At 45.9% G+C, this 72,089-nt stretch overlaps 1 protein-coding gene across 1 annotated transcript; it reads right to left on the minus strand.

Moving 5' to 3' along the window:
* Positions 1 to 46,168: 46,168 nt before the first annotated feature.
* Positions 46,169 to 49,472, minus strand: LOC131328443 (uncharacterized). Its single transcript, XM_058361388.1, has 4 exons — positions 48,929 to 49,472; positions 48,179 to 48,831; positions 47,948 to 48,097; positions 46,169 to 46,399 (listed from the first exon to the last, which is right to left on the minus strand). The coding sequence occupies exons 2-4, from the start codon at positions 48,347 to 48,349 to the stop codon at positions 46,169 to 46,171; spliced, it is 552 nt and encodes a 183-aa protein (XP_058217371.1). The 5' UTR covers positions 48,350 to 48,831; positions 48,929 to 49,472.
* Between the last annotated feature and the right edge of the window lie 22,617 nt (positions 49,473 to 72,089).

Here is a 72,089-nt window from a genome sequence, read left to right on the forward strand (position 1 = left end):
AGCCTTGAACCAAATGAGACATTGCTCCTTGGAAGAAATGACCAAAATCAATCCCAAGCGCTCTAAATCACTCCCAAGCGCTCAAAACTGTTTTCCAAAAACCACTGGCATGGCTCACTCTCGAGCGCTCGAGAATAAAGTCCCAAGCGCTCGAGACCGCTCCCAAGCGCTCGAGACCTCTCCCAGTGCCCAATGGATGAAGGAGATTCCCACTATCCATGCAAGTCATCATTGCTCCGACTGAGGTGAGTCAACACTCAACCTCAGTCAGAGAGGAAATCATCTGAAAGATTTCTTTCAAAAACCACTTGATTTTTCAAAACCATAGGATATATCCCCTATATATATCCCATGTTTTGCAGCTGAAAAAAGGGGCTCCCTCCCTCTCTTTAGAAACTCTATCTCTGGTCTCTCTTCTGCTAAAAGAGAAAATATCTTTCAAAAATTTTCTTCCCAACCTCAAAGGTGTTCTCCAAAATCATCAAAGAAAAGGGCAAGAAACCCAGTGTGTTTGCAGTTTTTGTTCTTTCACCACCATCCAAGGAGCAGGGTGTCCAGTAAAGGTAGAACCACTTCTATCTTTGGTCCACGTCAAGAGGCTGTCCTTCATTCTGAGGGAGGGTCTCTCAGCCAGTCCCAGTCCTTAATACTGGTGTATGGTTGGGAGACCCTAGTGAAGAAAGCAAAAATAAAGGGTCCACAAAGAACGTTTTCCCAAAACCCCTTACTGGAAACACTCCAGAGCGCTCCAGAGTACTCTAAAGCGCTCGGGACTGTTTCCAGTCCCATGCATGGCATTTTGTTAAGCAGGCTGGGATGAGATACATTCTTAAACAAAATGGTTTTGTTGTGGCATGCAGACACAGAATATCATTTTTTTTTTCTAAAGCATAAATGTTCCTTAAAAATTTAAAGTCATAATAAAAGTTTTCCTAGGTTAAAAATAAGACCTTCTCTTGTCAAAAAGTTAGATAAGAGTGTTTGCATGGTGAAACAGTGCCATTTCTGTCTAAGAGTAAGCTGGTATGTAGTTCACTCCCAAGCGCTCGAATCCATTCTGAAGCGCTTGGGAGTGCATGCAGGCCATTGCATTTCATTTTCCCATTCTTCTTTGCTTTATGAACTTCTGCATGCATAGGCGTGTACTCTTTCTCTTTTAAAAATCGTGGATCTATTTGTTCAATGGCTAGGATACACGACTTGAAAATTTGAGGTCCTATCTCGGTCTTTCAAGTCCTCTGCTGAGCCAGTGATCTGTGTAAATAGCATTTCGCTTTGTAGTCTTCACATTACATTCTGTCAGTACTAACAAAAGGTGCAGGTGTGGGTCCAGACACTCCCAAGCGCTTAAGAGTGTTCTTGAGCGCTTGAGAGTGAAGCCAGCGAGCATTGTTTCATTCCTTGCTATCTTACTGTCTTTCATCGTGTGACCAACTTCACCCTTCCATGCACATGCATCAGTATACACCGTTATTTGGCATCCTATTTGTGACTAATGAACTCTGCAGGATTCGGTCAGTAATATTCCCAAGCGCTCGAGACCATTCTCAAGCGCTCGAGAGTTGATTCAGTGGCAGTTTATACTACTTTGCCATCATGCATGTGTCCATCATCATTTTATCATTCTTTGTACACAAACACCAGCATACACCTTCTACGTGCTATACCTGCGGATACCTGCTACGTGTTTAATGAAACAAAATCCATTTGAAAAATCCCACAAACGTTTAGTAGAGACCGACATCGCGTCGGGCAAGGGGGAGTGCCGTAAAACCCTTCCCCCCTCATAACGTGGCTTCCGAACCCTCGGATGATCTCTGGTTTTCAATCAATCAATTTTCAAATCAAAACGGTTTCTCGGGTGGCGAACCACAAATCCAGGTGGCGACTCTTCAAAATTTTTCAAACCGATTCGACGGAGCGGTGTTTGTTTTTCGGGCCGCCCCGATCTCACCTGGGGCTGTGGTAGCCCACAGTGGCGACTCTGCTGGGGACCCAAAGTCTTAATTAAACTGTGAGCCAAGCTTGAAAAACGTTTGTGGGATTCTCGAATTGATTTTGCTTCATTGTCTATTTCTTATGCATATATATCTTGTGCAGCCTCGCTGTTGTGTTTCGGCAATCCTACCCGGCTTGCAGGTGATGGGGAATCCCGGAACGCTCAGCAACCCTCGACCGTGATAAGTCATCTCTGCCGTTTGTACCATTATTGGGTGTACGCTCAATAGTGGGAGATATACTTTGACTCTAGTCCGGGGAACCCGTTTCAAGCCAAAACCAGCCTTTGTACATGCTTAGCAAGCCTTAGAACATTCCAAATTAGGATAGGGGCCTGCAGGGTAGGATTACATGCTATATACTGTCTACGTGCTGCATTTCATCTCACGTCATCATGCTGTCAGCCACGGTTCTCGAGACTCGCTCGCGCGGTCTTTGGGAAGTTGCCGAGACCCAATGAAGAGTCACGCATCCTTGTGCGTGTTGCTAAGCGAAAACCTAAGGGAAACTGGGATTTTGTTGAGTCCTTGACTAGCGTTCGGTCAGGGAATTAACCGAAGGGAGGAATAACATGGAAACAGAACATCATGATACCAACACCGCCCAGGCTAAAAGTAAATGTGCTGCTTACGCCGCTTCGGTTATCGTATCACGTTGTTCACCCCAGGTCATTCCAAATCGATGATCAATTCCTTGATGAGATAACTAGCCGAATACTTAACTTATCTTAGCATCCTTCGGGAAACGACGCCCCCTAAATGAGGACACACCCTAAAAATCCGAGGATCAAGGCAACCTCTCAAATGTTCAAATCATTTTTCAAAAAAACCAAAGTCGATGATGGCGAGGGTGACGCGCGCATTTTCCGAAGAATTATGCATAAATTTCATAAAATGTAAGCAGGGACCACATCTGAGCATAGTTTTTGCTTTGCTATCAGTTCCGAGCAATTGGGCCAAGGAAGAAGAACATCATACCCTCCTGGACCAGACCCTTGGGACAGAGATTGGAACGGCTCCAACTTCAGGCAGACCCCGCCAGTGTATCGGACTCAGGGGTGGAAATGGACCTGCTGATCAGGAACCTCAATCCGAATGGAGACAATCCAATCCCAAACCTCAACCTTAACAGAGGCAATCCAAATCCTAATGGAGACAATCCAAACCCAAATCCAAATCCGGAACCGAACCAAGAAATCCCGAATGGAGAAATGAGGCAGATCACGCAAGCCACTCACCGTCTAGGCGAACGTACCGACAATCAGATCGCCCAACTCATGATGATGATAACCGGGGTTGCCCGACGACTTCCAAACCCAAATCCAAGCCCTAACCCTAATCCAAATCCGAACCTTAATCCAAACTCAAGCCCTAATCCAAATCCGAATCTAATCCCCATGCCAAACCCAAACCCTAACTTAAACCTGAATCCAAATCCGAACGCCAATCTGAATCCCAACCCGGAACAGCCGATCCTCAAAGCAGAAGCCCCGCAGAATGCCGAGATGGCAGCAGTCTTGGCAAAGATCACCCAGTTGGAACAATCTGTTGCGAGAAGCGAAAAGATTGCCTCGACAGGTTTTGACATCAACAAGCTTTGCCTTTTTCCCAATGCAAAGCTCTCAGAGAAATTCAGACCGATCGACTTTGCTAAATTCGACGGGACCAGGGATCCGAAAGCACATTTAACGGGGTACATCAGAGCACTGTCTATGTGGGGAGTAGAGAGAGATGCCATGGCCCAGATGTTCTCCCAGACTTTGGTGGGACATGCTCTTTACTGGTTCACTTCGTTGGATGAAAGGAAGAAACGCTCGTGGGAAGACATATGCGCGGCTTTCATGGCGCAATATGATTACAACATCCAACTGGAGGTTACCACTCGGGAACTCGAATCTACAAAGATGGAAGCCAAGGAAACCTTCGCAGACTTTGTGAAAAGGTGGAGATCTAAAGCAGCACAGATGAAGGATAGGCCTACCGATAGAGATCAAATCCGGATGATTGTTCGGAATCTTCAGCCCAACCTTGCAAGGCACATGGTAATGGCTCAGGCCTGTTTTGATTTCAAGACATTCTTCGACACAGGCTTGGCCGTCGAAGAAGCAGTTCAACTCGGAATTCTTGACAAACCTGAACCCCCTCCCAAAGCCAAAAAGGTCTACTCCGGTAACAGCAGCACCCTGTTCGGGAACTCTAATTACACCCAACTCCCAAACACCTCTTCAAACATGACCCAAGCTGAACCAGTCAACCAGATTGTAGCCCAAACCAGTCAACCTTGGTCTCAACCCCGTGTGTTCGCTCAATTTTCAGCACCTCTCTCTGCGGTGTTCGAAAAGTTGGTTGAAAGTGATCTCCTTAAACCGCTTGCTCCTACCCCACTGCCACAGAAACTCCCTGCCTCTCACAATCCCAACGCCTTCTGCGCCTATCACCAAAATCCTGGCCACCTAACTGATAACTGCTTTCGCCTTCGCCATGCCATTCAAGACCTCAAAGACAACAAGACCATTCTTATGCCTCACCAGAAGCCCAATACCGTCTCCAACCCACTCCCGAAACATGCAAACGCTCGCACAAACCACATTTCCCTGAGCCACCCCTTCGACCCAAGCCTTCACATCATCCCTGTCACTGAACCCAAGCCAATTGTCGAGATTCCGGCCGAGGATACCATTTGTGCACTTGAAACGGTAGAGTGGGATTTCCAAAAAAGGTGGGAGGACCTAGCGAATGATTTCCTGGCTGTGGAACAACGAGCCGTTCTCAGCGGAGTGTGGCCTGTGTCAGTTAATGCTCAGCAAACCAAAGAATTGGAACATGGCGAGTGGAGACGAGCTTAGGATGAGATGATGGCAGATCCATTCGATGGATATTCCCTGTTTGCTCTATTCTTGGAGCCTGAATCAGTTGAGGAGTTTGACGAATGGGACCCAAAACCCGGTGGGTGGCTCTGGCAAGACGATTCGGACCCTCTTGATGAAACATCTTTGGTGTGCTTGTTCTGGGAGCAGGAAGAGGAACAAGGCCCTGATCTGATGAACCCCCGCTTATTCTCCGGGCTTTCCGCTTCAACTATAATCAATATCGATAGGGATTCTGACGCCCTCGCCCGTACCTTGGATCGTGTCTTCTGCCCGCAAGAGTACATCATTGATGAATTTGTCCCACAACCAGTCGTTGAGATCCCTGACGAACCCCATGTCTGTGTACTGGATCCTGAAAACCTTTGGGGTAAGGCTGAAATGGTGAACGTATGGGTCGATGGTGAAGAACTAACCGTCAACAAGGCTATGTTGGACGAAGGCTCTCTACAGGTCAACAACAACGACAACGTCGACTTCTGGAACTCTTTTGAAGAAGAGAACATATGGAATACCCTGGAGATGGAACTCTTAAATGACACCCTGGAGAAGACAAAGCTCGATAAAGGAAAACGCAAAGCCAATACCGATCTCTCCGATTTCTGGGAGGGCCTTCGATGGGAATCTACTCCCATGGCAGTCAGTAACCTCACCAGGAGCGGTAGGGTATACCAGCCCGCCAATCTCCAGCAAGGAAGCTCGTCCCGAGCAACCCCCCCCCCCCCCCCCCCAACAGAGTAACCCTCGCATCCCCGAAAATCCCGCCAACCTCACCCCTGTCTCACCAGCTCCACAAAATAACCCCTCAAACTCCAATGACCTTCCACATCAACCTGACCGGCCCACCCACCTTAATCCATTTGTCAGCTCAAACCAGAACGCCTCTCACCACCAAAACCCAAATACCGATGATGACCCCATCATCCAGCAACTTCATGAAACCCCTGCCCGCATGTCCATGTGGGGAGTATTGGCAGCATCCCGCGTGCATCGCCGAAGGCTTGTCAACTCTCTTTCCAAGTTTGAGGTCCCTTCCAACATAGCCCCAGAAGCCCTCATCGCCCTTATAACCCTAAACCTCACCCAACACACCTTGTCCTTCACCGAAAAAGACCTTCCGCCTGAAGGAACCGATCATAATAAGCCTCTCCATGTGACCATGAAATGCATGGGAAAGTGGGTCCCCGCGATACTCATAGATAATGGTTCGGCCATCAATGTGTGCCCTCTCCGCACTGCTTACTGCCTGGGCCTCAAAAACAAGGACTTTGCGCCATCGACTCTGGGTGTCCGTGCTTATGATAACACCCGACGTGATGTCCTGGGAACAATCAACCTGGAACTAGCAACTGGGAAGTTTAAGACGGCCGTGGAATTCTGTGTACTAGATATACCTACTTCGTTCAACCTCTTACTGGGGAGGCCATGGCTGCACCGTTCTGACGTTATGGGAGTACCTTCTACGCTACATCAGAAGCTCGTCCTAGGATTGAATTCTGGGACCCTTATCATCCACAGGGATTCTGGTATTCGTCCACACTCCGAAGATAATTCCCCGCTACTTGAAATCATGCACGGAGAAGAAGACGTGGCCATGGGAGGATTTGCTGTCGTAACCTCGAAGGTTTGCACCATTCGGGCTGAAGATGGTTTCTTGGTGAGTTCCGCGGCATTGGAAATCATGAAGCGAATGAATTACCTGCCAGGTATGGGCTTGGGGCTCCATGAGCAAGGAGTCTCCGAGTTTCCTCATTTCCCCGGGAGCAATGAACGCTTTGGCCTGGGCTACGAATTCAAGAAGAGTGATCCAGAGAAAAGATCCAGAGAAAAGATGGCCCAACCGTGCCCGAGCTCATACAGTCGGAAAGGATCAGAAGGAAGAATAAGCACCGTATCGAGGAGAACCCGAGCCCTTCATCGATCTCGAGACAAAAGTGAAATGCCCAGGGTTTGAAATCTTCGCCAACGACACTTGGGAGGATGAAGAAGAGGTAACTAAGATGGAAGAATTGTCCGAAGCACTGGATTGGCTTGAAGCCTTCGGTTTGGGTAGTCTCCAGTCTCTGTTCGAAGGTGAGGAGCCAGAGGGTATGATGGAAGACGCGGCTGTGCTCATGCTAGGAGGAGAAGATGAATCAGAAGACCCTTCTAAGCTCATTGTGGACGCCATGGGCGCCTATGAAAACTGCACTTTCGTTCCATTTGTAACGCGCACTCACGACACTAGCACCGATTTCGAGTTTGAGCCTGACGCCAGCTCTTCGTCTAGCAATGAGTCGGAGTTTGTGCCTATCGGCCCTCCTCGTCGTAGCTTTTATTTCGAGTTTGAGTCAACTGCTGTATTCCCTCCATCCGAGGAGCCTATCAATGAAATAAACAACACCTTTGCTTACTCGCCGGATTTTGAAATAAATTGTTTGGATCCTAACGATGAAGGAATAGATTTCGATGGGGAAATTCCCAAGGAAATCCGTTCCCTCATCGAGCGTGAAAATGAAAGGCATGCTCAGCCTCTAAAAGAAGAAATAATCTCGATAAACTTGGGTGATGAGGAGAACCCTCGATTGGTTCAGGTCGGTTCCAGGCTGTCCCCAGATGAGCTTCAAGAACTCACCGATTCACTAAAAGAATTTAAAGAACTCTTTGCTTGGTACCATGCAGACATGCCCGGAATCGACCCAGAAATCGTCGAGCACAGGATCCCCCTCTATCCCGATGCAAAACCCGTTCAACAAAAGCTGAGAAGAATGCGGCCCGATTGGGTGTTAAAAATAAAAGAGGAACTAACGAAACAGATCGACGCTGGTTTTCTAATCGTAACTGAATACCCCACTTGGGTTGCAAACATTGTGCCTGTTCCCAAAACGGATGGAAGAATCAGAGTGTGCGTCGATTTTAGAGATCTGAACAAAGCAAGCCCTAAAGATGACTTCCCATTGCCGCACATAGACATACTCGTTGATAACACTGCGGGGCACGCTTTATTGTCCTTCATGGACGGTTTCTTGGGGTACAATCAGACTCTCTTGGCTCCAGAAGACAGGGAAAAGACTACGTTCATCACCGAGTGGGGAACCTATTGCTATCGGGTTATGCCGTTTGGGTTGAAAAATGCCGGTCCTACGTATCAGAGGGGTGCTACGACACTGCTGCATGACATGATCCATAAAGAAGTCGAGGTGTATGTCGATGATATGATAGTGAAAGGGAAGGAGCAGAAAGATCATCTCCCAGCGCTGAAAAAGTTCCTTGAGAGAGTCCAGAAATACAAGATGCGCCTTAATCCACAGAAGTGCACATTCGGAGTCACTGCTGGGAAAATGCTCGGGTTCATGATCACAACCCGAGGGATTGAGGTAGACCCTTCTAAAATCAAAGCCGTTCTTGAGATGGAACCACCCCGATCAGAGAAGGAGGTCCGATGTTTCTTGGGAAAAATTCAATTCATCAGTCGATTCATCGCCAAGCTGACCTCGACTTGTGAACCATTATTTCGACTACTCAAGAAAGATGTAAAGTTCGAGTGGAATGAGAAGTGTCAAAAAGCTTTCGAAGCGGTGTGAACTTATCTCCAGAATCCTCCGATCCTGATGCCGCCTACGCCAGGAAAACCTTTGATCCTATACTTGTCCGTCACGCCCTCATCAATGGGGTGCATGCTCGCACAAGAAGGAGAAGATGGGGTTGAAAGGGCAATTTACTACTTGAGCAAGAAGATGGTAGGGTCCGAGGAGCGATATACTTCACTCGAAAAGACGTGTTGGGCGCTTGTATGGGCCACAAAGAAGTTGAGACACTACATGCTCGCTTACTCAGTGATGCTGATCTCTCGGATGGACCCTCTCAAATATCTATTCGAGAAGCCAGCACTCACTGGTAAGCTAGCACGTTGGTTGCTCTTGTTGGCGGAATTCGAAATCAAGTATGTCACTCGCAAGTCAGTGAAAGGGAGAGCAGTGGCGGAGTTCTTGGCAGATCGCCCGATCGAAGGGCCAGAGCACACAGAATTTCAATTTTCGGATGAAGATGTAATGTCGATGGTTAATGAGACGTGGATGTTGTACTTCGATGGGGCCGCAAATCAGAAAGGGTATGGGATTGGCATACTGTTGGTCTCGCCGGAGGGGTCGCATATTCCTCTCGCATTCAAGTTGAACTTCAAAGTTACGAACAACGAAGCTGAGTACGAAGCATGTATTGTGGGAATAGAAGCCGCATTGGAGATTGGTGTCAAGGTGCTAGAAGTCGTTGGAGATTCCAACCTGGTCGTATTGCAAGCAAATGGAGAATGGAAGGTCAGAGACGAGAAAATGAAGCCGTATCATCAGTAGCTCGATGAACTTCTCCCGAATTTTCAAAAGGTAACCTTCACGCATGTACCGAGGATGAAGAACCGCTTTGCAGATGCCCTGGCCACTTTAGCATCCATGCTGGAACTTCCAATTGGGGTGAAGCTAAGGCCTGTCATGATTGAACAGAGGGGAAAACGTGTGTACGACTATATCATGAACATTGACGAACCGGACGATGGGCTCCCTTGGTTCTACGACATTCGGAATCTCATTGAAAAGGGGGAGTTCCCTACGGAATCAACTAGGAAAGATCGGATCGCACTGCAGCGACTCGCGTCTCAATACATCGCCTGTGGAGGACAATTGTACCGGCGATCTCCTTGCGGAGTTCACAAGTTGTGTATTCAGGGAGACGACATCAGAGCGGTAATGGAAGAAGTTCATGAAGGGGTTTGTGGACCTCATATGAATGGGATGATGCTAGCTAAGAAGGTGTTAAGGCTAGGCTACTATTGGTCAACCATGGAGACAGATTGCATCGAGTACGTACGACGGTGCCACAAGTGCCAGAATCATGCCAACCTCATCCATGTCCCGCCCTCGGAGTTACACTCGATGGCAACACCATGGCCGTTCTCTGCCTGGGGCATCGATGTCATCGGGAAGATCACGCCCGCAGCTTCTAATGGTCACAGGTTCATTTTGGTGGCGGTCGATTACTTCCCTAAATGGGTCGAAGCAACTTCGTACAAAACTTTGACGACGGTTCAAGTGGCTCACTTCATCAGGCAAAATATCGTTTATCGGTATGGGGTCCCTCAAGCATTCGTATCTGATAACGGTGTTCATTTTAAAGGAAAAGTTCTGGAACTCTTTGAGGAATTCAAAATCCAAATACATCATTCGACCACCTATCGGCCACAAACAAACGGAGCAGTTGAAGCGGCAAACAAGACTATTAAGGCGATTCTGGAAAAGACTACGCAGTCAGCAAGAAATTGGCACGAGCAGCTACCACTAGCTTTGTGGGGATACCGGACGTCTATCCGTACACCGACAGGGGCAACACCCTACTCTTTGGTGTACGGTATGGAAGCCGTTCTCCCTATCGAGCTAGAAGTGCCATCTTTGAGGGTCATGGCGGAATGTGGAGTGGACGAAGCTGAATGGATCAGCGGAAGATTCGAAGAACTCATGCTGTTTGATGAAAGAAGGCTGCGCGCGCTGTACCACATTCAGGGCTATCAGCGAAGAATCGCCCGGGCATTCAACAAAAGGGTGAAGTTGAGGGACCTACGGGAAGGGGACATGGTAGTCAAGGAAATCCGCGCGCCGATTTTCGACTTACGAGGGAAGTTCCGACCTAAATGGGCAGGGCCCTACATCATCAAGACTATTGTCTCTGGAGGAGCAGCTTCAATCGTCGACCTCGATGGCAACGAATTTGTGAATCTTGTCAATTTGGATCAACTCAAACGTTATTATCCCTGAGAGAGCTCGCTGGGCCGAAAACCGCAAGGGCGGGCGGTTCCAGGCAAAAATTAGAGCAAGCCTGCTAGGTTGAAAACCCGAGAGGGCGGCCTAGGCAAAAATTAAGGCAAATAATCAAAGAAGAGCTCGCTAGACCGAAAACCCGAAAGGGCGGTACGAGGCAAAATTTAGAGCGCAAAAGGAAAGTGTCAATACCCGAGTGAACCCATAGCCTGAACTACGTACGGGCCTGATTCTCTTTTACGAGGGATACGTAGGCAATCTCGTCCCGAGATTCGGTCCTAATTCCTAAATATCAAAATCCGATCCCAAATCAAGTCCAAATTGACAAATCCAAAGCGCTTTTTAAAGCCACATGCAATCAATTGAACCGAAAGGGGGAAACCTTAATCAGTCGATTTTATTCAGATTACTTCTTTATTACAAGCCGAGCATGAAAATGAAAAAGCACGAAGTCAAACACACACTTCTTATTTCAAAATCTGGCAAAGTAAGCGGTCAACCCATCCTTGCTTTCACATCTCTCCTTAGCCATTTCCGGTACCTTCCGGTCGAAGCAATAGAAAACAGCGGGTCACTTGGCTCGGTCCTACGAGTCCCCCATGACCGGGTGTAACTCCGAAGGCCCGGAATGCTGAAAGGAGGGAGACGAAGCACTTCAGAGCCCGGCTGCGGCACCTCTTGGCTAAGTCCAAGCTAACGGAAAACACGGAAGGGTGAATAGAAAGAGAAGCCTGTCAAGCCAGCCACAAACACATGCGTCGAGCCCATATTGCCAACAGTCATAGCAGGAAGCCTCAGCCAATGGCACTGCCAAGCAATGTCATCTTCCTCCGCAGAAGTAAGGAAATCAGCCCATTCGTCTTCGCTACCATACATCACTTGAAAGGGACGATTCCATCCACTTGCATGATACCACCAATCGTTGGCCGGGGGTGTCAACAGGCTTAATTTGTCACAAAGCCACATCTGTCAAAAAGAGAGAAAACAAGTAAGGAGCCAGATAAAGCCTGAACCGAGCGTCGAGGTAAAATGAATGAGGGAAATAGAAAAAGGAGAGCTGAGTGAGGTCCCTCACCTGCAGCAACAGCGGGCTACCACCAAAAACCCTTGTGCGACCTGCATGAACAGCGTCTAACCCCATTAAGGTTTCAGCAAGAACCAATGGCGCAACGTTCTTACGAGCCTCAATCTGAGCAGTAACCCCCACTAGTAAGGAATTGGGTTGACCTACGGACAAAACCAACAAGAAAGCTGCCAGGAGGCAAATGCAACAAGCCATCATCCTACGACCTTGGTGCTCGAAATCTGTCAAGTCCCCAGGTGGGCTGAACCTCTCATACAACTGCACGACGTTAATGGCATTGCCCCGAGTAAGAAACTCAGCGGCATTACCACTAACACCCAGCTTTGCCTTCAGGATGTTCTTCATGCTCTCCCTGATCATAGGAACAACCGGCTCAGCAGAATCATGGCTTCCGAGGTAAGCATGAAACTCCTCGACGGTGGGGCACAGTTCTTGAGAGCCAAAGCGAAAGACATGCACCTCTGGATCCCAGAAGCGCGCCGCCGCATGCAGCAAGACAGGATGAATTGCAACCTCTCGGAGATATCTTAGGGCATGAAGCCGATGCCCTCGGAAGTTCAACCAATCGATACCCTCAAGGCTGTCCAACCAAGGGCGAAGTAAGGCTTGGTTTAGCATGGTGATGGAAAGAATGGATTGTTGGAGGGAAATGGTGAAATGAAGTGTGAATGGCTTACCAAGGGAGAGCCTGGTATTTATAGAAGCTTAAAGTGAACAACACCACTTCCTCACCAACTTTGAAACTCATCAAATTCATCATTTTCATAACCTTTTCAAAATTCAAACTTTGGAAACTTGGAAAATGTTGGAAAAACCACAAGTCAGGCCTTGGGAATCCATTCTGTTCTGGGGAAGCAGCTAATACAAAGCCATTTAAGTACATTGAAAACGTGCAAACAGAGGAAAGCAACAAAGGACAACCAACAAGTGGCATTGGGAAACAGCAAGGGACAGGCCATGACAGCAGTCCCGAGCGCTCGGGAGTAAAGTCCCAAGCGCTCGAGACCACTCTCGAACGCTCGAGAGTTCTGCTGTTTTGCAGCAGACTCTAACTTCCCCATTTTGGTTTCCACGCAAACGTTGAAAGTTTGATGATTCCCAGCAGTTATATAAGGAGTACAGCAGTTCTACCCATGTGTTTCGTCGTGTATTCAAGCGTGTTATGTGAAAAATCACAAGTTCGCCAAAATCTCCGCTCCTTAGACACGTCGGGATCTGTATTTAGGGCATTCGGTCGAATCAAGCGACGCACTCAAGCCATGACGGGTCCCAATGATTGTTTGATGCACCCCAAAAACGGGCCGACACTATTAATTCAAAGCTTTCGTCATTCGGTCGTACCAAAAATCATCATTTTGAATGCAAGCGTCGAATGTCAAAAAAATTTTGGGTCCCCTCGAGTCGCGACACCCATTGTCGACCGCGCAGCATGCTTGGTTGTGATCAAATGTCCTTAAGCCTAAGTTTCATGATCAATCGTTCGAGAGTTGGTCATTTGGTGTCAATGTCAAGTTTTATCCCTCACTTTGAGAGTATCGGTCGAAATTCGCATACTCTTTACGTTCTTTCAAAGCTAGACGAACATATTTCATAAAATACAATTCTGTGACGGCAGTGCGAAAGAATAAAAGAATAAAGTGCGAATTTTCATAAATGAACATGGTGTTTACAGTGAGTGAAGAAGGAAGTACAAAAACTCAGGGCAAACACACGCCCAAATTCTGACTACCGGGGCACGCAGGCCCGAACAAAAACTGGGGCACGCAGGCCCGAAATCTACAACTACGATGGCACGCAGGCCTATGTACAAGGTAAACTAGCAAAGCAAAAACACGAGGCTCAGACCCGTCGAATCCTCTTCTGTCGTGGTCCTGCGGACTCAGAACTCTCGGGCTCGTCATCACCGTCGTCGTCAGGAGAACCAGAAGCAGTACTCGAGTCCGATGTCCCTAAGACACGTGACTCAGAGGACTCCTCTGTCCCCTCCTCCGACTCCTCCGGCTCCACGCGAGCTGGCCTCCGCTGGGACGCCTCCCGAGGCAAAACCTTGAACCGTCATGCACCTGCAGCAGCCCGTGGCGCACGTCCTGCACCCTGACCTCGCGTGCTGGCAGGAACAGGAGGGCTCGTGGTACCGCGCGGATGCGTCCTAGCCGAACGCCGTGGCTGCACCTGCATATCACAAACATTTTCTCATCTTATGCATGTTCGAAAGTAACGTTGCTCAAACCAAAATATGGAATATGTATGCATGTTATACCTGGGTAGCAGCAGGAGGTGAAGCCGCAGGGGCGGGTCTCGTCTGGAGGACCCTCCCCTTAGCGCAATCCTTCAGCAGGTGGTGCATCCCCACCATCAGCATCACGGCCTGCTCAGCCCACTCTCGCGGTACCTGTGGAATAATCCAAGACTCATGACATGCAAACAAGGATTGATCAATGTGCAAAGCAAGCAGAAATATTGTTTGTACCTGAGCAGGAAACTGCATCGGCGGCTGTGGGAGACGGGGCACGTCAATCACCTCCCGTGCGCCCGACGGACTCGTCACGCCTATGGTCCACTTCAGCATCGGCAACCCCGGTGGTGCTGAAGTGTCCGCGGTCTCGGGGACCCTCGTGCTCCCCTCTCCCCTACCTCCAGCACCTGTACCTCTCCCACCAGCAGGGACCCTAGCACCTCGTCCTCGGCCCCGTGCAGAGCGGCCACCGCGGCTCGGCGCTCCACTCTCGTCTCTCTAAGCCCCCACACCGGCCACCCGTCTCTCAAACTCCTCCTCCACCCCCAGGCTCCTCGCCAAGTACCGGTCCGCATAAGCAGCGTAGTCCAGGGAGCGTCGCAGGTGCCTCTTCAGATCCGTGTCCGGCACGGTGAACAGCTCGAGCTCGGCGCGAGTGTAGGACTCGGTCCTCTGCACGCGTGGGGGGAGCAGCCCGGGAACCGCGAACGCTGGGAGGCCAAGTGACTGTCGAGTCACTCGATCCCCCAGGTACCACTGCCAGCCCAGAGGGCACTCCAGCAGGACCCTGCTCCGTGTCACCTCCCGACTCCTCGGGAGGAAGTCAGCCTCCATCCCCGCCCACCGGTCCCAATGAACCTGCAATTCAAATTTGGGATCCATTCAGAAGTCGACTCTATAAAAAATTTTGACGAAAGAAAAGCAAGAGATGTCGATCGTACCACAACCCCTGTCAGGTTATCCAGCCAGCGCCGAAAAGTCATCACCTCCCCTCGTCGCTCCTTCGCCCGCCGGTACGCCTTACCCCAGGCTAAGCCGCGTGGAAGCAGGTTCGGGTCCGTACAAGTATTCTCAGGCGGGAACATCCCGAGAACCTCGTAAGCCCAAAGCTGCAAAATTTCATAATTCAGGGTGAGTCGATCTCAAATGCATAATTCAAGTCGAAAAGCAGTCGAAAGCAATTCATAAGCAAATAATTCGAAATCGTACCTCAAACACCCGCCAGTATCCTCCAACTGTATCTCCGACCCCGCGAGAAGCAGCCCCAAGGAGACAGTAGAGCGTGCACAGAGCAGCACCTCCCCAGTCGAAGCGCCCCGCCTTTCCGAGGTTCACTAAACCCGCTAGATAGCACAGGTGCACCCGACTACGCCTGTTCGGGAACAGAGAAGCCCCGAACATGTATAGCAGGTACGCCCGGGCCATCTAGGCTATCTCCTCGTCAGTCGCGGGCTCGTGGTCCCAGTACTCCACGAACTGCCCGTAGGCTGCCATCCCTCCGTTGTGGCGTGGCACTCGCCCCAGGAACCACCTCAGAGCCGCGTCATCCAGCACCAGGCTCGAGTCGTAAGGAATCGGGTCTCCGCCAACCCTGAGCCCCGTGATCGCCGCGAAGTCGAGGGGCGTCACCGTCATCTCCCCGAACTGGAAGTGGAAGGTGCTGGTGGTGTCTCACCACCTCTCCGCCAGCACCGTAAGCACGGCCCGATCTACCCTCACCACCTTCAGCAGCTGGACGAAGGGTCCGAACCCTGCCGCCTCCACCAACACTCGCACCCTCTCAGGCAAGGCCTTGAAGTGCGCCAGTGAGCTGGCCGAGCCCCCGTGGCCGTACACGTCTGTCGTACGCTGTTTCAACAAACCAAGAAATGGCGTTAGATCTCAAACATGAAATAAAATTTGGAAATGAATTGCATAATTCGAGAAAAGATAATGATCGGAAGCTCACCGTAGTCCACCCAGACGAAATATGTGAAGCTCGATCCCGTAGGAGCATCTCCTCGGGATAGTCAGTTGGCCGGGGACATAAGCTGTCATCCCCACAGGCTCGAAGAAGTGCAGTCGAGGAGCATAGGTAGCCGGAATGAATTCGGGCCGCTCCCTCGCCAGGCAGGCCCGCCGCTCCTCCAGATAGGCTTTCGCCTCGTCTAACGCGGTGACACGCGCCTCAGCAGCCGCCTCGACATCCCCTCCCAACTCCTCCGCCTCTGGTACAACCGCCTCCCGGGCGTCCGAGCCCGCTCCGCTCAGCAGAACCCCCAAAAGCGACGCCGAAGCCCGGTCCTCAGGCGTGCTAGCGTCCCTCAGCACCGCAGCGACCACGGAGTCGAGGCCGAGTGCGTCCAGGACGCCCCGAGGCTCCGCGCCCTCCAAGAAGTCCCCGTCCACGAAGGGAACAGGGCGTGAAGACCCAATCCCGCTATCCCCACTCCTCGGCTCCAACGCCGTCGCCGTCCTCAGCACCGGCGTCGCGCTGAACTGCCCGACAACTACCTCCTCACCGCCGAGATCGGCTGGTCCCTCGTCGCTCACCCGCTCGGCAGCCACTAGCAACTCCTCCACGGTAGGGGTGGGAGGCCTACCCGAACCTCCGTCCCCACTACCGGATCCCCCTGCTATTGTCACCTCTGTACTACTGCCGACAGCAACCGCCACTCTCTGGTCATCGGCAGCTGTCACCACTGTGGCGTCGACCAAGGCACCCCCACTGCCCGGCTCCGCCCTTGTACCGCCATCTCCTCCTTTGGCTGCCACCGCCGTGGCGCCAACCTCGACCTCCTGACCAGCGGGATCCGTCCCAGCTCCGGTCCCAACCACCATGTCTTCGTTCTCCCGCGCCATTGCAAGATCGAGAGAGAGAGAGGGTCGTGGGTGAGAACTGTCAGAGAGAAGGCCGAGAGTGAGAGAGCTGAGAGAGTGAGAGAGCTAAGAGAGCCAAGACAATGAGACAATGAGAGAATGAGGGCAGTCGAGAAAATAGGAGCAGACGGCGGTCTGGTTCTCGAGCGCTCGAGAACCAAAAGTTTTAACCCCCGATTTAAAGAAGAAGATGAAGGGTCGGTGGTCCCTAGCGGCGGTCCCCAGCGCTCGAGACCACTCCCAAGCGCTCGGGAAAGGGTCCCCCAGTGCCTGCCTCTTTTTGTTACCCTTCGTAAGCTCATGCATAGCACCTTGATTAAGGATCATTGTCCTTCAAGAATTTTTTTTAAAATCAATCTCAGTCCTGTTTAAATCTAAGTCGAGACAGAGTAATCGAGAGCGGATTTCGTTTCGTAATCTATTCTGGATCATCCTCATTTCCCCAGAAGTTCTGCTTAGATGTCGAAAAAAAAAAAAAGTTTTCCAAATTCCACGTTTGTCGATGTATTCACAAAAAGTTTTACCCAGGGCGTGGTACTTCTTTTATCATTTTGTCCACCGAACAGAGCAACGGGTGGGCCTCAGTTCTTGTCTCTATCATCATCGAAGCATTCGTCGATCTCCTTCCAATGCATGCATTACACGTGTTTGCATTTGCCCCAAAAGAACTACGTTGGTCTGATCCCTACAAACGGGGTACGTAGGCAGTCTGAAAAGACACGACCTCATGCATTGAGTGCTTATATGTTTTTCACTTGCATTTGATTCGTAAATTGAGGATTCGGTTCGGCTCGAATTGGGTTGTCTCAATCTTTGGGCGACACTCGCATCCAAACATGATGCCGAGCGCCGTCCAAAGAGGGGCAACTGTAGACACCCCAATTTGGACTTGTCGAATTTCCTCAATTTGTGGCCCTGAGGCCCCCCGGTGATGAATATAGGTCAGAACAAGCCTTGAACCAATTGAGACGTTGCTCCTTGGAAGAAATGACCAAAATCAATCCCAAGCGCTCTAAATCACTCCCAAGCGCTCAAAACTGTTTTCCAAAAACCACTGGCATGGCTCACTCTCGAGCGCTCGAGAATAAAGTCCCAAGCGCTCGAGACTGCTCCCAAGCGCTCGAGACCTCTCCCAGTGCCCAATGGATGAAGGAGATTCCCACTATCCATGCAAGTCATCATTGCTCCGACTGAGGTGAGTCAACACTCAACCTCAGTCAGAGAGGAAATCATCTGAAAGATTTCTTTCAAAAACCACTTGATTTTTCAAAACCATAGGATATATCCCCTATATATATCCCATGTTTTGCAGCTGAAAAAAGGGGCTCCCTCACTCTCTCTAGAAACTCTATCTCTGGTCTCTCTTCTGCTAAAAGAGAAAATATCTTTCAAAAATTTTCTTCCCAACCTCAAAGGTGTTCTCCAAAATCATCAAAGAAAAGAGCAAGAAACCCAGTGTGTTTGCAGTTTTTGTTCTTTCACCACCATCCAAGGAGCAGGGTGTCCAGTAAAGGTAGAACCACTTCTATCTTTGGTCCACGTCAAGAGACTGTCCTTCATTCTGAGGGAGGGTCTCTCAGCCGGTCCCAGTCCTTAATACTGGTGTATGGTTGGGAGACCCTAGTGAAGAAAGCAAAAATAAAGGGTCCACAAAGAACGTTTTCCCAAAACCCCTTACTGGAAACACTCCAGAGCGCTCCAGAGTACTCTAAAGCGCTCGGGACTGTTTCCAGTCCCATGCATGGCATTTGGTTAAGCAGGCTGGGATGAGATACATTCTTAAACAAAATGGTTTTGTTGTGGCATGCAGACACAGAATATCATTTTTTTTTTTCTAAAGCATAAATGTTCCTTAAAAATTTAAAGTCATAATAAAAGTTTTCCTAGGTTAAAAGTAAGACCTTCTCTTGTCAAAAAGTTAGATAAGAGTGTTTGCATGGTGAAACAGTGCCATTTCTGTCTAAGAGTAAGCTGGTATGTAGTTCACTCCCAAGCGCTCGAATCCATTCCGAAGCGCTTGGGAGTGCATGCAGGCCATTGCATTTCATTTTCCCATTCTTCTTTGCTTTATGAACTTCTGCATGCATAGGCGTGTACTCTTTCTCTTTTAAAAATCGTGGATCTATTTGTTCAATGGCTAGGATACACGACTTGAAAATTTGAGGTCCTATCTCGGTCTTTCAAGTCCTCTGCTGAGCCAGTGATCTGTGTAAATAGCATTTCGCTTTGTAGTCTTCACATTACATTCTGTCAGTACTAACAAAAGGTGCAGGTGTGGGTCCAGACACTCCCAAGCGCTTAAGAGTGCTCTTGAGAGTGAAGCAAGCGAGCATTGTTTCATTCCTTGCTATCTTACTGTCTTTCATCGTGTGACCAACTTCACCCTTCCATGCACATGCATCAGTATACACCGTTATTTGCATCCTATTTGTGACTAATGAACTCTGCAGGATTCGGTCAGTAATATTCCCAAGCACTCGAGAGCATTCTCAAGCGCTCGAGAGTTGATTCAGTGGCAGTTTATACTACTTTGCCATTATGCATGTGTCCATCATCATTTTATCATTCCTTGTACACAAACACCAGCATACACCTTCTACGTGCTATACCTGCGGATACCTGCTACGTGTTTAATGAAACAAAATCCATTTGAAAAATCCCACAAACGTTTAGTAGAGACCGACATCGCGTCGGGCAAGGGGGGGTGCCGTAAAACCCTTCCCCCCTCGTAACGTGGCTTTTGAACCCTCGGATGATCTCTGGTTTTCAATCAATAAATTTTCAAATCAAAACGGTTTCTCGGGTGGCGAACCACAAATCCAGGTGGCGACTCTTCAAAAATTTTCGAACCGATTCGACGGAGCGGTGTTTGTTTTTCGGGCCGCCCCGATCTCACCTGGGGCTGTGGTAGCCCACAATCGCATTACAACCTGATCACATCACTTCATAGTACTAGTACTTTGATCAATCACTTGGTTGGATACATGGTACATGGGTCATCATATTAGGTGCAATAGGCGTTGGTACACATTGCACAATCACTTGATTTGGGATGTCTCAACATGAATGTAACTAGGCTTTTGCTTCTCTTAGATTTGCGTTTGGACTTAGCTGTGACAGTTGTGGCCGCCGATATCTCAGAAGTCCTTTCCCTCAGAAGTTGATAGTGCCGTGATCATAATGGAAAACCATGAGCTTGCTCAGCAAGTCAAGGACATCAAAGCTGCCTTGGCTCGCTCAAAAGGAGATCAAATCCTTGATTTTGATGGACTCTGCCTTTTCCCAAATGCCAAATTGCCAAATAAGTTCAAGATGCCCAATATTGAGAAGTTTAATGGCACCGGCAATCCCACCGGCCATGTCCACCATATCATCAACACCCTGAAACCTATGGGCCTGAATGATGAACTCATTGCCCAACTTTTTCAAAGGACTCTCACAGGCAGTGCTCTCGACTAGTTTCTCACTTTGGACTTCACGAAGTACAAGGGGTGGCAAGAAATTGCCAATGTTTTCATCAATCAATATGCCTACAATGGCCAGATTGGGGTAACCACTCGAGATTGGGAGATGCTCAAACAAAAGCCAAATGAGAGCTTTGCCAATTTTCTTACTAGGTGGAGAAAGAAAGCCGCACAGATGAAAACTCTTCCCTCAGAAGAAGACCAAGTCAGAATGGTAGTAAGAAATTTACAGCCACAGTTCCTGTGGCACATGTATTCTCAAGCAATTTCTACTTTTAAGTGCCTTTATGCTACTGGTTTGCAAGTTGAAGACGGCCTTAATCAAGGATTACTCGACAATGGAGAAGTCAGCCACAAGATAGAGACACGCACAAATACCAACAATGATAGTGGTATTAATATGGTGAGATCTCATCACAAGCGTAAGAGGGGATTTGTTCCTCTTGGAATGAAGTTAGAAGATGTGTTCCATATCTTAAAAGCAACAGGTGATCTGAAATCATTGAAACCAAAATTTCCTAATAATCTTGCACAGAAGGATGGGGAGTATTGCAAGTATCACCAAGTGACTGGTCATTCCATTGAACAATGTGGGGCTCTCAAGAATGCAGTCCAGGATCTCATCGATCAAGGGATAGTTGATCCAGCCAAGCTGAATGATTGAGAAGCAGCAGCCAAATTCTGTCATGTGTTTTGAGTCAGTTTTTTTAGGCCTTTCTTTTGGCCCTTATTTGCTTCTTTTTAGGGTTTGTTCTCTTTAGGAATTTGAGTCTTGAGTTTATTTTCTCTCGAAATTAAAGTCATTTTGTTCAACTCTTTGCACTCAACATGAAACATGAATCTCTCCCGGAATATGAATCTCCTTAGACATGAATTACGAATGGCCTGATTCTATTTAGAGATACTTAGGCACCTTAGGGTCGGCCACATTTTTGAAAATATTTTCTCTTGTGCTAATTTGCTGTCATGGAATGCTCATGATAACATTAAGTGTTGAAAACAATCCTCAAGGGTTTTAAAGTGATCTCATGATATTGCTTGAAACACATCATAAATCACTCAAGTTGTCAAATGCAAAGAATGAGTTATGACCCATATCATTCATGTTGAGTTGAGGGGGCCAAAGGAGGGGGTTTAAAACATTTGTCATGCTCTCATGGAGCCGCTCATAGGAGAAACATGTTGTTGAAGATAGAAAGGGAAAAAAAATGAACTCGCTAGATTGAAAACCCTCAAGAGTGGTCTAGGCAAAAGTTAGAGCATATAAAAAAAAAAAAATTAGCCATGTCTCCATACACCCACTTTGAGTCTCAAGACTTGTCCTCGATTTTGAAGAACCACTTGATAAAACATCAAAGCCTCTTAATCTCTTGGTTAGGATTCTAGTTGCTCTGTCACGTGATTCAAAATGAAGAAAGGCCATCATTTCTCTATCCGAACACTTATCCTTTGCTAGGCACATTGAGCTTCTAAATAGTTTCTTTCAAATAAAGCCTGCTAGATAGCCATCCCCAATATTGTTGTAGATAAAAATGCAATGAGAGATAACTACAAAACAGAAAGTAAGCATCCCTTCAAAAAAGGGGGTTTTGAAAGAAGAAAAGAAAAACATCATCCCTTCCAATCCAAAAACTGGGGGCATTTTGAAGAAACATCTCCCTCTCATACAAAATAGAGCAATTAGATGGCTGCTAGCTTTTGGAACCCAAGCATGAGTAGAAAGTAGGTTTGAGCCGTTATATCCCTTCCTTTCTTAATCCAACACCCTAACCTACAATATGGTCCATAATAAAGTCCTCTCGGATTGAAGAACGTGAATTAGCAACAAGGTCCTAGATACTAAGGGCATAACCAATGTGGAGGGTATGGACAAGGAAAAGTGGTATGAAGCAATGGGGCATAACTGCATCCCCCTTTTTTAGAAGCACACAATCTCCCACGAGGTCAATTCACCTTGAAGCAGTAAACTCGCTAGGGTCATGGGTTCGTGGAATAGTTTTGCGTCTCTTGAAGACTAAGTGGTTTGAATGTGAATCATGATGTGGTTTTGAAATCCTTAAGGAGAAACTTTCAAAATTGATTTTATCCTATGCATTTTTGACACAACAATACAAGCACAATTACTTATTTGCAAATTTTCACGGAGATAACATGGGTTTCCCATTTCATGAGGAGTGTAGCTAGAAGGCCCCATGGCCATACAATGTGTTAGCAGGGTCGCTAGAGTGTTGCAATCTTTCAAGTCTCTTGGGTCTCATTGTCTACTTTGTCATAGCCATTTGGCTAGTATAGAGTTTGTTGCCATCTTATGGTGTAGGAGAAGCACTAGATTGAGTACGCGAAAGTTGACATGTCCCAAAACCCTTGTTTGCATTATCACCACAATCACATAGTTGCTTCATGTGTAATTTAGGAAGTTGCATTGGCCTCTTGGCCCGCACCGTCGATTTGTTTACATAAGCACCTTGTAGACACACCAATTTGGCCTAACGATTATTTCAAGTCCCACCTTGGGGACCATCCCGATGATGAATGGATACAGTGATTGTTGATTGACTTCTCGTAAACCTTAGGACTTATGGTGAGAACTTCTAGCCACTTAGAGGACCCAATCCAGAGCCAAATAGCCTTTCAGACAGAAATACAGAATCCTATGAGAATCTTTCTATCAGCCATAACATTGATCTCACGGCCTCAACATCATTTCTTCACCCGTGAAGCCTGTTGCTTGAAAATCTCCCTGAGAGATTGATTAGCCGGCCGCCAGATCCATTCCTCGGCCGCATCATCATTTCCTCGGCCACCAGATCGTGTATTTTCCAGATTCTAGAACGTTCTGTCAATTGTTTGATCCGATCACAAAACCCTAGCAGCCTTTTTTCGATGCATTCGGGCCACGCAACAGATTACGTTTAGAGGTCTTTGAACCCTAGAATTCCTTTTTGATTCACGCCATTTGATTGGCTGAAGTGAGTCATCAATTGCCTATATAAAGTGGCCTTTGGATTCCAAAATTATACATAGAATACACCCTCTCTAGCTATGAAATTCAGCCATTATACTCTCTCAACTCTCCACTACAAAAGCCCTAACTTTCCGAAGGCAGCCACTAATCCGACGATCAAACCCCGAAGTTCAAACCCTAAACCTAGGGTTTCGAGGAGCAAAATCAGTCAATCACACTCAATCCGAAGCAATCAAGCAACTGAGGGATCAAGGTGGTGAGGCCCAAGGGCCTATGGTTTGATCTCTTTTACATTTTTGTACTATAATCATAGCATTTTGATCTTCTGTTAGTCGTAAAGTCTGGTGTGAGGAAGAACATCAGCTGGATCTTCGATCCATCGGCCGGTATATCAAACTAGGAGGATCTCTCGACCGTGACATCAATTCACCAACCGCGATATCCATCTCTCTGGGACAGTTTGTTTTATCTACTTTCTGATGCATGATTTGCTTATCGTTCTGGCTCACCATTAACTGTTTAAAGGCTAATTAATCAATTTGTGTGTTTAGAATTAAATAAAACATGAATTAATCATATGTTGAACAACTATGGGCCAGTCTCACGACTGGGTAGAGCGGGGTGCCTAACCCTTCCCCTTACTGTACTTTTGGCTCCCGTACCTGGAATCTCTATCTGTTTTTCCTAATTTTTATAAACTAGGTGGCGACTCTGTTTTAATGATAACCACTATCGTGTGGCGATGTTCCTAGCCATGGGAATATCCACGATCTTGGTTTATGAAGCAAGCAACCAAGCAAACAGTGATGATCAATCTGTATGGCGATGCCTTGCTTTCGAAAGGTGTCTATAGTTTTTAGCGGCTCTTCTGGGGACTTGAGAGCCATAACCAGAAAGTTTGACATAAGACTAACACATGCTTTATTTAATTCATTTATCATATGCATCAAGCGGGTATCCTCGTTGACTTTACCTAATATCCTGGCATGTCACGGGCTATGTTAGGGGTTCCAGCAAACTCAACAATCACTTGTACCTAGTGGTATATCAAAAAGGAAACGGTCCAATTGTCGCCTATAATGGGCTAATGAGAGGACTGGTGCCCTTTGACAACGGAGCACCCTTGAGACTACCTAAACCTTACATGTGTTAGAAGGCCATAGAACTTATCAAAATAAGGCAGGAACCTGCAGGTTAAGGATTTTTTCCTGCATTTTGCTTTGAAGTTCTTCCTCACATCTTGTGTAAACTGTTGTAACATCTCTTTCTATGCAGAAGGATTGGGATTTTCAACTCAAACCATAACCCTTTACAGCCAAGTACTGACTTTCCAAGTATTCTACTTTTTAAAAAAAGCAGGCGCAATAGGTAAAACAAAGAATCAACCACAGCTAGTATTATACTCTTACAACACCCGAAGCCAAGCCAAACAGAGGTCTTTACAGCCGTCTCTTCTGTCACCTTCGCCTGTCAAAACACCTTCACCGCAACGGTCCCAATCACTTCTGGGGACTTCGCGGTCATCTTCTCAACAAACCCAATCGTCTATCAAATCCCAAGCTTCACCAAGCAATCCTCCCACTCCCATGGCAGACAATGACACCATTATTGCCAATCTCCAAGCACAAATCGCTACTTTGCTAGTAGAGAAAGCAGCAAGAGATGCTGAGGATGAAGAAAAATCGATAGAAGATGAGAATCTTCTTAAAGGAATAACAACAGAAAACCCTGAATTGGCCAAACAAGTCAAGGAGATCAAACACACTCTAGCCCGTTCACAGGGGGGCCAAGTTCTAGACTTTGAGGGACTTTGCCTCTTCCCAGATTCTTAATTGCCTGAAAGATTCAAAATGCCAAACATTGAGAAGTTCAATGGAACAGGAAACCCTACCAGCCATGTCCGCCATGTTATCAACACCTTGAAGCCAATGGGCTTGAATGACGAGCTCATTGTTCAATTGTTTTAAAGGACTCTCATTGGAAGTGCTCTTGATTGGTTCCTCACTTTGGAATTTGTACATTATCAAACTTGGCCTGAAATTGCCAATGCTTTTGTTAAGCAATACGCATACAATGTCCAAATTGAGTTAAGCACCCGAAATTTGGAGATGACCAAGCAGGAGTTGAACGAAGACTTTGTTACCTTTGTGACTAGATGGAGAGAAAAGGCTACCAAGATGAAGAACCGTCCCTCCGAGAAAGATCAAGTGAGAATAGTTGTCAAGAATCTGCAGCCTAAGTATCTAAAACATATCTACACTCAAGCTATAACCAACTTCAAGCGCCTACATGCTACTGGGCTGCAGATTGAAGAAGGGATCAAATTGGGACTCATTGGGAAGGAAGAAGCTTCTCCATCCAAGAAAACCTTCCCAACTCGTGCATCTCATACCTCCGTAAACATCCTTGATCCGGCCTTGCCACAAGACCCTTTTCAAGCCAGCCTTTCCCGAAATTCAAATCGGCCTCGCCGTAACTTTAATCCTCTCTACATGACTCTCTCCCAAGCCTTCACCATTCTAAGCCGTCAAGGGCATCTCAAAGCTTTGAACAAACCACCTTATGGCCCAAACCATGACCCCAACAAATAGTGTGCCTACCATCAACACTCTGCGCATGAGATAGACAACTGCATGCGTCTTTGCCAGGACATTCAAGATCTCATTAACAGTCGAACCATAAAACCCCCACAGTCTGATGCACACACCAAACCACCAGAGCCAAGCCAACCCTGACCTTCCCAGAGGAGGATGGATGTTTTATGATGGAGGAAGAAGAAAACAATGAGTCTGATCAATTGGAATTGATCGATCCCGACATGTCTGCCAAGAGTGACGGAGAAGAACAAGCAAAGGAAGCAAAGCTAAGGAAATGGAAAGAGCATTCCTAGGCAAAACACAATTTGGAGGATCCCGACATTCCGTTTGAGGAGGATGATGATTGGTTGCGCATCTGGTTTGAAAATAGGAAGAAGGAAAAGGAGAGGGTCATCATGATGAGAAGACATGCCCGCTTCGAACTTGCCCAAATAGTGGTACCCATCAATTGCCCAAGAATCCTAACTCCTCCAGTTGTCTGGGAAACAATCAACCCTATAGAAGAAGTGAAGGAGTTCCAAATGCAGCCATGGGTCAATCCATACTAAGAGTGCGACTATAGTTAATGGGCAGAAGAAGAAGATCTAGACTTCATATGCACAGATCCGTACAAAACAAAAGAAGATAGCTTTGACGAAATGGAAGGAGAATATGACGATCTGCTTGATGGGATCTCTTTGGCATCGCTATTTGATCAAATGGAAGTAGCTAATGACTGCGCAGTGACCCAGGCAGACATTTCCATCTAGGGACTGTTCATGTCTCAAAAAGGTAGCCACCATGCGAACTTCAAAGATGGATCCAGTTTAAAGGCTCTGTTTGGCAAAGAAGAGGGTGGAAAAGAGTATAAAGTTGCAAAAGGCAAAAGAAATGGCCACGAAATGCTATAGTAGCTGAGAAGTCATAACATGGCAAAGAACATTAAACATTGCTTTTTGTTTTCTAAGTCAAACTAGGACATGTTTTGGGCCCCTGTTTGGGTATTTTATTTCTGCCAAGTGAATTCCTACTTCATCTTCTAAACTATGCTTATTCAATAATCTAATTGCAATTGCCATGCGCTACAGTCTCATTGCCAAATAAGGGAAACTTCAAGGAATCAAGTTCTTTGTGTCACCGACAAAAGGAAAGAAATGATGAACTTTAGTTGCTTAAGAAATTAGGTTTTTGTCAAAACTTAGAAAGAAGACGCTATCTCCGTGAACAGTTAGAGTTAGCTTGCCCATCTTGAAAGTACAAACACAAGGAGATTCAAAAAACATCTCCACCAAGTTCCTTTCATACAGAAGTCCTCTTGTGACAAATGCTCATTGGGTAACCCAACCAAAAGTAGGAGCAGAGCCTGCTAGGACTGCAAAAGCACAGCCTAGGCAAAAATTAAGAAAAGCTCGCTAGGGACTCAACCTCCATCAGGTAACCTAGGCAAAATTTAGAGCATGTAAGAAGAAAAAACAAGAGTGAAACCCAACCTCAAAGGTGGTGATTTTGGAACTACATAAAAGGCCTGATTCCCTGATTGGGATACGTAGGCAATCTCACATTGAGATGCGGCCCCAACATTTGGAGACAAGGAAAAACATCAACAGATTTGTACTCGATGATAGGCATAGCTAACCCTGTGTATTGAGCTCGCAAAAGATAAGTATGTTTTTCTCAAGGAATTGGCAACAGCAAAAGACACAAGAATTATTGTTCACCCCCTCTAACCTGAAGGTCATTAACACAACGAGTAGGATACCTCGAAAGCTCTCGAGTTTGGCAATCAGACTATGGAACATGGCAAACGCAAAAGGCAGAAAATCAAAACCAAGCATAAGAAGGAAGGGAAAAGAGGATGCCACTTGGCCAAAACAAAATCTGCCTTCCTTTGGAAAATAGAAGTAACGGCCGAAGAATCGATACATCGGCCGCAACATCAATTCCTCAGCCGAGTAATCAATCCTTCGGCCAGTATTTCATTTCACACAGATTATTGTCTATCAGCAAATACTTGTTTAAAAGTCATGTTCTGACTTTCACATGCATATCTCAAAACATTTAGGGCGCACAAAAAGAATTTCTCATTTCATGAACAAAAGCTTGATTACAAAATCATCGCTGTGGTTGTTTTCACTATACAATTTCTGCTTGTCTCTTCTACTAACTATGAATAGGAAAAGAGAAAATCCTAAAGCTGGTCGTGACGACGCCTCCGAGATGGCCTCTAGGATGAAGAGGGAGATTGCTCACCGGCCCCCATATCCTCTCCGCTAGCAGCTGGTATCGGCTCAGCCTCAAGCTGCGAGGAAAAGGATGCAATCGCTCAGATTCAAGAGAGGATACAAGGCAAAAGGGAATGTATGAGAACCAACCATACTTCAAGGATTCGACGGTGCTACATTCGAACCAAAGCCTCCGCACTCTAATAAGCATGCAGCCATTCCTAAACTATTTCAGCAGGTACCTATGGGATAACCAAACATTGCAAGCGTCTAAACATGGATATAAAGCAAGCAAAGGCTAGAGTGGAAAGCTAAAGATACCTATGAGACCCCGGCTGGCAGTGTGTGAAGTTGAGTTGAACAAGGAATAAGTGTCAAGCGCTCTTCCTCTCCATCATCAGAATGAAGGAGATATAAGAAAGGGCCCATGGCCAAACAGGAGCAACAGGAGGAGCAGCAGCTGGAGTCAAGAAAAGAAGGCAATACTCCATGTAGTCACCTGCCTGAAGAAGCAAACCAGCCTAGTCTCTAATTCGAGCGTTCCTCAAGTCTTCCTTGGACATTGAGGAAGTGGATCTCATTGACGCCGGAGGCGGAGGAGGAACGAGCTGAAGAGCCTCAGCATGTGGGCCACTAACTAGCCACCCGATCACCTTGGTACCAAGCTCGACAAAAGAGGCCCTCGAGCAAGCTACGATTACGATCCAGAAACCTGGAACGCGTAAGAGGAGCGTTTTTTGGTACCCCATTCCAAGGGTCAAAATGCACCTGCAAATGAGGTCAAATCAGCTATAACATAAGAATATGGAAGCCTGAAGATAAAGAATATAAGAGAAGAGAGGTACCTGATCGATCGTCAATCGGTCCAAAACCCGTCGCCATTCAGGAAAGCTCAAAACTGGTGACCGTGGCTTCTGTTGTCCCGCCAACCATCTCTCGTAATGAGGAATACAATTCTCATCTTCATGTCTAGTGTCAGTGGGAAACTGAAGAAGATGTTCGAAAGCCCAGAGCTGAAAAATGAAAATAACATGACTCAGTATCAATCAGAGTGAAAAAGGAAAGAAGTAAAAGAGAAGGATGTACCTCAAGCACTTGGTAGTGACCACCAAGGATGAAGCTCTTGTCTCGTGAACAAGCTTCAAGGTTGCCATACAAAGTGGCCAAAGCAGATGACCCCCAATCAAATCCCCAAATAGTTTCCAAATACTGTACGGGAGTCAGAAACTGTGTATGCACCGAACTATCCTTGTTGGCAAACAAAGTTTGCCCAAGGAGGTAGAGAAGAAAGGCTCGTGTCAACTACTCGATGCTCACCTGAGTAAGGATGTCAGCCTTCATGAAGGTCCTACTCAGCCAGGAACCACTCCAAAGCTCCCTCTCGCTGCCAAAGCTGAGGGTCAATCCGAAGAGGGGTCCCACCTACCCGCAAACCAGTCAGAAGGGAGAAGTCACCCGGCATGATTGTCATCTCACCAACAGAAGGGAAGTGGAACGTATTGGTGGTATCCCACCACCTTTAAACCAGCGAGGTCATCAGTGACCAGTTTATCTTCAGAAGATTGAGACCCAAAATGAATGTCTCAAAGCCAGCAGCACGTACTAACTTTCGAGCCTGCTCTGGCAGCGTCACAAACCACTTGTGCACCTCCTTGCCTCCACCACGAGCCTCCAGTCTCCTATTCCTCTGCCAAAGACAAAAAGGGAGTAAATCTCATGATTGCGTAAACAGATAAAAGCTAAGGGCATCAAACTAAACATTTAAAAGCATGCATTGCCTAAACAGGGGGCACAATTATCTTAATCTCTCCAAAAACAATTTTGACCCAATCACAGGTCTTTCTCGCTCATGCCTCTAGCTAAATGGGATTTCATCCCGTGAATAAAAATTCATTTTTGGTCATGCAAATTGAACTCCAAACTAAAGTAAACCTTTTACTTTCAGGAAGCTTACCGAAACATTAAGAGCACTCAAATGATGCTCGGGTTCTCTACGAACAACCTCGGCCTCTGGGCTACCAACAGAAGGGCGGTACTGCAAAAAACTGCCAAAACCTAACCTACGCGAAGGGAGAACGTAGGTAATGGCGTCAAATGAACCAAGCTCCTTGACCGCCTCCTTGTCAGAAGAAGGATACTCGCACCTAGATGGAGGATGCGAGGAAGAACCCATAACGGACCGTGGAACATAGGTAGAAGAAGACGACGCTTCCGAGGAAACCATTTACAGTCAAGGAGAAGAGGAAGAATGCAACAAAAGAGAGAGAAGAGGAGGACGGTAGTGGATGACGGCGATGAACGATGTCGGTGACTGGAAGAGATGAACGGAGAAGTTTCAAACGAAAGAATAGAAGTGGAGGAGAGAAGATTAAATGAACCGAGAGATCGATTAAATCGAACTTAAATTGATTTCCTGACTGTTAGCGTTCCCACGGCTGAGACATTAATTTTTCAGCCGCTGAATCTATTTCCTGGCCCCTAATCAAATCTCTCACAACAGCATCAGATTTTGCTCAGTGCACAAACTCAAGTAGCTTTGAAGTTTTGGGACCTCAACCAACAAAACCATCGATAAACATTGATTGAATCAGCCTTGGGGGCATGCCCGAGTAAATACAACGCAACAGAACTAGCCTTGGGGGCATGCCCGAGCAACGAAGGATGTCATTGGAATTCCCCATAAGCTTACTATCGCTTATGTTCAGCGGCTCTACGCCCACTACTTCAGCTGCTCTACGCCCGTGCTAACTAAGCTCTATACTCATGCCATCTCAACTACTCCACCTCATGAGCTTTCCATCACCTAGTAGCTCTAAGCTTGCTAGCAACAGCTCACAATCAACAGCTCGCTATCTCGTGCCCTATCAAACCGCCCTACGACTCTACGCCTACGCCTACATCTGTCATCCCAGCAGCTCTATGCTTACTACCTTAACAATTTCAAGCTCAGCAGCTCTAAGCTCAATCAACAGCTCCAAGCTAACCATCTCAGCAGCTCTACGCTTGCTATCTCAGCAGTTTCACATGCCTGGCAACTATGTGCTTACTCACTCTGCGGCTCTAAGCCCATCATCTCAGGGGCTCTACACCCACTACTCAGTGGCTCCAAGCCCATCATCTCAGTGGTTCTACGCCCACTACTCATCAGCTCCAAGCCCATCATCTCAGCGGTCTACGCCCACTACTCAACGGCTTCAACCCCATTCTCTCGGCGGCCCTACGCCCGCTATGTTGTAACAATCCTCAACTGGCTCTATGCCTCCCCAACCAACAAGATATCATCTATTCTTAAGCTCTACGTTTGAATGCTCAAAATCTAACATTTTGAATGCTCGAAGCTCTTCAAATGCCAAACCACTATGTACTGAATGCTCAAGTTCTACACTTGAATGCTCAAGCTCTACGCTTGAATGCCCAACCACTGCGTACTGGATGCTCAAAGCCTTTACTTTGAATGCTCAGATTCTACCCTCCGAATGCTCAAGCTCTTTGCTCTGAATGCTCAAGTCTAGAACTTGAAAGAAGCTCTACGCTTAAGTCAAACACACACGCACGGGCCCGTGCACATATTGCATCACCATCAATCACATCGAGTCTATATAACCATCGTCATCATATCTATTCACATCTAACCATCATCACATACCATGTTTTACATCTCTGTCTCTCATGAAACAGGTCAATCCTGCAATCAACCAGCTCTACGCCTCGGTTTAATTGATCGGTCCAGTGCCTCGATCCTTTGGCTTTATGCCAAAGTTTATGATAGGAAGCTCCGTCCTCAGACCTTCAAAATGCAACCGGTTCTACGTCTTGGTTCGATCACGTCCATCTCCACAGGCTCTCGCCTTCAGACTACAACCGGCTATGCCTCGGTTCTATCTCTACAAGCTCTGTGCTCCGACTCCTTAGGCTCTCACCTTATGACTACAACCGGCTCCGCGCCTCGGTTCTCTCACCTCGCACTCCATGCTCCAGTTACTGGCCTCGTGCCCCCATATCTCAAAATCGGTATCTAACTTGTCTTCAGAAGGCGGCTTGGGTTCCACCCCATATCTCAAAATCGGCATCCGATTCATCCCCAGCAGATGGTTTGGATTCCACCCCAATTACATCTATTCCATCAAGCTCATTCGCAAGGATAAGCTAATTTACCGAGTTCCCCTTAGTCAAAGTATGGTTGATCAAGAAAAGCAAATGACTCACCCACTGTGTATTGATCTACCCTAAAATACTAAGGACCCTCTCCACAAAATTTCCCTCAGCAGCCCTACGCTCCTTCAGCTATTCTCCGCCAGAATCCTGGCATTGCCCAGGTACGTTGCACTACGGCTTTTTAAACCCGAAGGTACGTCTACTTTTTCTAACCCACCAAACTTTTTATTTTCTCTTTATTGCCTCCGAACTACGGTTGGTCTGAATTTCCCCTATGGAATACGTAGGCAGCCTACCGGCCCAACCATAACTAAAACCTTTTTCAAAAAAACCCTTGCAATAGTGGTTGGACCAAATTGAGTTGCTTTTACAGCTTTGACTATTACTTAAACATGTCTCGCGATCCGTCTAAGTTCAGTCAAAGAGGGGCATCTGTAGACACCCCAATTTGGTCTAACGGTTATTTCAAGTCCCACCTTGGGGACCATCCCGACGATAAATGGATACAGCAATTGCTGATTCACTTCTTGTAAACCTTAGGACTTATGGTGAGAACTTCTAGCCACTTAGAGGACCCAATCCAGAGCCAAATAGCCTTTTAGACAGAAATACAGAATCCTATAAGAATCTTTCTATCGGCTGTAACATTGATCTCACGGCCTCAACATCATTTCTTCACCCGTGAAGCCTGGTGCTTGAAAATCTCCCTGAGAGATTGATTAGCCGATCGCCAGATCCATTCCTCGGTCGCAACATCATTTCCTCGGCCGCTAGATCTATTGCTCGGCCTCCAGATCGTCTATTTTCTAGATTCTAAAATGTTCTGTCAATCGTTTGATCCGATCACAAAACCCTAGCAGCCTTTTTTGATGCGTTTGGGCCACGCAACAAATTACGTTTAGAGGTCTTTGAACCCTAGAATTCCTTTTTGATTCATGCCATTTGATTGGCCGAAGTGAGTCATCAATTGCCTATATAAAGGGGCCTTTGGGTTCCAAAATTATACACAAAATACACCCTCTTTAGCTATGAAATTCTGCCATTATACTCTCTCAGCTCTCCACTACAAAAGCCCTAACTTTTCGAAGGTAGCCGCTAATCCAACGATCAAACCCCGAAGTTCAAACCCTAAACCTAGGGTTTCGAGGAGCAAAATCAGTCAATCACACTCAATCCGAAGCAATCAAGCAACTGAGGGATCAAGGTGGTGAGGCCTAGGGGCCTATGATTTGATCTCTTTTACGTTGTTGTACTATAATCATAGCATTTTAATCTTCTGTTAGTCGTAAAGTCTGGTGTGAGGAAGAACATCGACTGGATCTCCGATCCATCGGCCTGTATATCAAACCAGGAGGATCTCTCGACCATGACATAATTCACCGACCACGAGATCCATCTCCCTAGGACAGTTTGTTTTATCTGCTTTTTGATGCATGATTTGTTTATCGTTCTGGCTCACCCTTAACTGTTTAAAGGCTAATTAATCAATTTGCGTGTTTAGAATTAAATAAAACATAAATTAATCATATGTTGAACAACTATGGGCCAGTCTCATGACTGGGAAGAGAGGGGTGCCTAACACCTTCCCCTTACTGTACTTTTTGCTCCCATACCTAGAATCTCTATCTGTTTTTTCTAGTTTTTATAAACTAGGTGGCGACTCTGTTTTGATGATAACCGCTATCATGTGGCGCTATTCCTAGCCATGGGAATATCCACGATCTTGGTTTATGAAGCAAGCAACCAAACAAACTGCGATGATCAATCTGTATGGCGATGCCCCGCTTTCGGGAGGTGTCTACACACCTCACTTTTAGTCTTATCTAGACATTTCCCTGGGCCTCTTTGGCCCGTGCATTTTATTTGCTTTCATGTCTTTGTGGTTGTTGTGGTTATTTAGTCTTGCATTGGTCTCTTGATCTAATACTTGATCTTTGTCTTCACCACTACATGTTGCTTGCATTATGAATATGTTTGTTTATCTGTTGGTGTGATGCCTCTTGGCTCTAAAGAAAAAAAAAATAGGCCCTATCTCTTGATATATTAGGTCTCTCGACCATAATGCCTCTTTGCATTGCATCTCTCAATATATTAGGTCTCTTGACCTATACACCTCTTAGTGTTGCATCCCTTGATGCATTATGTCCCTCGGCAAAGACGATCCTTGGTGTCGTGTCTCTTGATGCGTGAGTCTCTCGATCTACACGCCTTATGGCTTTGCATCTGTTGATGTATTATCGCACATCTTGGCCCCTAAATGAAGTGGTATTGTGGTGTGCTGTCTCTTGACGTATTTTGCCCCTTGGCATTCTTTATTGTGGTATGACCTATTCTACTCTAAGAATTCTATTAACAAAATAATGTGCACATACCTCTTACAACGTTGTGTCTTGAATAATATAGCTTGCAGTAGTTGATGTCTTCGTTGCATGTCACTTGACATAAGCTAATCGCATGTCCAACGATTTAAAGCATGAGGTGTAATAGAATAAGTGTTACATTCTAAATTCCAAATAGAGTGCACAGAAGTCAAAATTACGTCTCTCATCTTGTATGCCTCATGGGGTTATATCTCTTGATGATTTATGTTTGTGAGTCACTAGCTTATTTGGCCTGAGTATTCCCTTAAATGAAACCTGGTGCTACACTCATAGGATTCACTAGTTGAATGCATTTTGCTATCAAATATACCTTGTGTTTGCATTTGTGACAGGTTACAACCGGCTCTATGCCTCGGTTCTATCACTTCAACTCCAAGCTCCGACTCCTCAGGCTCTTGCCTTATGATTGACACTGGCTCTACGCCTCGATTCCATCACGTCAAGCTTCAACTCCTCAGGCTCTTGCCTCATGACTTTAACCGACTTTGCACCTCGATTTTCTCACCTCCAGCTACTGGCCTTGTGCCCCCTATATCTCAAAACCGGCGTCTGATTGTCTTTAGCAAAGGGTTAGGATTCCACCCAATTACATCAATTCCTTCCAGCTCATTTGCAAGGATAGGCTATTCTACCGAGCTCCACTCAGTCAAAGTAAGGATGATTAGGAAAAGCAAACGACTCACCCACTGTTTATTGATCTTCCCTAAAATTCAGAAGATGCTCTCCGCAAAATTTCCCCCGCAGCCCAGCACTCCTTCAACTACTCTCTGCCAAAATCCTGGCCTAGCCTAGGTACGTCGCACTGCGGCTCTTTAAGCCTGAAGGTACGTCTTCTGTCTCTAAACTTCTAAACTTTTTCTTTTTATTGCCCCTCCGAACTATGGTTGGTCTGAATTTCCCTTGTGGAATACCTAGGCAGCCTCCCGGCCTAACCATAACTAAAACCTTTTCCAAAAACCCTTGGAATAGTGGTTGGACTAAATTGAGTTGCTTTTACGGCTTTGACTCTTACTTAAACATATCTTGTGATCTGTCTAAGTTCAGTCAAAGAGGGGGCATCTACAGACACCCCAATTTGGCCTAACAATTATTTCAAATCCCACCTTGGGGACCATCCTGATGATGAATGGATACAGTGATTGCTGATTGACTTTTTGTGAACCCGAGGACTTATGGTGAGTACTTTTAGCCACTAGAGGACCCAATCTAGAGCCATATAGCCTTTTAGACAAAAATACAGCATTCTAGGAAAATCTATCTCTCGACCATAACATCGATCTCACGGCCTCAACATCATTTCTTCACCCTTGAAACTTGTTGCTTGAAAATCTCCCTGAGAGATTGATTTTTCGGCCTCCAGGTCTATCCTTCGGCCGTTTAATCGTTCACTCGGCCACCAGATCCATTACTCAGCTGCCAGATCGTCTATTTTCCAGATTCTAGAATGTTCTGTCATATGTTTGATCCGATCATCAAAACCCTAGTAGCCTTTATCCGATTCTTTAGGGCTATGAAAGCAGATTCAAGCAGAGATCTTGTTACCCTAAACTACCTTATTGATTCACACCATTTGATTGGCCAGAGTGAGTCACCAATTGCCTATATAAAGGGGCCTTAGGGTTTAGAAATTAACATTCAATTCCTCCATCTCATACCTCCATGCTCTGCACAAATCATCTCTCATATTCTCTCTATAAAAGCCCTAAACCTTTGTGTGCAACTGCATCTTGAGCAATCAAACCCCGAAGTACAAACCCTAATCCTAGGGTTTCGAGAAGAAGATTAGTCAATCACCCTCAATCTGAAGCAATCAAGCACCGAGGGATCAAGGTGGTGAGGCCCAAAGGCCTATGGTTTGATTCATCTTCTGTTTTTATACTTTAATCATAGTATTTTAATTCCTGATTAACTCTTTGTTCTGGTGTGAGGAAGAACATCGGCTGGGGAATCAATCCCGATACATTGATCCAGTGGGATTCCTCGACCGTGACATCAATTCACCGGCCGAGGGATCTATTTGCTGGGACATATTTGTTTTCTATTTATTCTGATGCATGCTTTCAATTATCGTACTGGCTCATCTTATCAACTGTTAAAGGCTAAAAACCAGATTATGTGTTAGAATTAAATAAAGCAAATAAACATTGTATGTCGAACGATTATGGGCCAGTCTCACGACTGGGCAAAGAGAGGTGCCTAACACCTTCCCCTTATTGTACTCTTGGCTCCCGTACCCAGAATCTCTATCTATTTTTCCTAGTTTTAATAAACTAGGTGGCGACTCTATTTTGATGATAATCGTTATCGTGTGGCGATGTTCCTAGCTAAGGGAATATCGACGATCTTGGTTTATGAAGTGGAACCAAATAAGCATGATCAATCTTTATGGAGATGCCCAATTTGGGAAGTGTCTACAATGCCGAAAAAGGGAAAGGTACGAGAAAACCTCGAACCCTTTATGGTGATCCAGATAGCTACTTCGTGTGTGAAAGGGCAAATGCTACTTATACAGGACAGCCTGAACCTTTTGTGGATTCCAAGACTGGAGAGCTGCTACCTGGTTTTGAGATTTTTGCTGTAGACACCTGGTCAGACAGTGATGAGGAGTCGGCAAAGGTAGAATTGAAGAGGAAGCTAGGCCAGGTTAAGGTGAAGACTGACTGGCTTGGATTGTTTGATGAAGGAAACTTGGAGCTGCTATTCCAGGAGTTCTCCCCAAGTGAGTTTTGTAGAGGCAGCTGAAGAGGCTGAAGTGCTCATGCTCGGGCTCGACGCCCTCGAGGATCCTACCCCTCTCATTGCGGAAGCCAAGGGTAGCATTAAAAATTGCATTTTCAAACCGCGCCTTACTTGCATTGACAACACGTCTAAGTCTGACACAGAGTCTGTTGAGTCGTCTGAGTCTAAGTCTAGCTCTGAGTAGGAGTTTGTGCCTTTGGGCCCTCCACGTCGTAGCTTTTATTTTGAGTTTGATTCTTATATACTTGGCAACTCTGAGGAGTCTTATGAAATGAAAGAATCTACTTCTGACTACTTTTATGGTTTATACGTAAATTGTTTCAATGCCGACGATGAAGGGATAGATTTCGATGGGGATATTCCCAAGGAAATCCGTGCCCACATCGAAAGGGAAGATGAAAGGCATGCTCCGCCATTAAAAGAAGTAGTTTCTATAAACTTAAAAGATGAGGGCGATCTCCGAATGGTTCAAGTGGGCTCCATGTTATCCCCAGAGGAACATCGTGATTTCAAGGAGCTGCTCACTGAATTTGGCGATATCTTTGCATGGTCTCATCAAGACATGCCCAGTATTGACCCTGAGATAGTGGAGCATCGCATCCCCCTATTGCGAATGCTAAACCTGTGAAACAGAAACTAAGGCGGATGAGGCTGGATTGGGTGCAAAAAATTAAGGACGAAGTTACCAAGCAGATTGACGCTGGTTTCCTCATGGTTTCTCAATACCCTACTTGGGTTGCCAACAGTGTCCTTGTTCCTAAAAAGAATGGACAAATTCGATTTTGTGTCGATTTTAGGGACTTGAACAATGCTAGCCCTAAAGATGATTTTCCCTTGCCTCACATTGATGTGCTTGTGGATAATACAACGGGACATGCTATGCTCTCGTTCATGGATGGATTCTCGGGTTACAACCAAATTCTCATGGCACCGGAGGACCGTGAGAAAACAACTTTCATCACAGAGTAGGGAACCTACTGTTATTTGGTCATGCCGTTTGGATTGAAGAATGCCGGTTCTACTTATCAGCGGGCAGCCACAACCATCTTACACGATATGATCCACAAAGAAGTTGAAGTCTATGTGGATGACATGACTGCCAAGTCAAAGACTCGTGAAGGACACATTCCTGTGCTTAGGAAGTTCTTTGAGCAACTTCGTAAGTATCGGATGCGCCTCAATCCACAAAAGTGCACTTTCGGAGTCACAGCAGGTAAAATGCTCAGCTTTTTGATCACTTCTAGAGGAATAGAGGCTGACCCGTTGAAAATCAAGGTAATTCTTGAGATGAAGCCACCAGAGGCTGAAAAGGGAGTGCAGAGCTTTTTCGGGAAGGTGCAGCTCATCAACAGATTCACCGCCAAGTTGATTTTAACTTGCGAGCCGATGTTTCATCTACTCAAGAAGGATGTTCCCTTCACATAAACAGAGAAGTGTCAAGCTGCTTTCCTTTCCATTCAGAAGTATTTGCAAAACCCACCGATTTTGATGCCACCTGCGACTAGGAAACCCTTGATTCTCTACCTATCTGTAATCCCATCTTCTATGGGATGCTTTCTGGCTCAAAAAGGAGACAAAGGAGTTGAAAAGGCCATCATTATTTGAGCAAGAAAATGGTCGGATGTGAAGAACGCTACACCGCTCTGAAAAAGACGTGTTGGGCTCTAGTATGGGCTTCCAAAAAGCTGAGGCACTACATGTTGGCATACCCTGTTAAGCTAATTTCTCGAATGGATCCTCTTAAGTATCTGTTTGAAAAACCTGTGCTCACTGGTAAGTTAGCGCGCTAGTTGCTTTTGTTGGCTGAATTCGATCTTGAGTACGTCACAAGAAAGTCAGTCAAAGGACGTGCAGTTGCAGAATTTCTCGCTGATCACCCCGTTGATAGACCGGAGGATTCAGACTTTATGTTTCCAGATGAGGAGGTGCTGACAGTTGTTGAAGATGTTTGGACGCTCTACTTTGATGGGGCAGCCAACTAGAAAGGATTTGGGATCGGGGTATTGCTGACCACACCTGATGGTTCTCATATCCCACTTGCATTCAAACTCAATTTCGATGTCACAAACAACTAAGCTGAGTATGAGGCCCGTATTGTTGGTATGGAGGCTGAGCTTATACTTGGTGTTGAAAAGCTCGAAGTTATTGGAGATTCTAATCTTGTAGTCTCTCAGGCCAATGGGGACTGGAAAGTCCGTGAGGATAAACTGAAACCTTATCATCAGGATTTGGAGGAGCTGATTCCTCATTTCAACAAGGTGACTTTCACTCATATCCCTTGGTTGAAGAACCAATTTGCCAATGCTCTGGCAACTTTGGCCTCCATGGTCGAAGTTCCTTTAGGTGTCAAGCTGCACCCTATCGTGATTGAACAAAGGGACTTTCCTGCTTATCAGTATATCAATGCCATCGATGATGGCCTACCCTGGTACCATGATATATGGAACTTTGTCGAGAGTGGGAAGTATCCTACTGAGGCCACTAAAAAGGATCAAACTGCGTTGCAAAGGTTGGCGGCCCAATACATCATTTGTGGAGGAAAGTTGTATAGAAGGTCTTACTGTGGAATGCACAAGCTATGTGTTAACGGCACAGAAGCGACAAGGATTATGGAAGAGATTCATGAGGGAGTCTGTGGTCCTCACATGAATGGTGTCATGCTCGCCAGGAAGATCTTATGGCAGGGTTACTTCTGGTCTACTATGGAAGCACAGTGTGTGGATTATGTACGGCGCTGTCACAAGTGCCAAATCCACGCCAATCTTATGCATGTTCCTCCATCTAATCTATTTGGCATGACTTCACCTTGGCCTTTCTCTGTGTGGGGCATCGATGTCATTAGCATTATCAGACCATCTGCTTCGAATGGTCATAGGTTCATTCTAGTAGTGATAGATTACTTCACCAAGTGCGTGGAAGCTGAATCTTACAAAACCCTAACTGCAGTTCAAGTTGCTCACTTCATCAAAAAGAACATCGTCTATTGATACGGTGTCCCTCAGGCATTTGTGTCAGACAATGGGACTCATTTCAAAGGCAGGGTTTTGGAGCTCTTCGATGAATTCAAGATTCAAATCCATCATTCAATGGTCTATCACCCTCAAACGAATGGAGCTATCGAAGCGGCAAACAAGAACATCTAGACAATCATCAAGAAGTCTGCAGAATCCGCCCAGGACTGGCATGAGCAACTACCTCTAGCGCTTTGGGGGTATCGAACATCAATTCGTACTTCAACAGGGGCAACACCCTACTCTCTAGTTTACGGGATGGAAGCAGTACTCCCTATCGAGCTCAAGGTACCATCATTAAGGGTCATGGCAGAATGTGGACTCACGAAATCCGAATGGCTCAACGGGAGGTTTGTTGAACTCATGCTCTTTGATGAAAGAAGGCTCCATGCCTTATACCTTGTTCAAGGGTATCAGTGACGAATTGCTTGTGCATTCAACAAGAAGGTGAAGTCTCGAGACTTAGTCGAAGGAGACATGGTTACGAAGGAAATTCGGGCCCCTGTGTTCAATCCTCGTGGTAAGTTCCGTCCGAAGCGTTCTGGACCTTACATTATCAAGACTATGCTCTCTGGGGGAGCAGCTCAGCTTATAGACCTTGACGGCATTGAATTCGCTACTTTGGTTAACCTGTATCAACTTAAACATTACTATTCTTGAGAGAAGCTCGTAGGATCAAAAACCACAAGGGTGGGTGGTTTCAAGCAAAAGTTAGAGCAAGCCTGCTAAACCGAAAGCCTAAGGAGGCAGTCTAGGCAAAAATAAAAAAGGCATCAATCAAAGCTCGCTAGACCGAAAACCTGAAGAGGCGATTCTAGGCAAAATTTAGAGTATAAAAGGAGAGGTAAAACACTCGAGTGAACCTTGGCCTGAACTACGTGCGACCTGATTCCTTGAAAAGGGATATGTAGGCAATCTCTCTGAGAGATTTGGTCATAATCATTCAACTTGATCCATGGTTTGCCGTTTTGGGGTGTATTTCGGCGGTCGAAGGGTTGTTGTGTTCAACATTTGAATCAAAAGGGTGAAACCCTTTATCTTTCAATTTTATTACAAACTACTACTTCTATTACATAGCTGGGCAAAGTCTTAAAACATTTAAGCATAAAAATAGAATAAAGTGCTAAAGGCTTCAACAGGCTCACGATTTATTCTAAATCATCAAAGTCTGTCAGGAGTCAGTCGATGTTTTGTCTTCTTGCAACTTCCCTTTGCAGCCATGTTTTGTAGCAACGTTGGAGCTCTGTGCTGAATTCTAGATTTGCTCCCCCAAGTTGCCTCAGACCCCAACTGTGTTGATATCCAAGGAGATTTCGAACATTGAGTGCAGGAATGTGGAATGTTTCAACCCCGGCTTTGTACAGCCCTTGACTCATGCCTAGTTGGCAGAGAATACGACCTGGAATGTAGAATGTGAAAGTGGTCAGTCTAGCGATCACCATTCTCTCGAAATCGGCAGAATTGATGGCCATGTCTGGGATATTCAATGGTTTGTGCCTCCACATGATTTCATTTGGTGACATCTCATTCATAAACGTGTACCACTCGTTTATGGACATCTCTGTGTATATCATCCCTCACTGATGCATTCGGCCTGGCAGGTGGGGCCAGCGTGCCTCTGGTGTCATAAGCAATCCCAATTTGTCTGATAGCCATAGCTAGAGGAGTGAAAAGACAAGTAAGGAGCTATATAAAACTTAAGTGGAAAAATAAGTGAGAAGCTCCATAAAGAGCCTTAGCCGAGTGTTGAAGTAAAAAAGATAATGTGAGAAAGCCGAAAAAAGGTGAGTTGAGTGAGTGTTACCTGAAGCAGGAGAGGGCTTTCGCTAAATGTGTCGATTTGACTGGTATAAACCAAGTCCAAACCCATAAGCATCTCTGCAAGAACCATCGGCACCACATTTCTTCGGGTTCCCATCTGAGCTCAACATTCACCAATGAAGGATTTACTCGTCAATCCGGCGATACCAATAAATAAGCAGCTAACACACAGATTGCTAATGCAAACTGGCGTCGGGCCTGCATAGCAATATTTCTAGTATCACCCTCCGGGCCATACCATTCCATTAAGCACATGATGTTGATTTGGCCACCGCTTAGCAAATTCTCTGCTGCCCCTTTGGAAATATCGAGGCTTGGACATACTCTAATGATACGATGGTATGACGATCACGCTGGAGGTGAAACCTTGGAGGTACACTTGAAATTCCTCAGCTGTCGGACATAGCTCATTGTCCCCAAACCTAAAGACATGGATGTCAGGATCCCAGAAACACAGGGCTGCCCTTATGATTTCGGGGCGAAGCCTTACGTTTCGGAGAAAGCAGAAAGCGGCCAACCCATGTGATCAAAAGGTTAACCAATCTCCGGCAACAAACGCTTCTAGCCATGGGCCGATTAGGGTTAGTAGGTGGTTTGCCATTAGAAGTGCTATGAAAGCTTTGATTTTTGGAGGAATACCTTTCATATGTAGGGGCTATCCCTTTTATAGCCAAACGTTATGAAAAGATCCATTCAAGGGTAAAATATCAAGGCCATGGTGGCACCTTCCCTTTAATGCAAAGGGCACACCTTTGAACTGTCCTAAGGACATTATGGACGGCCAAAGGCCGACAAGGCATACAACACTTCACTTTCAAGTTGGGTCAAAGTTGGCAACTGAAACAGAGTTTAAACGGCGCGCGCCAATATGGAATTGACGCGCACCAATGTCTAGGCGAGCGCCTGTTTCACATCAACGCGTGTTTGTCCAGATTTTGCTGCCAGAAAAGTAGGTTACTGTCTCTTTGGGGTCATTTTTCATTTTTCGTCTTGGGCTTGCCTTTGAGCTTTTAACACTTCCAGCAGGTCATTAAGGGTATATATGACTGTGTCGAAGTATTGGTTTCGTCGTTATGCCTTTAATGAAGAATTTGGGGCCTTTGAGGGAATTTTCAAGATACATACAAGATCCAGAGCCTTTTGAACTATACAGATCATTCTTTATTGAACAAGCCAGGCTTAAAGGCCATACAGCGATTCAAAGCAAACAGCAAAAAGCAAATTGAAAATGCTCGAGTAGCCCAACCACTATCAGCATATTCTAACTACAATGGGATAGTTGTGTTAAGTAGTAACCCCCATGTCTTGCTTGCACGTCTTCATGGAGCCACTTTACATATCCGCTCTCTAGCCATGTGATGAAGTTCGGAAGGGGCCTTTCAAGCACTCTGTCATTCCCACTACACCCGTAGTTGTGCAAATTTCGAGCATTGAAAGTTGGAGGCTGAAAGTCTTCAATCCCAGCACAATGGAAACCCTAGCTCATCCCAAATTGACGGAGTATACGGCTAGAGATGTAATAGGTAAAGCTTGCCAAGCCGGCAATTACCATGCGTTCGAAACCAGCAAAAGTGACCGCCATATCGGGTAAGTTTAGCCAAGGGGACCTCCATACAATGTCCTCGAAATCCATGTCATGAAGGCATACCATTCTTCTACTATGAGTTCGGGATACACCATCGATCTCTCAACTAAACACCTAGGAAAGTATTCCCAACCCGCCTGAGGCGCCTCGAGCAGGCCAACTTTGTCCGAAAGCCATATCTGTATGAGTGATAAAACAAGTAGCCAGATAAAGCCTGAGCGAAAAGACAAGCAAGGATCTAGTGCGAACCTTACCCGAGTGTCGAGGTAAAAATAGAAAGTGCGAAAGCCAGAAAAAGGTGAGTTAAGTGAGAACCAACTTGAAGCAAGAGTGGACTTCTGCTGAAGATATTTGTTTGGCCGCTTTTGAGCAAGTCTAAGCCCATCATGGTTTCCACCAAGACTATGGGAAATATATTTTTGCGAGCCCCTATCTGTAAAACGAGGCTCACTAGACTAGGGCTGACTTGTCCATTAGCAGGAACCAACATATAGGCCACCAGTGTGCAGAGCGAAAAGGTGAACCGTGTGTGAGCTTCCTCGACATGATTTTCCAAGATTCCCTCTGGGCCATACAGCTCGATAAGTAATGCAATGTCGAGTTTGCAGTCATGGATTATGGTTGTTGTCAACTCTTCGGAAATGTTGAGCGTCATCTGCGGTAGATGATGCATGTCCTCTTGGAGTGGGGGACCAGCAAGTACATGGGAGTTTGGGAAACCATGGAGGTACGCTTCGAATTCTTCGACAATTGGACATAGCTCGTCGTAGTAAAATCAAAAAACGTGCATGGTGGGATCCCAAAATGTAAGTGCAGCTCTGACGAGTTCGGGGTGTGGCCTCACATATCGAAGGTCTCGGATGGAGGCCAGGCATCGTGATCGAGGATTCGACCGGTCAATGATTTCAAATCTCGATACCCAAGGATCAATCAAGGCTGGCAATGGGCTTTCCATTTTGAGTGATGAGAGTTTCTTGTGATGGGAATGGTGTGTTCTCAATGTTGCTAGCACCTTTCTTTTATAGGCAAACTTTCAAAAATATCGGCCTCAAATTGCATGCCGAAGGATATGCATAGGTGTCCTACCACCTTGCATGCAAGGACACCCCCTCCCACGGCTTCAAAACTGTCTGCAGGCCACTTAGAGGTATGACAAGGCTTGCTATGCCTTAAGAGGATTGGTCTGGTCAAACAAAGGCACCTAAGCAGGGCCTGACCTGTGCGCGGCGGTCGTGGTTCGGCGCACGTAGGAACCTTTCAGAGCACGCTATTCTTAATTTCGCGCGCGCGTCTGCAATACACCAGCAGACAGATTTCAGCAGCTACTGCCTCAATTTGGTCATTTTTGGTTCCAAAGGTCTTTTTGCACTTTTGGTGGTTCCAACAAGTCTTAATAAGCATATGTGACTGTATCCAAGCATCAGATTCAAAAAGTTGTGCTTAACGAAGATTTTGGACCCCCGATGGCCCATTTCAAGTTCAAAGCAAGGTTTTGGGAAGTCAAAATTTGTTCTAAGGGATTTCACCAAGTTCTCTCATGCCGCACAGGTCATATGGACCAAATGTGACTGTGCGGGGGTGTGCGTTTCAGTCCGGGGCATATTCAAGTCGTCTTTTGCGTCTTATGTCCATTTTTATGACATTTTTAGCTTTTTCTGTCGTTTCCATGTATCAGGATGCTTTTCTCGATTTTGTCAAATCATACAGGTCATTACGTTCATGTTCGGCCTTACGGAAGTGTCAATTTCACCTAAATTGGATTATTTTGAGTTTTGGCTCATTAATGCCCAAAATTTCATTATTTTTCACGTATCCAAGTGTTTTTGTTGTATCCTAGGACACGTTTTTCATTCTTTTTTGAGTTAGACACGCCTGTACATACGCATGTGTCCATAAGTCATCTCAGCGCATTGTCAATGCAAGTTTTGGTATTAGTGGTTGGTTTGTGTATTCTCTTACCAATTTTTCATTGTGAGAATTAACAAGCCAAAAAATACAAATTTTATAAGCTACTAATTGATACCCATATCTACAACTGTGGAATATCAAGTCAAAAGTGGCACTTCGGCCAATCAAAAGCAACATGTCAAGCAGGGCACACCCACCCACAAGTCAAAAGGGGGCTCACAGGCCCAATGCTACCAAAAAGTCAACTAGGGCATATTGGCCCGCTATTTGGCGATCTATGTGGGCACACAGGCCTAAAAGCAAAAAAAATAAATTCAGTAAACTAAGTGAGGCTCATTGATAGCCCTCACTTAAACCAGTCGATGTCACCGCCATCGTCATCCTCCTCTCTTGGATCTCGCTTGTATCCAGGATCATCTGCGGTGTTGTCAGAGCCGCTGCTGTTGGACAAGCGCTTCACGTCCTCCTCATCCCCTCCTTCCTCTTCTTCTTCATCCTTTTCCTCAAAGGGTTCAGATTCTATCCTTTTCCTCTGATTGGGATGGCCTCTCGCGCATCTTTAGTTTGTACCGCTCCTCTACGCGTGCCACGGCCTCCTTGGCTGCCTGTAGGTTCCCGGCTGCCTGCTGTGCACTGCGTATTTTTTGCCAAGTTGTGATTGGAGGTGTAAGGGTCCTTGCTGTCATCTTCTTCTGTGGAGGATCTTTGGCGCTTTTCCTTCTAGGAGACGCCTTACCCTGTGCCTGCATTGTAAATTTTTTAAGAATTAGTATATATTGTGCATATTGAATATCAAATGTTTGAAAGCAGGTACAATTTATCAAGGGTTAATCTACAATCAGCCCACAGGGCGGACGGTAAAAGGACCCTTTCTCGTTTCCCGATGGAAGTCCTTTCACTCAAAAGCAAAACTTTAGAGTTTACACCTACCGTACATTTTTTCGTCCTTTAATTTATATCCAAATGACAATAATACCCTTCACTGCTTTACCACATAGCAAAACCAACAAATACTCCTACAAGATGGCAAATAGGGGTCCACTCCTCTTCACTCCTGGGCTTTATTGTTTGTACACAAATATGGCAGACTTGGCAGTGCTTTTCACACAAAAAAAAAAAAGAAGGAATTTACACGAGAGACACCGTTATTTTTTTTATCCAAAAAATAATAGTACAAAAAGTATATCAAAAATGTACGTAGAAGTATCTACATAAATAATTCAAGCCGTTCAATTTATTTAAAATATTTTTTAAGGAGCTGTATTAAAACTAACTCAATTGGATATTGGTAAGGGGTTGATGTCTTCATTCAATTTAGTTTAATCAGGCTCTCTACTTGTAAATGATGGGATTAAACCCTCGAAAGTTAGTCGACGTGCGCATAAAAATTGGTTCTATTTCAATATAATAACCGGTCATTATACGAGATAATTTAAAGGGCAAAAACTTGATTATGAGATATCTAGAGTTTAAATTTAATTATGACCATTTAAAATAAAATGATCAAAATAATAAGAACTTCGCACCGGTTTAAACGGATTAAAAATTGGAATACTTAATTTTTTACTATATTTTCTAATATATAAATAGTCTCAAAAAAATTAAGTACTCAAATGATAATGCCAAAACTATTTTCGTTGGTGCCAAAACTCTAGTACACAAAAGACTTGTACGATGTGCAGTGTACAAGACTTTTATGCACACAAATTTTGACATTATCACTACCCTTTTTTGAGGGCATTTACATATAAAAAAATATGATTAAAAATTTAAGTTCTCTAATTTTCAATCCGTTTGACCTGGTTTGAAGTTCTTATTATTTTTATCATTTTATTCTAAAGTTTCATAATTTAATTTTGTCTCTAAAACTTATAATTAAGTATTTATTTGTTATTTAAGACCCTACAGAGCAGAAACTTGAATGTAAAATGACTGCAATATTTCTGTACAAAGAATAAACGCAAGAGTGAAAAAGGAGTGGTCCCCTATTTGCCATCTTGTACTGTTAGTAGGAGTACTAGTTTTGTTATGTTATAAAGAAGTGAAGGGTGTTATTGTCATTTACATATCTGATAATTAATTAAAAAAGGAAGAAATGTACGGTAGGTGTAAGTTTTGCTTTTGAGTGAAAGGACTTCCATTGGGGAACGGGTAAGGCGCTTTTACCGTCCACCTAGTGGGTTGATTGTAGATTAACCGATTTATCAAAACAAAGTCCATCAAAGCATATATGCATCGGAAACAGGTGTGTATCATAAGTATCAAAAGCAGGAATGTATCATTTTGTATACCTGAGACCTTTGAACAACGGCTGGCTGAACTGGTGATGGAGTCGGTGTTGGGTAGTGCAACTCAAGTGGCATGCCACTCACTGCTCTTCTGATCACGTTCTCCATCGCAAGCATGCGACGGATGACCTCATTCACCCACTCAATTGGCACCTACATATAGTTTGGGATTATCAGGCAATTCAACAACAGTTCAAGGTTATTGAAAGACGAAAGATGGAAGCTAACTTTTACCGGGTTAGTCACTGGTGCAAGCTCTACTCTGGCAGGTACCAGGCGTATCTCTGCTGGGTTGCCCTGCGTGTCCACCACCACTATCTTCCATGACATTTTTGGTGGCCCGCCTACCACTGGACCACTCAGACCCCGTCGGACACGGCCTTCACCTCCTCTATGCCTCTCCATGGAAGCTCTCCTCTCCTCAGCAACTCCCCGTGCCTGACTCCGAACATCCCTGAAATCTCGAACTCTGAGTGGACCCGCCAAGTGCTCTCTTTGGTAAGTGGCGTAGTCACGCTTAGGTCGCAGGTAGCATGCCAAGTCAGTGTCAGGCTGTGTGAACTCCTCCAACTCCGTCAGTGTATACTCTCCAGTGTGTGTGAAGCACGGGGTGAAAGTAGCCCTGGCACCTGGAACTCAATCAAATCAAGTGACTGTCGCTCGATCACCTAAGTACCACTGCCAATCGAAAGCCGACTCCTGTAGCACCCAGCTTGCTGTGACAGCCCTGAGGCAGACTTAAAAAGCCACCTACAGACGATTTATGCCCAATCATTCCGGATAACGCTTGCATCCTCTGTCTTACCGCGGCTGCTAGCACATAATTAGCCTCTCCTGGCCAAGTACGTTGGCTCTGGCTCTATTCCTTCCCAGGGATTCCATGTGACCTGCAATCAGGACAAGCAAACAGTGCAAATATTGATCAACGACAACATTAAAGCAATAAAGGGAGGCATGATTAACTACTAGTGTTTTGTATTATACCTGCGATGCATGAAGCTCGTCTAGATATATACGGAAGTCGTCTAGGTCTCCTCTCCCTTTCTTCTCCCCCATGTTCTTTTTGCTCCAGACATGTGCGCGTGGGAGGATTCTCAAGTCTTGACATTTGGTCGCTGGACGGCACATGTTCAAAACCTCGTATGCCCAGAGTTGCACAATTTCAAACAATCAAGGTATCAGTCAATTACATAGTCAAGCAAGCTATACAGTCAAGGGATATGCTATAATTATAAATTGAAAATTTGTAAAAGTGAAATCATACCTCCCATATCCTCTAGTACCCAGCTACCACTTGCTCTATTCTTGACGCATCTCCCATGAAAGCATAGACTGTGCCAAGCACTGCTCCACCCCAGTCGAAGCGTGAAGCTGTCCTCAGGTCTCTCAAAGCTGGCAAGTACGATAGTTGTACCCTGCAATGCCTGCTTGAATATAGAAAGGCGCCAAACAAGTACAACAGATATGCTCTGGCCATTTGCTCCGCCTCTTGCTCAGTGGTCACCTTCTTCTTCAAATACCTCTTGAATTGCTCCTTCAGGCACTTCTCCCAAGAACCACCTCAAGGCCTCCCTATCCCTATGTATGCCCATGTCGAATGGGATAGGCTCTCCTCCAACTCTCAAACCAGTAATCGCCGCAAAGTCCGTCGGCGTCACTGTCATCTCCCCAGATGGCTAGTGGAAGGTATTGGTGGTATCCCTCCAGCTTTCAGCAAGTGTAACTAGGATGACATGGTCATTCCTAACTAGTTTCAGGATCTGTATAAACTGCTCAAAGCCAGCCTAGCCTACCAACTGCCTCACCCTCTCTGGCAACCTCTCGTACAGTGCTAAGGAGCCGCTCGCGCCTCCATTGCTGCGAATATCCCTTTGCCTCTCTCTCGTTTCAAGTACAAAGATAGGCAACAGAGCAATGTTTCAGCATATAGTGGTTCAATTTCAAGCTTGGGGTAATTGATTTAGCTTTCTGAAAGATGGTTGGCTCAAGTTATGCATGCATGCCGTATATTTCAAGAATTATTATCTTTTACTCAATTCAACAAACATTCAAGCGAAAGTAAGCTATAGAAGGGGATTTCAAGATATACCTGTGTCCAAGTCCTCGAGATATGAGACTTGGGGTCTCTCAAAACAAGCTTAGTGTCATAGTCTATTCGTAGTGGTCAGTAGGCTGCAAAACCCGACGGCACAAACAAGTGTGGCATGGGAGGCACGTACGCTGTCGCAGAAAAAGTTGCACACTGCAAACCCTCTGCCACTGCCACTGCTGTGCGCCTAGGCAACTCTACCTTGGCTCGGGCTCTCTCAGCGGCCTCCATCTCTCTTAAGGCATCCTCACCCTCAACTCGGGCCCTCTCGGCTTCACCCCTCAAGCGCTCCTGCTCCTAAGCCAGTGCAATGTCCCTCTGCCTTTCCTCTCGGGCAGCTACGACCGTCGCTACAACAGCTGGATTTTCTCGTATCAACAGTGCGAGTGTAGCATCATCCACGAACTACACAAATTCTCTTCTTAAGGAGGGCTCATGGCTCGACGTCCCTTCGGCCCGTTGGAACTCGACTCGCCCTGTCAGAACCTCCGTGGTCTCCTCCTCCTCAACTACAACACCTCTACCCCTCGCCAAGTCCCTTGGCGGGGACCGACGCGGCCCAACACCGCCGCTACTAACACCACTGCCGTCGGCGCCATCAGAACCTCTACCTGTTACCACCGGGGGCCCCATGGTTGTGCTTGGGTCCAATGATTGATTATCAGGTCCCAAACCGGTTCATCAACTATCTCCTGCTCTCGGCGTTGATCACCATCGCCGCTGCCTGTCACCGCTGCACCAGCACCCACGGCTTCCTTTGTCACCGTTTGCACTCCCATCTCAACCTCCATAGGTCCTCCCTCGTCATCCGAATGATCTACGACATCTCTGCCACCGCTGTCACCATTGTGATCGGCCATTGGTAATTATATGAGTAGGTTTTGTTTGATTTTGGGAAGAGAATCAAGGGTATGTGTGTTTTTGAGAGAGAGGGAGAGTTTGAGAGGAGTGTTTGAGTTTGAAAACTGCTGAAAGCGGTTTCTGAAGCGTCCCGGGGAAGAAAAGGGGAGAAAACAAGCATGGGCCGGGTCTGGGCTTGATCTGAGTCCAAGCCCTAGAAAGCGACCCGCGCGCGTATATAGGTTAGGCGCGCGTTGCTCTATTTGGGCCCCAGACCCAATTAACCCCCTAGCCAGGCCCAATTGATTTATTTTCTTGCTTTTTTTTTTTGGGTAAATTAGCTTGAAATTAAAAAAAAAAAAGATTAACTAAATATACAGCCTACAAGGGGCATACCCCCAAGAGGAAAGAAAAGGAAAAAAAAAAAAAGAAGAGAAGAAAATGCGATATACCATGCACAACCCGCATGGAAAGCACAGTAGAATAAAGTAAATAACAAAGTACAAGGTGATTTGTTATCATTCCCCGTTGCACTATCCATATATGATGAAGAAAGCACAATGGGGAAAGATACAAAGAATACAATAAGTAATGATGACAAAAGCAAACTACGGCCTGGCACAACCCGCCAGGCTAGGCTATAAGATAAATAAGTCATGGTCGAATAATGACCAACTGATGAACCATCACTGAGGAATTGTAGCAACATAGCGAATTGGCATCGAGGGGAGGCTGAACAGCTACTACAAGGAAACTAGGTATAGAGAAGAGGCTCAACCCGAGGATGTCGGCATCCGACAGAGGGCCCAACTCTGCACACCATGCCCATTCCACACAATCTACTACTCCTTCGACCAAGCTCCAAGGCTCGCCAGAAAACAACCCACCCTCAGCCAAAAACCAATCACCACAGCCGCCAGAGAAGGGATAAGCAAACAAAGATTCTAAAACTCCAATTTAACCTAGTGAGCCAAACGTAATACTCACCTCTAAGAGAACAGCTACTACAAAGGAACAAGGTAAGAGGCTCGAATAGGAGATGTCGGCATCCGACAAGGTTACCCCCCTAAGTACCCTGTACACCACGCCCATTCCATCTAGACTACACACCCTCAACTTAAAACCTAAGGCTCGCTATAATCTATAAGTGACACAGATCCATAGCCTCAAATCTTACTGCCATTAACAGTGCAAACCACCGAATCATCTGGCACAAAAGGAGAACTCTAGATACCGCAGGAGAACCAACGCTGCCTCTTTCAATCAGAGATCACCACCAATATAATCAAAGATATCCACGAAAGCTGCCCCTTTCAGTAAGCGCACAACCACCAATCTAATCACTGACAGCCCCGGAGGCTACCCCTTTCAATCAGAGCCTAACCATCGATCTAGTCAAAGACAGTTGCGAAAACTACCTCTTTCAATCAAAGCAAGACTCCAATCTAATCAAGGATAGCCACGGTCACAACCATACTACGTAAAATAACCGGGCTATAGGAGCAAAGAAACAAGGAATTTAAAGAAGCTCAACAACGTGCATGAGCTATGAAACCAACACAGCCGTAGAACTATCACAATGTAACCCAACTAGTCTACTGTATAATACCAGGCCGACATATAATTCATCCTGGTGAGGTCCAGAGTTTCACACAAGTAAAAATGGTAATAGCTACCTCACTGCTATGGAACACGACAAGAGTCTCAATACACCATAATTAATCGCATAGAGAGAATACCTATACTACCTCCAAACCCATATCAAAGTCTGAAAGTGTATGAACTGAATGTAACAGAACAGATTTGAGAACCGTGATTTAACTCTGACTAGCACACCACCATTTCCGACAATCAACTGACCTCCGTCGTGTAATGGCTGCTAAACTGATACGTTTGAACTGGGATATGATCTGCGAAGGCTCCTTTTGTCGTGAAAGAACCCACGAACTGGGATACCTCCGTCTGGTAAATGAGGAAGAATAAGGGTCGATCCAAGAAGGATGCGCCTTAGATGAGATTTGTAAAACCGATTACAGCATTGATTGGTCCGATGACAGCCTCGCCGCCGGTAAATGAGACCGTCAGCTTTGGTTGAAGTAGACCGTGCAAGGTCTTTGAGATCTGTGAGTTCAAGAACGCACTTTGAGAACCCACTTCTGCCGGTTACTGAGTTCAAGAAACCTTTGAGAACCCACTTCTAGCTGGATTTGAATCTGAGATCTGTGAAAACAATTGGTCATCATAGCTCGATGGTCACCGTCACTGGGAAGACGACTGACCCTGTGGGTATCGAGTTGTGAGAAACGATGACAGTCCCATAAGACAATACAAAACCCAAACCCCAAAGATAGGAAACCCACTTCCAGATTTCGGCAGCTGGAGAAGGAAATAGGAATATCTGTTTGTAGGTGAACAAATTAGCTGAAAGAAAATGAACCAAATAGAGCTTAATTACCTCTAATTCAGTGATTTATGGGATGGATATGGAGGGGAGTGCATTCTCTCTCTAAGCTTAGAGAGAGAAGCTCTCAACCCAGGCTAATACAAATGTTATTATTTTTCTTGCTTGGCCTTTGGGATCTTGATTATTGCATTTGGGTCATTTTGGAATGTTTTCTTTATATTCAAGACCTTAGTAATTCCCCTATAGCAGTCCGCCCGCTCACAATTATAATCAACGACGATCCATCCGTCCGATTTCAATCGACGATTACAATCAACGACGATCTATCCGTCTGATTTCAATCAATAATTACAATCAACGATGATCTATCCGCCCAATTACAATCAACGTCGATCTATCTGTCCGATTACAATCAACGACGATCTATTACAATCAACGACGATCCATCCGTTTGATTTCAATTGACGATTACAATCAACGACGATCTATTAGTCCGATTTCAATCAACGATCACAATCGACAACGATCTATCCGTCTAATACAATTTACTCCCCAGGAGAGTTCGCCTTTAACAAATCGATGTTGATCCACTCTTCTTTGATTTCATTTCTCCCAAAGCAGAGTCCGCACTCTCTTACCAACAATTTTGTGATGGTCTGTCCGTCTTTGATCCCTTGGTGCATGGTATTTTTATATACATGTCCACTTTCTATTTAATTTCTCTTGGACAGACTGGACGAGTGTCTAGAAATCTTTGACGTTACCAGTCCCAATTCAATGATGCTTTATGTGCCATCAAAGAGGGACTACTGTAGACATCCCAATCTGGATCTCCCAATTGATTTACTTTATTTTTCGGTTTCTTGTTTCCCCAATAATGAATTGGATCAAAACAGTCTTGAGAATGGAAAAGTTTGAACTTGGAGTGATATTTGGAACCCCATTTGAACCCCAAAACCCCAAGTCAAAACCCCCTGGGTTTGACTAGCGTGATTTGAACTGGCTCCCACGTGCGTTAGTCCACTTGCCAGGTGTTGGTCAAAGGTCAAAGCTTTGACTGTTGACCAGCGCATGGGTAGGTGGCACACACCCGCGCTGGACTAGCACACACGTGCGCCAGTAAACACCTATCCCTATCACTTTTTCTAGCTAGATTTTATAATCATCAGGAGGTCTACAGGGCTGTCGAACCCCGTTTTCGTTGCCAGAACAATGTATTGCAGGGCTTATGGTGCACCACCCTTACAACCTCTCTCATCACCTTTTTCAACCTTCCTCACCACCAAGCAACTACAACCAGCCTTGCTTGCTAGTTGTATGACCTTGTTTGCCACCAACCTCACTTCTTTCCAACCTCCTATATATACCTCTTTACTCTTCCATTTTAGGGGTTACCAAAAATCAAGTTTAGAAAGGTTACAAAAATCCTAAGGTTAACCATTTTTCAAAGCATAAGCCCCTAATTCTCTTGATACCTTATCACTCAATCAATTTCCATACACTCATTTTTGCCATCACTTCCTTCTTATTCAAACCATTTTCAAATCACAAGCAAAGGTATAATTTTTACTACTTGCTTACTGTTTTGATCCTTGATGGGGGCTGGCAGGGCAAATGCTGGTAATCAATACTAGTCTTGGTCCTAAAGCTAGTAGGGTTATAGGACCCAAGTGATTAGCTTTCCTACGCGCGTAGAACCCACTCACACGCTCGCCTATCATAGGTTGCACGCACTGGTTCTCGTGGATTTAGGGATGCTAGTTATTTCCTATTTTTATTGTGTTATAAATCACTATGATGCATGATAAAAATTGATTAGCTGTTTTGCATGTAAAAATTATTAGTTTAGCTCAGCATGCTTTACTGTTGCTTTGGAATACCCCTGGGTGGTTTCTGATCATGTCTCAGAGCCCAGAAATGCAAGACCAATTACTGGAAGTCCAGTCAGAACAGGCGCGCGCCTGTCCCTTATATGTGCGCGCCGATTCGCTTACTTCCAGTGACTAATTTTAAATGGGTAGCTAGGCCTTTGGCCCTTGTTTTAATACCCCCACTGTTTAGGGGTTTGTATTTCAATTTTATTTGTTTTGTTTGCAAATATGACTTTCTGTCGGCACATATAAACTATTTGGTTTGCCCCCTGGGTGAGCACTGGTCATTCCAGAGCCCAAAAGGGGATAAAATTCAACCTATGGTGGAATATCAACATGCGCACGTTTGTATGGTTTTGGCATGCGCTGGTGGTTTGCATGCACATAGATCCATACATGCAAGTTGGCCACTATTCACGTCAAATTCATATAATGCACTGTTTTGATATTTAATCACAGTATTGGGTTTTATTCCATTTATTATTCGTCTTTTCATCCATTCATGCTATTTTCAATCACATCTTCCAAACTGTTACAGTTTTTAATCCCCGTTACACTGTTCCCCGCCCTGATTGGCTAAAAATTGTTTAATAAAAAGAAGAATCACAATAGTTTTCACAAAATGCCTAAGTAGAGACCGATCTCCATATTGGGCGAGAGGGGTGCCTTAAAAACCTTCCCCTCTCGTAACCTGGCTCCCGAACCCAAATATGGTTATGAAGGATTGGTGCTTTCATTTTTTCAAATAAAAAACAGCTTATAAAGCATTTCGAATTCGGTTCCTTGGGTGTCGGACCTTCAAACCCAAATGGCGACTCTCTGAATTACGAGCGCTCATCCCGCTTAGCGCTCCCTCGATCCGGCATTAAAACGAACGGAAGCTTTTTAAGGGCACCTTGCCCACACAGCCGCACACTCAATCAGTCATTAGCTAAAATAGATTCAGCCCATGTTCATGTAAATGCAGCCAAGTAGATGCAGCACCCATTCAGCCAAGATTCAAGTCTAACCTAAAAGTGCTGAAACTAGAGCAACGAAACAGGATTTCTCAAGCTCAATATGAGGACTCACCATCTTATATCTCCCTCGAAGACTGACCTCCCACTCATCTTTTTTCTCACAAGCATTGGGAAAAAGGCACCACCAACTCACTCCACTTAATCTCACATGATTCCCCCGTTAATTATTACCTCCACTCTCAATCGAGCATGCCTTTTGTCTTCCCTTTCGCAGAGGGAACGCATTTTCTTGGGGATGCTCCCATCGAAATCTATTCCTTCGTCATCAGGGTTGACACAGTTTATATAAAAGTGTAGACACCCCAATCTAGACTTTTCAGATTAGTTTACTTATGGTTTTTGATCCCTGATGATGAAACGAATCAAAAACATCCTGAGAATGATAGCATGTTTGAGCTTTGAGCGTTTGAATCCCTTTTGAACCTAACCTAGCCTAAGCTAGTTCAAAAGCCAAAAAACCCTACTGGCACGCATGGGTGTGTAACCCGTGCACACGGGTCAAATGGACAGATGTTGGTCAACAGTCAAAGCTTGACCGTTGGCCCACGAGCGTGTTGGTTTGACTCACGCACGCCAGTCAGAGACCCGCGCGCGCCAGTCAAAGGTTGTCCCATCACCTTTATTCAACCATGATCAGTAGGACTTTTGGGGCTGGAGGAAGGCTCTATTTGGCCCTAAAATCAGTCTTCACCAGGGGACATCCCTTACACCCCATAAACACCTTTTCCCCCTCTCATCCAATGAGAGGGAAGGCTTAAGGGCTACGACACTAGCCTTTCTTTGGCTGGAATCTCTCTCCCATCCTCTATATATACCCCTCTCTCTCACTCTTACAAAGCATTCCAACTTTTTCCAAGGTTACAAAACTACACACTTGATCATCCTCCATACAAACCCTAACTCACAAGCAACAAGCTACCTTGTTCTTTGTTACTACCACTCAACAAGCATCAAACACCACACCATCCAACTTCAACTCAAAGTTCAAACACCTTTCAAACCCAAAAACCAAAGGTTTAACATCTTTGTACTGCTTTATGTTCTGATCCCTGAGGGGGGCTGGCAGGGTTAAGGCCGGTAATCAATACCAAGCCCTGGCCCTAAGGCTAGCAAGGTTTCAAAAATTGTAGTGGTAAGAACCAACGCGCGTCGGTCCCATGCTCGCGCGTGCCATTCTGTGGCTGCATGCATGGATCTGCGTGGGGATTGGTGTCTTGCTGTTTTACGCTCTTCTTTCCATACACATCACTGCAAGCATGCTAAAAACCAGTTTACTACTTTCCTTAGTTAAAACTGCTAGTTTTTAGTTAGTATTCATACTTGCTGCTATGGAATACCCCTAGGATCTTTCTGGATATGTCCCAGAACCCAGAAAAGTGTAGAACCAAACACTGGTTTGTAGGCTCAGACCCACGCGCGACAGTGGATGACCCGTGCGCGCAAGTTTAGTCTCTGACTAATGAACAGCCTTTGCATGGGTAACTAGGCTTTGGCCTCTGTTATTATCCCCACACTGTTTATGGGGTGTTTAATCATTTTGAGGCTTCGTAGCCCTTTCAAACTGCCTATAACTGTATAGTAACTGCCTATAAACTGTTTGGTTTGTCCTAGGTGTGCACTTGTCCTTCCAGAGCCCAGAGGGTTTGAAAGTAAGTGTTGTGGGATAAAACCTATTGACGCGCGCAGGTCTTGGTGTGGCACGCGTAGGTATGGTCAGCATGCAGTGACTTGATCAGTGCATGGTGGTTTCTTCCTGCGCACGTCACTCTAAAATAGTGGCCTTTCAGTCTGTTTAAAACTCCCACAGGAGTCTATTTTCATCCTATACTAATTGTTCAAGCATGTCATCTATCACATCCTGTGGGCAATGTGCCCTTAGAGATTACCTTTTCTAAAGCAGGGCCTAGGATTGAGGGAGCGCTAGCAGGACGAGCGCTCAATTCAGAGTCGCCACTTGGGTTTGAAGGTTCGACACCCAAGGAACCAAACTTGAAACGTTTTATACGCTATTTGATTTGAAAAAGTGAAGGTAACAGTCCGTCATAACCATATTTGGATTCGGGAGCCAGGTTACGAGAGGGGAAGGGTTTTAAGGAACCCCTCTTGCCCAATCTGGAGATCGGTCTCAACTTAGGCATTTTGTGAAAAGATTCGAGATTCTTCTTTATTAATCAATATTTTTAGCCAATTAGTGCGGGGAAACAGTTAAAATGGGGTTAAAACTGTAACAGTTTGCAGGATGTGATAATATAGCTTGTATAGATGAAATGATAAGCAATAAATTAGACAAAATTCAAGATGCTGCTTAAATAACAAAAACAGTGCATCAACGGGGAATTGACCCGAATAATGGCCAACTTGCATGCAATGATCTACGTGCATGCAAGCAGACTTGAGCGCGCCAATGCCCCATCTTCTCGCGTGGATTAGTTTGTTTCAACAGACTTGATTTTTATCCTCCTTTGGGCTCTGGAATGACCAGTGCTCACCCAGGACCAAGTTAAGCAATTTATATATAGTGTAGCAAGTAATAATTACAAACAAAATGAATTTAATTTAAGATACACCCCATTAACAATGTAGGGAACAAAATAATGGCCAAAGGCCAAGTTACCCATGCAAAGCCAGCCACTGGAATCAGTTGTCAACATGCATGTGTAGATCCAAGATAGGCGCGCGCCTGTTGTGACTGGACTTCCAGTAATTGGTGTTGCATGTCTGGGCTCTTAGACATATTCAAAAGCCACCCAGGGGTATTCCAACTAAACGGAAAGGCATGCTGAGCTAAAACTAAGAATTATAACATGTAAAACAATAAATAAATTTTAACAGAACTCAGGTGAAAAAAACATGGGCGATTTGGGCGATTCTCACAAGAAATTCGGCGACTGAGTGATTCCTGAGATTTCATCTAATTCGAGCAGCGATCAATGGCCGACGGGACTATCTCTTTTGCAGATGGGTTAGGTCTCAAGGCGCTAGACTCTAATGAAGTTCAGAGAAAACAACAGATCTTGGAGCTAGCTTTCTAAATCCCCACAGTTTTGTCCTACTCTTGTAGAGGTCGAAACCCTAAATATGAACTGTTCATCTGATTTCAAGTCGGAATCCATGCTCCGAAATGCAGTTCATGCTACATCTTCATCTGGGTATGGGGCTTCCAGCCCTAAAACATCAAAGAACCCAAGTCATGTTACATCAAGTCTGCGTTCTGATCCTGAAAACCCTAATCTCAAGAGTCCGATGCTTAATTCTCCACCTAGCTCTAATCCTCAATCTTCACTACCAAGTAACCCCTCCAATTCTTCTCCTGGAGTCAGAAGTCGCAGCCCTAATTCAGGTACTGCTAGGAAATTACAACAGGAGTTATTTGAGCAAGGTCTGATAATGGAAGCCGAGGAAAGAACACGACATGATCTGCTACAGGAGGTACTAATCCCAAACCCTAAACCCAAAACTTTATTCAATGCCAGAGGTACTCCGTACCTGGAAGGAGATCCCCTTATGGGATGCGATTAAATCGACACTAAACCTAGGCGTCCTTGGTCTACCAATCAGACTGAAACTTCACAACCTTCACACACCTTACCACAGCAAGTCCCTAACAAGCTGTGACAGTTTCCAAATGGTCCTAAACCCAAGCCAAAAAATTGGGCGTCCTTGCTACAATCCCAAAGTCCCTCATTGGATATGAAACTAGAGTTCTATCCTGATCTTTTCAGAGGGAAAGAGGCACAAGTCGAAATTGACATTGAACTTATTGATGTTGGTAGATGGAACAAGTACTTAGTTGGTCATGTCCTCTATGGGAAAATGCCATACCCTTTGGTGCTCTCCACTATCAGGTATTAGTGGAAAGAACTGTTTGTGGCTGTTAAGCCAGATGTTGCTGGGTGCTATCTCTTTGAATTTAGAGATGAGCAAGCTAAACAACAAGTTTTGGATGGTGGACCTTATTTCTTCTCACAAAAATACTTAGTCCTCAAAGACTGGCATAGAATGATGAAGCCAATCAAAGACTAACCTTCTCATATTCCAGCTTGGGTGAGATTGCATGATTTACCCCCAGAGTTATGGAATCAGGAGTGTCTGAGCAGAATAGCTAGTACCATTGGTAAACCGTTACATGTAGACCAAGCTTTAGCTAAAACCTCAAATCAACCTGGACTTTTTCAAACAAAATCAACTAGTGCTAGAGTCTGCATTGAGATCAGTGTTGAGCATGACCTTCCTGAGGATGTGAGAATTACTGTGGAGGATAATTCAGTTGTGGTACTTATTGAATATCAGGTGTTACCCCCTTTGTGCAAGCAGTGTCAAATTTTTGGCCAATCCACTTCCCAATGTTCTAAGAAATTACCCTCAACCTCCAATTGCCCTCAAGTAGAATTGTTTGCTGAGTCAGAAAAAAAGGCTGCTAGTCATGAGTGGATTCAAGTAGGGAATGGTAAACAAAAGACCATTCCCTGTGACTCCTTGGATGCCCCCTCAAGTCCTCATAATATCAATGTCTCAAATGATTCCACTGTAATTCAAGTAGAAGAATGTACTGAATCTGATGTTGAGCTTCTGAAAATTCTAGGAGGAACCTCACTCACTTCTTCCAAACCTGCTATTAGTCAGGTTTCAACTCTTACAGATGCAATAAGAAGTGGTACTTACGCTGATGGGAATTGTCCTAATTCTGTGGGATTGGAAAAGGGTTAATGCTCTTTTTGATCTGAAGAAGCCTTCTGCTCCTGAACCACCTGACTGTCAAGATGTAGTTAAGGGGGAGAAAGCTGCAACTTTGGTCCCCAATGAAATTATTGATCCCTATCAACTTCTTTCCAAGTCTGCCAGGAAAAGAATGAGGAAATAGGTTAGGGAACAGTCAATGGGTTCCCTGAATAACTGATATCCTTTTTTGATATCCTTTTGAGTATTTGCAGTATTACTTCTTTCAATCTCTGCTTCATTTAGTTACTTTGTGCTTTTGTTTCTATGTCATTACAAGCTTTTAATTTAGGTTTTTGGAACATTCATGGTCTAAATGACCCCATTAAGCCGAAAGAAGCTAAATCCTATGTTAGCTTTAATAAACTTAGTCTAGTGGGCTTTCTTAAGCATAAAATTAGGGCAGTTTGGGCAGATAGAACTACTCATTTCATTTGTCTCGACTGGAGTTTTGTGAATAATTATTCTCAAGCTACTTTTGGGAGGATTTTTGTGGGTTGGGATCCTGGTGTTGTGTCTCTTACAGTGTTAAGCCAATCTGATCAATTCTTTCACTGTGAGGTCCAACCCAATGATGGGAGTGCTCTCTTTTTGGTAACTATGGTCTATGGGGAAAATTCTAATTTAGATCGAAGGACTCTATGGCATAGTTTAACTTAGTTCAGGACCTCCTCACCGTGGGTAGTCCTGGGTGACTTTAATGCAATTAGACATCCTAAGGAGAAAGTGAGAGGTAATACTCAGTGGTCTCCTTATATGGATGACATTAATCACTATTTGGTTGCCTCTGATCTTGATGACCTTAGGTTCACTGGGTGCTTATTCACTTGGTCCAATAAATAGGTCCCTCATTATTCTGTGGCCTCCAAACTTGATAGAGTGTTAGTAAATGAGCCTTCGATGAAAGCTTTTACTCAATCCACAACTCATTTTTGGGTTCCTGGTATTTCAGACCATTCTCCAGCTGTGGTATGTGTTCAACCTAATCCAAGGAAGTCAAATAAGCCTTTCAGGTTTTTTGACTTCCTTGCAGATCATCCACAATTCCTTGCAATTGTTCAAAGGGTTTGGAGGACAATTGTAATTGGTAATCCCATGTTCTGTGTTTGTGTCAAACTTAAGCACCTTCAACAAGAACCGAAGCAACTTAATAAAACAGAGTTCAGTGGCATCTCTGAGAGGGTGAGTGCCTCTAAGCATGTGTTAGAGAGCATTCAAGCAACTATAGGCTCTAATCCCAATAATATCTCTGCCATAGAACAAGAGAAGGTGGTTCTCAAGCAATAACTCACTCTGCTTAGGGTTGAGGAAAGCTTGGCAAAGCAAAAGTCATGAATCCAGTGGTTGAAACTTGGAGATCAGTGCACTTCCTATTTCTTTAAGGTTGTGAGCAATAGGAGAAATATGAGCAAAATAACAAGTTTAGTGTTGAGTGACAGCTCTATCACTCATGATCTCAAGGCTATCAAAAAAGAGTTTGTTAACTTTTACACAACTCTATTTGGTACTCCTCATCCCCCTCCCCACTTGGGACCTACTAGAGTTGGGTAATTAATCAGAAATAAACTAAGTCTTGAACTAAGTCAAAGTATGGTCTCTCCTGTATCGAACTTGGAGATGAAGGAGACCTTTTGGGCTCTTAATCTTTCCAAGGCTCCTGGTCTGGATGGCTACAATGGAGGCTTTTTTAGGAAAGTCTGGCCTGTCATTGGGTATGAGGTCACTTCAGCTGTCAAGAACTTCTTTAGGTCTGGACAATTGCTCACCAAAGCTAATTCCATTATTGTAGCACTGGTTCCTAAAGTACCTAATCCCTCCAAGGTAGGTGATTTTAGGCCTATATCATGCTGCAATACCATCTACAAATGCATTTCTAGGATTTTAGCCAAGAGGTTGCAATCAGTTATCTCTTTACTCATTGATCTTGTTTAATCAGGTTTTGTGAAAGGAAGGAGAATTGCGGATAACATTTTCCTCACCCAAGAACTCATGAGAGGGTATCATAAGCCATCACCTTCCCCTAGGTGTGCCATGAAAGTTGACATAATGTAAGCATATGATCATGTTAGGTGGGAGTTTCTTCGGGATGTTCTTTCTGCAATGAACTTCCATCCTACCATGATCAATTGGATACAAGCATGTGTAACCTTTGCAAATTACTCACTTTGTATTAATGGGGAAGCGACAAGTTACATTAAAGGAAGAAAGGGTTTGAGGCAAGGGGACCCTTTGTCTTCTTACCTCTTTGTTATTGTGATGGAAGTTTTTACAAGTTTACTTAAAGAGAAAACTCAATTCCCTGACTTTCACTTCCACTGGAGATGTAAAGCTAATCAATTGATAAATCTTAGCTTTGCTGATGATCTAATGATATTTTGCAAAGGAGAGCTTCCATCTATCAAACACATCCAGGATGCATTGTCAGAGTTTAAGGCTCTTTCTAGTCTTTCCCCTAGCTTAGGGAAGAGTAGTATATTCTTTTCTGGAGTTAGTGTGGGAGTTAAGGAGACTATTTTGCAAGAGCTTGGTTTCCAGGAGGGTACTCTTCCAGTGAGATATCTGGGAGTCCCATTACTATCTACTTAGCTCAAAGTTGTTGACTATCGGAGATTGGTTGACAGTATCACTGCCAAAACTAAAAGTTGGACTAATAGGGACCTTACTTATGCTGGAAGAGTCCAGCTCATCAAGAACATCTTGTTCTCATTACCAACTTCTTGGTCTTCCCTGTTCATCTTTCCAAAAAAGGTCATCAAGGATGTTGAGTCTATCCTTAGGGCCTTTTTGTGGTCTGACCCTGACCTTAAAACTGGGGCCAAGGTGGCGTGTGAGCATTTATGTGCTCCCAAAGATGAGGGGGGTCTTGGTTTCAAATCTATGGAGGTTTGGAATAAGGATGCGGTGGCCAAGCATATATGGTTCTTGATTTCAGGGGGGGGAACAATCAATGTGGTGCCAATGGGTTAAATCCTATTTATTAAAGGGTAGGAACTTTTGGAGTCTTAAAATGCCAAGTGATCCCTCTTGGGTTTGGAGAAAGCTTCTTAATTTGAGAACTTTAGTCCAACTTGTGGGCAACGTGCCCTTAAAAGGATTCCATTCCTTTTAAATGCCGGATCGAGGGAGCGCTAAGCGAGATGAGCACTCGTAATTCAGAGAGTCACCACTTGGGTTTGAAGGTCCAACACCCAAGTAACCAAATTCAAAATGCCTTATATGCTGTTTTTTATTTGAAAACGTGAAAGCACCAGTTCGCCATAACCATATCTAGGTTCGAGAGCTAGGTTACGAGAGTGAAAGGGTTTTAAGGTACCCCTCTCGCCCAATCCGGTTATCAGTCTCTACTTAGGCATTTGCGAAAACATTTGCGATTCTGTTTGATTAATCAATTCTTTAGCCATTTAGGGGCAGGGGAACAGTTTAATGGGGATTAAAGTTGTAACACGTTGCAAGATCTGATTGATAGCATGGATGCGAAAGCAGTAAATAGGATAAAGGCTAGGTTCTGTTTAACAGGGCAAATCTCGAGGCACTGTATTGAATTGACGTGCACAAGAAAGAATCTACATGCATTGATCCAGTTCACGCGGATCACTGCATATGATTCAAACCTGCGCGTGTGAATCCTACACATGCGCGCGCATATTTGCTCTGCTCGCAGCCTCTGTTCTTACCCGCCTTTGGGTTCTGGAAGGACCAGTGCACACCCAGGTCCAAACCAAGCAGTTATAGTAGTTATAATACTGTGGGCAGCGTGCCCTTCGAAATTTCTGGATTCCGAGACGCGAGATGCCCGGGTCGAGGGAGCGCGAGCGGGGAAGCAAGCGCTCGCCAAAAATACAGAGTCGCCACTCGGGTTTGAAGGTCCGACACCCAAGGAACCGTATTTCGAAGCACTTGCTGCGCTGTTTGATTTGAAAAAGTTAAGGAACCAGTCCGTCATAACCATATCTGGGTTCGGGAGCCAGATTACGAGAGGGGAAGGGTTTTATGGCACCCCTCTCGCCCAATCCGAAGATCGGTCTCTACTTAGGCATTTGCGAAAAATGTTAGTTTGCGATTCTGTTTGATTAGTCAATTCTTTAGCCATTTAGGGCGGGGGAACAGTTTAAGGGATTAAAACTGTAACAGTTTGCAAGATGTGATAGATAGCATGGATGAGTGAGATGACAAGTAATAAATGGAATGAAGTTCAAAACGTCGATCATACATCAAGACAGCGCTGTGTATGATTTTGGCACAAACAAACAGCCAGCTTGCATGCGTGAGTTCATCCGCATGCAAGCAAACCATCGCGCGACATAACCATATACTCACGCGAGTATTGACGCTTCACCAATGGTTTGAATTTCACCCCCTTCTGGGCTCTGGAAGGACCAGTGCTCACCCAGGTGCAAACCAAGCAGTTTATAGGTACTTGAAAGTAAACAGTATTACAACAAACAGATGGAAATATTATAAAAATGCAACCCCTAAACAATGGGGGTGTCTAAACAGAGGCCAAGGCCAAACTGCTCATGCAAGGGCAGTCCCTGGAAGACAGAGAACCATCGCGCGACAGAGTGACACAGGCGCGCGATTGTTCAGACTGGACTTCCAGGAATTGCTTTGCATACTTAGGGCTCTGAGACATGTTCAGGAGCATCCCAAGAGCATTCCAAACCAAGAGGTGTTATAAACTAAGCTAAACAATGATTTTCAACATGCAAAACAGCAAAACAGTGAGCTAAAGCTCCTTAAAAGACTTTAAAAAGACTACAAACACAATAATAAACTTAAAGACCAGGGTCCCTTCCCCACGTGGTCCAATCTCACGCAGACAGAATTGTCGTGCGAGTATATGGGACCATCGCGCGAAGGTTTCCCAGGTAACAGCTCTTGAAACCCTGCTAGCTTTAGGGCCAGAACTGGTATCGATTACCAGCCTTGGCCCTGCCAGGCCCCCTCAGGGGTTCGAACAGTGAGCAGAAAGATATTATACCTTTGCTTGAGTGTCTTGGAGATGGCTTGAATGATGAGATGGTGAGATTTGGAGGGTGATTATGTGGGAGTGAGTGGGGTGTGAGATGTTTGTGCTTGAGTTTGCCTTCTTCTTTCTTGGAGAGAGATTGGTAACCCTTTGCAAGGAAGCATGGGGGGGGGTATTTATAGAAAAAGGGGTTAGTTGGTGGCTAGCCAAGGCCTTGTAACCAGCCAACAATGCTGGTTACAATTGCTTGGTGGAGGAGTGGGGTGGCAAAGGTGATGGGAGAATGGGGGGTGAGGTGGTGCAAGGGGAGCCCCCCCAGAACGCTGTTCAGCCGAGAAAACGGGGTCACATAGGCCTGTAGCCCCCTGACCACCACGCAATCTGGGTGAAAATGACAGGTGTTGACCATCGCGCGATGAAGTGAGAGCATCGCGCGAGGGTCTAGCCAACCCCGCGAGGGTCAATGGTCAAAGCTTTGACTTTGACCACACCTGGCAAATGGACCATCGCGCGAGGATCCCAGTGTGTCGCGCGACATTCAAACCCAAGGTCCAGGTTCTGATTCAAGGGTTTAAGGGCTAAGAATGGGTTCCTCACATGCCAGACTCAAGCCATTCCAAGTTCTCGAGACTGTTTTCGACCTGATTCATCATCGGGGAATCAAGAAACCGAAGAACAAAGTAAAACGATCGGGAAGTCAGATCGGGGTGTCTACAGTAGTCCCTCTTTGACGGCACGCGGAGCACCATTGGCTGGTACGGGTAACGTCAAAGATTTCTAGACACCCATCCAATCCACCCAAAAGCCGATTTAAAAGAAAAGTGCTAGCAAGTATATACAAATACCGTGCACCAACGGATCGGTGAGCAAATTGATTGCTGATCCGAATTTGGACGGATAGATCGTCGTTGATTGATAATTGGACGGATGGATCATCGCGGATTAATAATCGGACGGATGGATCGTCGCTAATCGAAATTGGACGGATGGATCATCGCTGATTGGAATTGGACGGATGGATCGTCGCTGATTGATAATCGGACGGATGGATCGTCGCTGATTGATAATCGGACGGATGGATCGTCGCTGATTGAAATTGGGACGGATGGATCGTCGCTGATTGATGTTGGACGGATGGATCGTCGCTGATCGAAATTGGACGGATGGATCGTCGCTGATTGGAATTGGACGGATGGATCGTCGCTGATTGATAATTGGACGGATGGATCGTCGCTGATTGGAATTGGACGGATGGATCGTCGCTGATTGATAATCGAACGGATGGATCGTCGCCGATTGAAATCAGACGGATGGATCGTCGCTGATCGAAATTGGACGGATGGATCGTCGCTGATCGAAATTGGACGAATGGATCGTCGCTGATCGATGCAATCGCAAAGCCCGAGTAAGACTCTTGGACTTCATTAAAGCAACACATACGATTGGGCCTGATCCATGGGCTGAACCTAGCGATCGGCCCAGTAGGAAAATCGCGCGATGCACTCACATCATCGCGCGATGGTTCTTCGGCAGGGCCTGGGTCTGAAACCAGTCCAGGTCCGGCCCGAACCCATTTTCTTCTCTTTTCTTCCCGGGGACGTTACAGAAACTGACATTCAGCGGTTTTCGAAACTTCAAAACTCCTCTCAATTCTCAGACTCTCCAAATCTCAACCCAAACCTCGTTTCCTTCACAAGGCCGACAAACCTACACATGCGTGAACGTCCATGGCGGAACACGACAATGGTGGCGGTAGAGTAGAGGTTCTTGATCGTCCGGAGGACGTGAGAGGGCCAATGGAAGTTGAAACGGCAGTTCAAGAGCCGGCGGAGCCCACCCCGGGTGTCGGCGCTGCGGTAGCAGGCGGTGGTGATGGCGTTCTGGGCCACGAGCAGGAGGTGGGTGGCGGAGGAGATCATCGCGCGACAGTGGAGGCCGGGGCGACGGGGCTCGCCATTCAGCCATTGGATCCGAGCATGGCAGTAGAAGGCTCGGTGGTGATTGGTAGTGGTTCTGGCAGAGATGCCGGCAGTAGTGGCGCTAGTGGTGACGGCGTTAGTGGTGATGGTATTGGGCCGAGCGAGTGCCCGCCGAGGGATCCGGCGAAGGGCAAGGGTGTGGCGGCCGAGGAGGAGGGGACCACGGGGGTTTCTGAGGAGGAGGTGTTGTTTCGGCCGGGGGCCACGTCATCGGGCCACAGGCCGATCACGAGACAGGATCTTGCGGAGTTCCTGAGTGACGAGAGATTAGCCCGGCTTCTGGAAGAGGATCCCATGATTGGGGCTGCCGTGTTGGAGGCTCGAGAGGAGCGAGAGCGGGAGATAGCCGGTTCAGAGGCTACGGCGAGGGCCGAGAGGGTGAGGGCCGCTGAGGAGGAGGCTTTGAGGGACGCGGAGGCCGAGGAGCGGGTTGGAGCGAGGGGGCAGGGACCCAGAGTGACAGCAGTGTCAGAGGCGGAGGGCTTGACTCGCGCTCCATTTTCAGCAGTGGGATACAGGCCACCAGTTCCACACCTGTTTGTACCGTCAGGTTTTGCGGCATACAGGCCACGGCAAGCGGAGTACGACCCCGAGCTTGTTCTGAGAGACCCCGATACACACATTTCGAGTAGCTGGGCTAAGGTAAATTTCTGATAATCCCTCATTTACTTTTGTGATTGCCATTTTAATACAATGCATGCTGCTTACGTACCGAAAAACACAGGATGATCCTTTGAAGTAGATACGAATAGTGACACTATAGTTTCACGTTGAATGCCATGCATGAGACATAATAACTTGAACCAACCATCTACTGCCAAGTTGTATTGATTACCTAGAACTTGAGAATGAAAGCCTCACATGCTGATATATCTCCTGTTGCTTGTTTCCGTGTCTAATGCAGGAGAGAGCGAGACAGAGGGACATCCGGGGTTTCGGGGGCGCCTGTAGCTCTTTGGCGTTGTACCAGGGTTTGCCGGAGGGGGTGAGGCAGTTGGTGGACATGGCAGGTTTTGGGGAGTTCATACAGACCCTGACTCAGGCCAGGAATGACCACGCGGTCTTGGTTGCACTCGCAGAGAGGTGGAGGGATACCACCAACACTTTCCACCTACCGCTCGGGGAGATGACAGTGATGCCTACTGACTTCGCGGCGATTACTGGTTTGAGGGTTGGAGGCGACCCTATCCCTTTTGACTCGGGCATTCAGGAGGACGAGGCGGCCCTGGAGTGGTTCTTGGGAGAGGTGCCCAAGGTTGAGGAAGGGATGGCGAGATATGGCCAGTTCACGAGATACCTTGCAAAGGAGGTGGCGACTGAGCAAGAGACGGAGCAGATGGCCCGGGCGTACTTGCTGTATCTCTTTGGTGCTACCTTGTACCCGAACAGGCGTAGTAAGGTCCACCTATCGTACTTGCCTGCACTGAGGGATCTGAGGACGGCCTCACGTTTTGACTGGGGAGGAGCTGCGCTTGGTGCGGCTTATGGTTTCATGGGGGACTCGTCGAGGACTGAGATGAGCACTGCTGGCTACTGGCAGATTTGGGAAGTATGATCATAATAGAGTAAAGTACATTTTCCATTATGTACTTATCTTGTTTGAATACATAAACTGCTCAAATATGTTCCTGCATTGTACCAATGATTTGAACTTTGATCACTGTGCAGCTCTGGGCCTATGAAGTTCTGAACATGTGCCGTCCAGTGACAAAGAGCCTGGACTTGGGGATCCTCCCACGTGCTCATATCTGGAGCAAGAAGAATATGGGAGAGAAAAGAGGGCGAGGCGACCTGAACGGCTTCAAGGTATACCTAGACGAGCTCCGACCCTCACAGGTATGACATGACTTCATCAAACATAAATATGTGTCCCTTTTATTGCTTTAATGCTGTCGCTGACCGATGTTTGCATTGCTTGCTTGCGCAGGTAGAGTGGGATCCTTTGAAAGTGGCAGAGTCAGAGCCTGAGTACTTGGCCAGGAGCAGGGCCGTGACGGCGAGCAGAGTGCTGCTGGAGTCGGCCTTTGGTTGGCAGTGGTACTTGGGTGACCGAGTGACACGCCAATCACTGGGCCATGCAGGGTTCCAGGTGCCCGGACCGCTTCCACCACGGGCCTCACACACAGGGGAGTACACGTTGGCCGAGCTAGAGATCTTCACGCGGCCTGACACCGACTTGACACGCTATCTGCGTCCCGATATGGACTATGCAGTCTACCAGAGGGAGCGTCTGGCGGGGCCATTGAGAGTACGAGAGTTCAGGGAGGTCCGGAGTCAGGCCCGCGGAGCTGCTGAGGAGAGAAGAGCCGTCACTGCGAGGCAGAGCAGTGGTGAGAGTCGCGCGAGGCGGGGTCCGAGTGGACCTGTGAGGGGTGGGCCAGCAGAGTTGACATGGCATATAGCCGTGGTGGATTCTCAGGGTAATCCGGCCGAGCTACACTTAATTCCTGCCAGAGTTGAGCCAACGCCTGTCACCGTGCCGGTAAGACATTGTAGCTTTCATTGTTGTACTTCCATAAAGTCTTGAAATATTGCTCCATTACTTATGTTCAAGTTATCCTTGCAGGTGCCCAATGAATGGGCGAACGAAGCCGTTCGGCGTATGCTCGCATTGGAGAACGTGATAAGGCGGGCGGCAAGTGGCCTGCCTTTGGATTTGCGCTACCCACCACCGGCAGCTCAGAGATCTCAGGTATATACCCTTCAGAGAAACGATACATTCCTGCATTCGATACTTGACATATGCATGCTTTGCTCGATACATAGTGTACTTTAATTGCCGTCAACTTTGAAATAGATTGTACCTGCTTGCAAACATACAACACATAGAATGTATACTAAATGTGCCAAATTTTACAATGCAGACACAGGGACGGGCGGCTCCTAGGAGGAAGAGCGTGAGAGAGCCTCCACAGAAGAAGCTAGCAAGCAGGACTCCTGCTCCTCCACCTACTACTAGACCACAAACGCGGGGCGTACAGCCACCCGTTGTGAGTGAGGAGGCGGCCCGAGAGGCCGTGGCGCGCGCAGAGGAGAGATATCAATTGAAGATGCGCCAAAGGCCCTCGCAAGACGAGCCGGTCCGCAAGAAGCGGCTGATCCTGCCCGAGGATTCTGAGGAAGAAGAGGAAGAGGAGGGAGAAGAAGAAGAGGAGGACGAGGAGGCGCCTGACAGCAGCGGCTCGGACGACTCAGCCGACGATCCTGGTTTTAGACAGGATCCTAGAGAGGGAGACGACGATGACAACGACGACGGAGATGGTGATTGGTTCGGAGAGGAGTGAGGGCTACTAAGAAGCCTCACTTGTCTTTCCACATCTTTTGATTTTACTTTTGGGCCTGCGCGCCCGCGTAGATAGATGGAAGGCCGGAGTGCCTTAGTTGATACTTGATACATGTTTTTGGGGCCTGTGTGCCTTTTTGATTTGATGGGCGAGCGTGCCCGAGCTGACATGATGACTTTTGACCGGCCGAAGCGCCACATGCACAGTAGTATTCCTTTTTGGCATGGATAGAATATGGAGTAGTTATAAAATTTGCATTTTCAATTCATTTTACTCTTGCAATGGACTTAGAATAAATAAACGCCTGCCACTAATACCATGCTTGCATTGATAATGTACCGAGACTGCTCACAAACGCACACATACGCACATACATAATTGACTCGGTGGAAAAGCAGAAATGTACCCCGGGATACGATCAGGATACGAGGATACGAAATATTGGACATTCACAAGTCAAAACCGAAGAAATACCCCAAACTTGGATAAAAGGGATGCTTCCGTGAGGTCATGAATACACAAAATGACTCAAGAGAGCCGACGGACTCGAAGAATACCTCCCGAAACGCAAAATTGTCCAAAATCCTTACGAAGGACACAAAAGGGACACGAGATGGAAAAACGCGACTCTATTATGTCCCGGACTGAAACCGACACCTCCGTACAGTCACAATAGGTCACCATGACCTATACAGCCTAAGAGAAAAGGACACGACCCTCCGGAACGAGTTTCGACCTTTCGAAACACACATTTGGCCTTGAAACGAGCCACCGAGGGTTCAAAAACCTCGTTAAACGCGATATCTCGAATCCGATGCTTGGATATGGTAGCATATGCTCATAGTGACTTGCTGGATCCATAAAAGTTGCAAAAGTACCCTTGGAATAGGAAATGACCAAAATTGGACAGTAGCTGGTGCAATCTGTCAAAATGCAGGCTGAACCATCGCGCGAGGGAGTGAGAATATCGCGCG

Source organism: Rhododendron vialii, chromosome 6a (genome assembly GCF_030253575.1).
Source record: "Rhododendron vialii isolate Sample 1 chromosome 6a, ASM3025357v1".
NCBI classification, from domain to species: Eukaryota; Viridiplantae; Streptophyta; class Magnoliopsida; order Ericales; family Ericaceae; genus Rhododendron; species Rhododendron vialii.

Excerpts from the sequence above, each read along its gene's own strand:
- LOC131328443 (XM_058361388.1), bottom strand. The coding sequence starts at position 48,349 with ATGGAGAGGCATAGAGGAGGTGAAGGCCGTGTCCGACGGGGTCTGAGT. Across the intron at positions 48,098-48,178 it reads TTGCACCAGTGACTAACCCG|GTGCCAATTGAGTGGGTGAA; the intron begins GTAAAAGTTAGC and ends AACTATATGTAG. Across the intron at positions 46,400-47,947 it reads CCGTTGTTCAAAGGTCTCAG|GCACAGGGTAAGGCGTCTCC; the intron begins GTATACAAAATG and ends TTTACAATGCAG.